The sequence below is a fragment of the Gracilinanus agilis genome, chromosome 1 (assembly GCF_016433145.1).
Source record: "Gracilinanus agilis isolate LMUSP501 chromosome 1, AgileGrace, whole genome shotgun sequence".
NCBI lineage: Eukaryota > Metazoa > Chordata > Mammalia > Didelphimorphia > Didelphidae > Gracilinanus > Gracilinanus agilis.
Window position 1 is genome coordinate 205690614 of NC_058130.1, and position 62736 is coordinate 205753349.

At 37.9% G+C, this 62736-nt stretch overlaps 1 protein-coding gene across 2 annotated transcripts; it reads right to left on the reverse strand.

The window, feature by feature from the left end:
* Nucleotides 1-13637: 13637 nt before the first annotated feature.
* WIPI2 (WD repeat domain, phosphoinositide interacting 2) lies at nt 13638-47302 on the reverse strand. Of its 2 annotated transcripts, none has more exons than XM_044659932.1 (12): nt 47028-47302; nt 38511-38593; nt 33530-33699; nt 32726-32822; nt 30848-30945; nt 30383-30475; nt 29588-29658; nt 28584-28691; nt 25978-26142; nt 24444-24551; nt 15295-15392; nt 13638-14369 (listed from the first exon to the last, which is right to left on the reverse strand). In XM_044659932.1, the coding sequence occupies exons 1-12, from the start codon at nt 47099-47101 to the stop codon at nt 14257-14259; spliced, it is 1278 nt and encodes a 425-aa protein (XP_044515867.1). In that variant the 5' UTR covers nt 47102-47302; the 3' UTR covers nt 13638-14256. The 2 variants fall into 2 exon arrangements, with proteins under 2 accessions (XP_044515867.1, XP_044515866.1); XM_044659931.1 differs by having other exon boundaries at nt 15262-15392.
* Between the last annotated feature and the right edge of the window lie 15434 nt (nt 47303-62736).

Below are 62736 nucleotides of genomic sequence, written 5' to 3' on the forward strand. Positions count from 1 at the left end.
ATAAAAATGCCTTTTTAGGGGCAGCTAAGTGACTTAGTGGATTGAGAGCCAGGCTTAGAGATAGGAGGTCCTAGGTTCAAATCTGACCTCAGACACTTCCTAGCTGGGTGACCCTGGGCAAGTCACTTAACCCCCATTGCCCTTGCTCTTCTGCCTTAGAATCGATAGACACTATTGATTCTAATATGGAAGGTAAAGGTTTTTTAAAAATTCCCCTTTAATTGGAAATTGAGGGAATGTCCATCAATTGGGGAATGGCTGAACAAATTGTGGGACATGTTGGTGATGGAATACTGTTGTACCATAAGAAATGACAAGCAGGATGATTTCAGAAAAAGCTGGAAAGATCTACATGAACTGATGCCGAGTGAAATAAGCAGAACTGAGAAAACATACATGATAACAGCAATATTGTATGATGATTATCTGTGAAAACTTGGCTGCTCTCAGCAATGTAATGCTCTGGGATAATCCTGAAATACTTGTGGTGGGGAATGCCCTCCATTTCCAGAGAAAAGAACTATTGGAGTTGTCTTTCACATCAGTGTATTTAGGGTTTTATTTTGGGGTTTTGATTATGTATGAGTGTGCTCTTACAACAATGACCAAGCGGGTTTTGAATGACAATAAAAATAAAAATTTTTAAATGCTTTTTTGAGTAAAAGAGAAAAACAAGTCCTCGGGCACTGTCAACCGACCTGAAATTAGAAACCAATAGGATTTTATTCATGGAAATTATATTAAAGACACATTACTATCTGCTTTGCCACTGTCTCCCAAGGCCTTTACATCTGATATGCAGCTGAAAACTCTCCTATGTGCTGTTTTCTCTTTAGTCTGAGATCCTAGGAGATAACAAATATCTCACTTTTCTATTTCTGTCCCCGGTGCAAAACACAATATTGTGCAAAGAGTAAACACTTAATAAATGCTTTTTTCAATTATCCATTCAGGAATAAAATAGAACAGCCAAGGAAGGTTTCTTGGAAGGAGTGGCATAAGCTAAGCCTCTGCTGGAAGAATGAGTTAGGCTTCACCAACAGAAGTGGGCACAAAAGCTCACCAGGTAAGAGTACCAAAGACAGAAAAAGAAAAGATGGGTTTGGGGACCACTGAGTTATTTCTTTTGGGGTGTAAGCTACCTGAAACTTGAGATAAGCTCTGAATGTGAGGCTGAGCTGGACTTGTGTGGTCAATGCATACTACGAGCACACAAAGCCTTTGGGCAGGAGTGATTGGTACATGAGGAAGATTATCTGGGGGTGGCAGATGGGAGGGGGGTACATCCCAAAAGTGGGAGTTGGTGGGGATGGTTATCTGCTTTTGTCTATCAATTCCCTGGGTTGTTCACAATCTTTTTCCTTCCCAATCTGACCTCCATTAATAAACTCAATGCTCAGGTGCCTGATGATAAGCCGAGAAGGAAGGGAACTGACAGCTTTGACTATCTCCATATGCAAAAGAAACACAGACCACTAAAAATAGAGACTTGTTCCCTCAATCCCCTAAAACAAGCCGTTTGTTTCAATAGATTGCTTTTTCTGTTTTTTCTTTCAAAGGCACAACATACAAAGATGATTATCTGCCCATCACAGCCCTGGCATACATAGTGTGAGTGTGCTTTAAGCAAACAAAACAGCTTCATTACTATAGAAGTATTTTGCATTTCTATGGTTCTTCATATGGAACTGAACATTCCAGAGTGCATCTGCTAATGTAAACTCAGATATAAATAACGACAGGGACTGGGGGAGAAAAGGAGAGAGCGGGGCACAGAAACTCAGAGAGAAAGCTTCAGTCTCTGGCTTCATCACCTAACTCTCCTTCGGGGAGCTCAGTGTTAAGAGCCCAGAAAACAAACACCGATTGGATCAAAATGAAGCAAAGGCAGGTAGCGATACACTTAACAACCTCTTGTGCCATAGGGCCTTAATACTGAGGATGTTATAGCAGGCTGCCCAAGGCCCTTTAGTCTGAACCTAATTAGATCATTAGGGATTGGGACAGGAACCTTCCTAGCACTGGAGGCTGCCAGGTACAGATCAAAATAATAAACCATCCAAGAAGATGGTGTGTTAATATGCCATCGAAACACTGTCCTCATCCATCGCACTCTGAATCTTATAAAGTGTCTTAGCTAGCTTAGGGAAGGAGAGAAGGCAAATGATATGAGTAGGAGGGTTTTCTCTCACAAAAAGATTTGAGCAGGGAGTTCCATTACAAGGATTTTTTTTTTTAATGAACTTCCCAAGTAACCAAAACCTTGTTTCATTTCCTCCACGGCTCTATTTCTCCAAGCAAGTCCCCCAGTCTCCATTCTTGCATCTCTCTCCTCCACAATTGGCAGCAAGGAACTTCTTCAATGGCAGCTGATGTGTGATGGTAGGAAAGTGTCCAGAAATGGCTCCTCTGTATCATGAAACAAAAAAAGAAAATATTCCCCTGACCAAAATCTAGGAGTGAAACAGGGCAGTCCTTACGGGCAGCATGAAATACTGCCACCTTTTATTTACATTTTGCTTTCTCCTTTGCTTCCTACTCCCACATCCTGTTTTTCCCCCTGGTCTGTGAATTCAGTCTATTTATACCTCCATTTCACAGGTACAATAGACCTTGTGATACATTTTGTGCACATTAGAGCTGCTCTCCAACCCATTTCTGATGCCTGAGTTAGGAAATACATTTAGGGGAGAGATTTCCCAAAGAGAGAGTCTTCTGCTAGTGGAGAGTCATCTTCTCTTGACCACTTTTAGCTCTGACTTGGTTGTCCTGGGGTTTGTTTTAGGAAAGATGATGGCCCTGCAAAACAAGAATTAGCCAAAGGGGGCAAGATGAGCACTTCCTCCTAAGCATTATTCAAAGAGAAGACTAAATAAAATGGGCAGGAGAATCCCACTAGCCAGATGGGATACATGTTTAGCAGATCAAGTCAGACCTTACCCCGTATAAAGGTTGTCTGTCCACTCTTCTTTGCTTTCTCCTCCCATCTTAATTAGCCACAGAAAGTCATCCTTCCTTTACTTCTATCAAACACTTCCTCCTCACTTCCACCTCTAAGGACCCCTGTTTGAAGGGTTTCCTTCAAGGATCAAATACCATCTTGTACACAAAGCCTTTCCTAATCTAACTAGGAATTTTTCCTAATTTCCCCAAATCATTATGTATTTATTATATATATATGTATACATACAAATTTGTGTATAATTTATATGATATATGATATATATATCTTTCATATATATTTTATATGTAACATACACGGTTAGGGTGTAAACTCTGCAAGGTAAATGATGCTTCCTGTGTCTTTGAATTACTAGAGTATATAGAGAAGAACCCTGCCTTGCATATAGGTGCTAAACAAGATCAATATGGTACAGCTATTTCCCCAATTTGAGGGGCCAGGAAGAGAGGCAGAAACTTTGAATAACATTCTAGCATTGGAAGGGCCCTAGCCTACCTAAGTCGATTGTCTGACTTTAGGACTAGATGAGGAAACAGAGGACCAGATGGAGAAGTGGCTTGCCCAAGGTCACAGAGGTAGGAAGAGGCACAATTGGGAATGGAATTCATCTCTTCTGACTGACTGTAGCTCCTTCTTCAACTATTAACTAGACTATCTTCTTTATCAGATGCTCCCTATCTTATCATGAACCATGAAAATCGAGAAGGGCATATTTCTAAGCTGCCATTTTTTGAGAAAGATGAAGGCTGCGGCTTTGTAAAGCCTTACAATCCAAGGGCAGAGTCTCTAGGCCAGTCACGTTTTTCACCCCCTCAATATGTAAAGACTCCAACCAAGTTCATCCCCAAAGAGGTTTTGAGGTCTCCATGGCCACAATGGTCCTTGGAAATGATGAAAAGGTAGGCCTACCTACTTCAGAGCCATTTGTGAGACTTTTAAAAAACACATTAAAATGAAAAGAAAGTTACACCATTGAAATGCAAATAGATTTTTACCCAGGGGAATACATGAAAGGCCATTTAAATAATATTTCTTAGAAGGGGCTCTTCTACCTCTCTTACCTTAGCTCTTCCCCCAGAATTTAAATTTGTTGAAAAGGATGAAATGCTGTAAGCAATTTGGGTAGAGATCAAGTGGGTTATTTCCTTCCTTCTACACTACATGTTTTTCCAAAGCATATTTCAGATTGATGAGGTTTCTTGAAACCCATGAACATCACATAAATACTGGTGCATGCGTTTGGGAATAAGATTTTTTTTATTTCAGGCACAGGATCATAGCTCTTATGGCTGGAAGGGACTTTAGATGTCATCTGGTTTAGCACTCTTGTTTTACAGATGAGAAAATTCAAAGCCCAGGGATTTGGCCAAAGTTACAGAGGTGGTGTCAGAAGCAAGATTTGAACCCAATGCCTATGACTTCAAGGCCAGGGTATCTCCACAGTATCATGGCACTCAGGAAAGAAAGGAGGGATTTAAATAGAAAAGACAATACAAAAGATGCATCAAGATAAGAAAGATTCGATTTCCTTGGACCTGCAAGGAAGCAAGTAAAAGTCTCTATACTTTTTGAGAAATTTAAGAGTTAATAGCAATTCTGAGAAACAGAAGGTGGGTCTATGTGGGATGGACTTGAGAGACCAATAATATCAGAACCAACGTTTAACATGCATAGGAGCCGGGTTTATTACCCAGGGACCTTGTTTCCCTTTAGCTCTGCTCCTGTATCTTCCAGGTAGCCCAGCTAATTCACATTTCAGCTATGCTTAGAAATCAATCACTCAGAGGGTCTTAAACATGGAAACATGTCCTATTTGAATAGAGATCTTGCCTCCTCCATTTCTCAAGAGTGAAGCTTAACAGATTCTGAAGTCAAGTTTTCAGGAAATGGAATGATTACATCCTCCCGAGATTGTACTTATCTAAATGACACCGTCTCAAATCCTGAAGAGATTCCCTGCCTTAGGAACACAAGATAGTTGTCCTTTTCCCACATCCCGGCCGTGGGATATAAAAACTTTCCTCTTGTGGAGTGCTTCCAACAAAGGCATAATGGCCCCTTTCTCCTCTCATCCACAATGATGCTTAAAATGGTGGAGTGCTATACAAAGAAAGAAGTATTTGTATTTTTCCCTTTTGTGAGATTGGGGTACCAGCTGCTCAAATCTGAGATCAAGTGCTGTCTGTCACGAGAGACAGTCAGCGAATGGAACTCAAAAAATCGGAGCCATCATCCCAACCCTGTTCCCAATTTACTGTCAAATGTATAACCACTGTTGCTGAGTTTGTAAAATGTGGGCAATATAGTCCTACGTTTTAGGGGACGTTTTCATCAGAAAACACGCTACTAAAACGGGCTGGACGATAACAAACCACATTTGAAGTTCAAAAGACACTTTTCTCCTAACAGTCCTGTAAAATAGACAGTGCAAGTATTATCCCAGCTGTACAGATGAGGAAATGGAGGGCTCAGAAAGTTTAAGTGATTTGCTGACAGCCACACAGCTGATAATAAGTATGGGAGCCGGGAAGCCAGAACTCATAGTTCTAAGACCTCTGTTTTTGCCAGGATGCTAGGGTAAGCACTCCCTACCACAGCTACCAGATCATGGAAACAAAAGGAACTATTTAATTAACACGAGCTCCTCTCTCACACGCCCTGCAAATGGACACGCAAATACACACACATATACCCATTTGGTGATATGGGCACAGCTTATGTATTTTATGGCTATGCCTCAAAGTACATGACTGGATAGGAACTATCTAAAAACCTACATAAGGAGCTGAATTCCATATTGCAATGCATAGAAGACATATTCTCACGACATGAAAAAATACATTCTTTTTCTGTATGGCATGTTTTCCAAAATGGTCTTCATTTGGTAGTTCAAAATGTTATTTTTTTTTGTTGAGATTTCTCTTTACACACATTCTTGCCAACAAAGCTGCCCTTTGGTTACCTAGGTTTAAAAGCCTTAATTCTATCTAGAACATTCCTGTCTTGTGTCTTGCTTCTTGTAGGTGGTTTTTGCTATGTCAGCTAAAGTACAAATGGTGTTTGAAAAAAGGAAGTTTTCTACCACCTAGTGGTGGAGAGAGAGCGACTACCAGTCTAAGGATTTCCAAATTCCTTTTCAACAACCGTTCTTAAGACCTGTGGACATCTCTGGCATTTATAATGTAGAAACAACTGCAACAGGAGATGAATAATTTCCTTTTTTTTTTTTTAAAAAACCCATACCTTCTGTTTTAGAATTGATACTAAGTATTGGTTATAAGGCAGAAGAGTAGTAAGGGATAAGCAATTAGGGTTAAGTGACTTACACAGTCACCTAGCTAGGAAGTGAGGTCACATTTGAACCTAGGACCCCCATACTCCAGGCCTGGCTATCTATCCACTGAGCCACTTAGCTGCCAATAATTTACTTTTTTTTTTTTTTAAAGCCCTTACCTTCCATCTTGAAGTCAATACTGTGTATTGGCTCCAAGGCAGAAGAGTGGTAAGGGCTAGGCAATGGAGATAAAGTGACTTGCCCAGGGTCACACGGCTGGAAAGTATCTGAGGATAGATTTGAACCTGGGACCTCCCATCTTTAGGCCTAGCTCTCAATCCACTGAGCAACCCAGTGGCACCCTCCCCCCCAAATAATTTACTTTTAATAATGAATGAAGATCAGATACATCTCCATTTGTAACTCATTGGAAACTTTGTTAGTTGTTCCACATTAATTCTCCTGTTTGTGTTACTGTCTTTTAAAGAGTAAGTGACCATCTGAACTAGTCTGTTATCAAGTGAATCAAGGTCTATCCGTAGTCTGGAAGAATACAGAGGTAAATAAGTACACAGTAAGATTTATTTATAGTCTATGTTTATATTTCTATGATTTCTATTTTAGGGATGATGCAGTCTTCTGAAATAAAACATTTTTTCCAAAATTACAGAACTACAGTGATCTAAAACAAACAAACAAAAAAAGAATTATAAGAGAATGGAATGGGAAAGTAACCCAGTGGGATGTTATTATAGGACAAATAAAAGATAAAAAATTCACCTATTTTCCCCTATTTCCCCTAGGCCAAAGGAAAATTAAATGAATGGGATATTTTCAACACTCAAGATACTCAGCAAAAGACAAGCAACATTAAATAGTTTTGCCATCTAAGAGGAAGCAGCCTGTGAGATTCCATGAGATTAGACAAATATTCTCCTAAACCTATCTCACTACCCCACAAAAGGAAGACAGTATTCAAAGTCATTTAGCCTCCAATTTTCCTACATAATGTTCTATCATATCACCTGTTTACATGCCTTCAAGTATCAACCAATATCCATAACAAACTAAATAAAGGTCTAAAACACAACCTACTACTCTATTGTCCCATTAATAATCAATGAAAAGGGACAATCTTGGGGTATGTACAGAAGATGTAACTTGGAATACCCATTAATTTTCATCTGTATAAAGCCATGCAAATTAGCAAGGACATAGGATCCTCCCTTCCCACCCACCACCAAGAAACAGCAGATAAACTTTACAAAGACATTAAAGGATAAGCAACTTGGAACTTTAATAAAAAAAGAAAAAATATGACCCACTGATATCATGCTTATTTCAGGCCACTGATGTTTTGCCCACTAACATCATTATTCAAAATTGCTACAAGTATAATACTAATATGGACACAGGCAAATTTTTTAAAATTCTCTTTTAAGGCTTTAGGCTTTACTTTCAGGACTTCCCAAGGACGTCCTTTAAAAGGGTGGGTACTGTAGAGTTCAAAAAAGTCTGTTTAACATGCACATCACCCCGTTGCACCAGTTCCCTTAATCCTCTGCAAGAAGGGCTCAGTTACAGATGTATCGCAGTATGTGCAATTGGACTTAATTTCCATCCTCAGCAGTTGTACTGCCCTTAATGGATTTCAGTTTGAACTCTCTTCGAGGCGCGGGGCTCAGAAAACACAAGAACTAAAGATATTACAAAAGGCCACTAGTACAGGTATTGGAGGAAGCCAGAATGACCTTCTAGATAAGAAATACAGCTTTTTTAAGTTTCTCTCCTCCTAAGTTACTTGGTCTCTAAAATTTCCCTTTAAAATAACAGCTTAGAGGGCAATTTTTAGAAAGTACAAAGTAACATTAAACCTTTGTGGTTTACAAAAATATGACACAAAAAAGGGAAATGATTTTGTTTTTAAAAACAAGACTGAATGTGGGTATGCTCTTTAACTTGCAAGTTAAATATGTCTAATGCATATAAGTATTTGTACCTTAAAAGAACCCAAGTTATAGAACTGTTTTAATTATTTTCTTCAATGAAACTTTAGGTGATGTGTAGAGATGGCAACATGAGGTGATGTTTGAAAAAACTTCATCCCATGGAGAGGCCACTAAAAATGTAGGCAATTCTAATCAACCAAGATTGTAACCACTTTTTCAGATGCTCACCTTCTTATGAAATCCATTGCACACTTCATTTGTCAGGGTGAAACTGGAAATTATAAATGCCTCTTAATGAAGTTCTTCCTTGACAAAAAGGTAATTTTAAAATAGAGAAACCTCTTAACAAGGAAGTAAATATACCTTTGTGCACAACAAGCATTTTAAAATGTCTCTAGGACTGACTGTGTTACAAGTCAAAGCTAGGGGCAAAGGTGGATCAATGGATAGGGAGTCAGACCTGCAAATTGGGAAGATCTGGGTTCAAATGTGACCTTAGACACTTTCTAGACATGTGAACCTGGGCAAATCACTTAAGGCCGATTGCCCAGCCTTTACCCATCTTCTGCTTTTGAAATGATACTTAATATTATTAATACTTAGTATCAATTCTAAGAAAGAAGGATAAGGGTTTTTTATTTAAAAAGTCAATGCCATGCACTGGAATAATGCTTATGCAGACCCAAGAGAAACAATGGGTGGAGCCTGATTTCAAATAGGAAGACCTGGGTTCAAATCCGGTCTCTTAATATATACTTAGTTGTGTGACAATAAGTAAAAGTCACTTAACCCTTTAGTGTCTCAAGCAACTAAATTACAAAATAGTTGATCTGTACTGGTAAAGGTAATTTTCTTACTGGGAATTCCCTTCACCCACAAAAATCAGATTTGGACCCAAAAAAATGCAAGTACAACATAATTGTCTTCATTACACTCTGCTAATTACAACAATCCAGATTAGATTACTGGTTATTAATTTGAATTTTTCCTGTACCTGCTAAAAAATACTTACCCTACATTCCCCAAAAGTCAAACAAATGACCTTGAGTATAAGATGAATTACTAATTTTGTACCAACATATTAAGCCAGAGGCAAAGAATTCTGGTAGACTGCTTTATATAATCTACTTTCATAAAATAAGAAAAAGACACAATGCAATAATTCATATGAACAAAATCTTAGTATGACTTTAATCTAGCTTTAGAGTTCTGATGATGTTGCTGCCAAAATTTTCTGAGTAGAGCTAAGATGAATGCCTGGTACAAACAGATGTACTACTTGCCTGAGAACATGCAATGAATTAAAGAAAAACAACACATATAACAACACAGGTTTAATGTCTTAGGCAGTTATAGAATTCTAACAGCAAAGGGCTTTTGATCAGACCTGGACAGTTCATGGGGTGGAATGTAATTTGTAAGCAAACTTTTACACTGTTTACACACACATAAAAGACAAACATTAGCAAAACATGCTACACTACAGCTTCATCCAAAAAGGAAAATGTGAAAAGGAAGAAATTTAAATTAAAACTCTAAAAAAAAATGCACCAGACAATATGGAGGTGAGAAGTGAAAGGCTCTATCAAAATCCATGCCTTAAGGTTTGACTTTTCAAAGTCAAATTCTTCCCTAGTCCATCATTGATAAAGGATGAAAAAAGAGGGGTGGGGGTGAGGAAGAAATCATATCTATTCAAAGCAATTTCATGAACCCTACCTGAAACTGGCAGAATCTCAAGACAATGTGGACAAAGTATTGAGAAGGGAAAAGAGATCCAATATGGACCAAAGTTATTTCTACCTTATGACCTTGGTCAAGTGAGAACTAAAATATACATATGAAAAATCTGGCTGCTCAATAAATGCTTCCAAATGTGTAATTTCAACCTGAAATAAGTTATGCACACACAAAGAACCAAGAGTTCTAGAAAATGCATTCTACCAATAGCGTAAGTGTGCTATCCTCTTATTTCAAGAAGAAAAAGCTATTAGCTCTCAACTCTGGGTACCATAGAACAAAAGACTATAAAGCTTTCATCTAACTGCATCCTTTTTGGTTTTGATAATTATTAAGTACACTTGTAAAATATATTTGGATTTTTAGTTGCTCAAACACAAAACTGTCAAATATTATTTTCAATCAAGTGACTCAGTCATTCAGCATGCAAGAGAGATACTTATCTATACCTATTATAAAGTCATGCTTCATATAACCTGTTTATGCCAACTCCATTATAAGTCAAGAAAATATAAAATATAAAAAGGATTTAATACAAAAAATTTTTCTAAGTCAGTTTGATTGTTCTGGTCACTATCATCTATTGGGTCTCAACTTTCCTTATGCAATTATCCATAAATAGTCCCTTTGTTGGACAGTCAACATTACATTTTTTAAATCTATCATTCTGTGACAACCTTACAAGTCTCATCTATTGGGTGTGACACACTGTACGTAGTTGAGGGGAAGAAGAGATAATCTGTGAAGAAAAAGTTAAAAGAGGCTATTTAGGGGCTTCGGGGGAAACAAAAGTCAATTGTAGAAAAGAGATGTCCAGAAGCTTCTCAGTTGCTCCCAGCATCATCTCTGGAACCACTCAAACACAGTAGATGGGGCAGTTGATGAGTAATTTTCTTGCCCCAGGGGTAGCCTGGAAAAAAGGTGAAACAGAAATAGACTCGAGGCATGGGGTACAGCCTGAGTGGTAGCAAAGCTATCTCCTTACCACAGAACAGGAGTTCAATCAGTGACTTGACCAGGATATAATTCTCAGTTCAATCAATAACTTGGTCAAGATATAATTCTCATGGTCCCAGAATAGAACAGAAACAGAATACATATATGCCAAGATGTCATTCTGTCACTACAAATTTGAGCCAGCAGTAATCTCTAGGACATAACAGATACGAAATTATGGCGAGTTCAGAGCCAAAATTGGTGCTAATGATATTTCTTTGCTAAACTGAGATATACTAAGGCTAATTATAAGCTTTCATGTTTAGTGGGTTCAAATGCTAATACTAGAGTCCAAAAGACTTAATCTCTGGAAGAAAAAGTTACTCAAATACTATTAGAATCTAGCTTAAGGAAGAAAAGCTGAAGAATCAACGGCAAGACAGGCCATAAATTAGCCAGCAACTTTACTACAAACAAGGCCTAAACTATATACAGTTAGCTCATTGCTTCTTGTAGTAAGGAATAAAAAAGCATACATCTGAAATCCATAGGTAATTCAAAACTCTTAATTATGGATAGCAGTTGTTTTCTACCAAGCTTTATAATCCAAAGGACTAGAACTGAACACCAATTATTAGGTGAGCTGTCATTTTATTTTTTAAAATGTTTTTATTCAATAGTTTGACCCTGGATCAAACTACTTCGCTAGGTTTTCTTAATTTTTTTTTAATTTTTAATTATTTTATGAAGAAAAAAAATTTGACAACCTTTGGTTTAAGGAAAAAAATGGGACTTTATAGTAAATTAGTTAGGTACATAGAACTGGGCCAAGGTATGTTCTAGTTTTTAGTCCCATTAATCTCTGCTGTATCAGAGCATCTAATACAGAGGTAGGTAGGTAACCTGTGGCACTTGCTGGAGGCACTCTAAACTATCCCTACCATATGCTAAAGGGATTATTGATCCCTATCTAATAATATATGTTAAATTAAACAGTTTTGTTTCCTCTCTTTTTTTCCTATCTCCAAATGGAAGAGGTGCTAATAGGCAGTGAAAGCCAAAAGGCTGGCAAAGAAGAGAATAAAACAAAAGTCCACCAATAAAGCAGGCTCTCAATGTGAAATGTTTACCTCTATTTTGGAGGTACACTAAAACTTGAAGTCAAGTATTATTTCCTTTTCTTCTAATAAAGATAGCTTTTACTTATTATAAACTTTCTTTTCTCTGCCAGTCACATCTTCCAAAAACACTTTTGGCACTACCAATATCAAAGAAGGATGCAAGTGTGTATCTTTTCTCTCAGGTAAGCATCTGCCTGATGATGAAAGCAAATTCACTCCCTCAAATCTAAATAAATAAAAATAAATAAATAAATATCATGGTCCCAAATAATGTCAATGACCTTTCAATACAAAGGACAAGAAAAAGCAGTTCCTACTTTACTCATCAAAAACTAAGCTAGATTCTAAACTGTAACAGGAACACTCTTTACTTTGAACTGCACAACCTAGATATGAAATTCAATGCAACATTCTGGTGGTGAAGAGAACCAAAACCTGTTAAGATTTACTCATAACTTGAGTAGAATTTTTCTATAAGTGTTTCCAGGTGCTATGCCGCAAGTACTATGACAAAGGTAAAAAAATTCTGCTAGCATTTTTACTACTTCAATTCCAAAGTATATTTAAATTGACACCACACTGTTCCTAGGAATCACTTTAGAGCAAGGATCCAGTGAATACATTGAATGTTCTCGGTTAAAGAAAGGTATAGGCAATTCTCATTTTTTTTCCTTTGATCATTTAGATGCTTACAGGACCTATATTTCTTGTCTCCTTGCCTTTATAAACTTAAAGAGAATTAATGGAGGGAGATTACTTGTAGCCAGAATTTTGCCTTAGAGACTTGTTTTAGTTTAATTTTGGTTTCCACCTATATAGTAACTTTTTTCCTTTCACAGATGGTCTAATTCAGCCAGTGACCAAGACAGAACAAATGTGAAAACAAATTCCACTCCTTCATTCCTGCCTCATGTTTTAAAACTCAACAGTGAAACCAAAAAACTAGTTTAAGCAACATTTTTCTTGCTTCTATTTATCAAAATTTAAGCCCAGCCCTGAGTTAGATTTATATCTTTCAAACCATTAGCTTCTATCACAAAATAAACTGGTTTGTGTCTTGTTTTGGAATGCAGAGTTTGAGGTAATTCGGGATGTTTTAGCCTGTATCTCCTATTTAAAAAAAAGGGGGGGGGGGGAAATTGACAAAGTAGTGACATTTAGAACCACAATTTCATAGTTTGCTAAATACAGCTCAAAAAATTAGGACACAAAAGGTATACAGAAACACAACCTATCTAAGAAAGTATTTTGTATCCAGTTTCTTCTTTCTCACATTTTTGTCCCTCAAGAATTCTCATAAAGATCAAACCCTTATAGAATGGAAAGAGTGAATTTACAGTAAGACAGTTTAGCTACAGACTGAACTAAAAAAATGTTTGTGCTTTCCTGGAAAAATTAAGTTGATAGGCACTCTCTTTAAAATCAGCACACGGATTTTAAAAAAAAACCTACTAAAATCTAAAATAAGGAACAGATGACTTAAGTATACAAATATCATCTTATTCCCTAAATGTTTTCAAGTACTTTCTCTACTTCATGTGCTATGAGGAAGGAGCTGACTTTTGATCTGAAAACAGACCTCCCTGGTCCAACTCCCACAAAACAAAACCAAGAACAAAAGAAAATCCATCACAGAAGAAGTCCCACAAATGAGCAACATTCAGGAGGAATTTAATTAACGAAAAATAAAATAAATTTTTTTTTTTAAAAAATGGTCCAGGGGTGGGGAATCTGAAGAAAGAGGGTATCTCTTAAAAGGTCACACGTCAGTCACTAAAGCACACCGACAAGCCCATGCATAAGAAACTTTCTGGACCTCTGTCAGTGCAGAACTAACCTCAGCATTAAGAATCATGTCTTCACTTTCTTTATATATACTTACTATTATATACATGTATAAAAAGAAATACAAACTTTAGTTTGTTATAAAGTGGCTTCTCTTTCTCCTATACTAGCTTGGCACATGAATGCATGCAAAGCGAAAAGGGTCTAAGGGCTTTACCAAACAGCTGATTTTGGCAAACAAATGCGTGGGGGAGAAGGGGAGAAGAGGAACAACCAAGAAAGCTAAAATAGATAGGATTAAAAGCCACAGAAGTGAAAACAATATATTTTCTCAATAGTATAGAATTAGTCTACGGCTACAACTTAATGTCTCTGCCATCCTGTTTCCCCAAATCATTTCAAAGTTCATAGCAGCTTAACACAGAGTCCTCAAAGAAGTATCAAGCCAGTGTTCTCTGCTTCAAGGGGTTAGAGTTCACAGGTTAAACTTCAGTCAGTCCGAAGAATCATGGGAGGATGCTCACTGTCTTCATCCAATCGTAGTGCATTGGTTTCATCTTCCAGACAAGCACCACCCACTGCACCCAGATCCTCTGTGTATGCTGCAAAGAAACAGTGATAGTTTGGAGGACATGAAAAATAAGAATTCTAGCAATAGCTTCTTAAAAAAAGTTGTGCAATTTTAAAATAGTCTGAGGAATGTCTGCAATTTTGAGTATTTCATGTTTTCTATATATAGAGACACTGAAACCAAATTTTGAAGTTCAAATGTGTATTGATAAAGAGCTTAAAAGACGAAATGCACTTAAATGCTATCAGCACAGTTAAAAATTACAAAGTATTACTATAGTCATAATTGGCTACCCATAGCTGATGAGTAGATATATTAATGGAAAAGATGAAAAAATTATCACAACTTCTCTCCCACTGTTTGGTCTATCAAAACAAATGAGCAAAGTCAGATAAATTATTTTCCTGTCAGACAGACTTAAAAAAAAAACCCTCTTACCTTCTAAGTAATAATTGTGTCTTAACACAAGGGCAGCAAAGGTTAGGCAATAGGGAATAAATGACTTGCTCAGAATGACAGTGTCATACAAAGTTTTAAAGATATTGATTGGTGCTCTGAAGCAATGACCTCTAGACATATTTAAGTATCATAGAAGCAAAGGAAATAATGAAGCGAACTGCACACAAAAAAATAAAATCTTGAATCACTACCACTTTGATAAGATTATCAAACAAAACAGAGAAAAGAAAGAAGTATGGCTAAGAAAAAATCTAAATGAAGGCCTGAAAAATCCAAACTGTTTCCAAAGGCCTACATATGTGATATTTGACAAGAGTATCGAAGAAAACAAGATAAAGACTTGAGAGTTTGGTAAGACAAAAATCTACAAAAGAACCTATAGCAGCAGAATCAGACATGTCATATTTATAGTTATTTGAAATATTTCTATTTAATAAGAAAGGCTTCTACTACTCCCCTATTACCATGTCTTGTAGGTGAGGAAGGTACATAAGCACCTCTTGTCACAGCAGCACTGTAGGTCTGAGCTACTAGTGGACGGTCATGGGATGCAGATTCTAAGATTTCATTGGCTGGCTCCATACTGCCATCCAACCTGTAGAAATTTAGAAAAAATGAAACTTCCATGATGTAGATATATTACGTTATCATGTAGCCCAACACCAACAAGGAAAAGGATACACGCATCAAAGATTATAAACCATGAGTATACCCTAAACAAATTTACTCTGGAAAAGAATTTAATGCTTTCCTGAAAGCTTTTAAATAAGGAAGAAACGCTGTGAGCCTCTGAGTGGTATGAAATACTAGCAGTGGTAGCAGCAACCCACAGCCACCAGGTATCCACTTTCTCCTATCTGCTTGCTTCATTGGCTATGAAGACACAGTGCTACCTTGTCTCTACTAGTCTTTCTAGATTCTAGGTCAGTGATGGCAAACCTTTTAGAGACCAAGTGCCCAAACTGCCTTGCCCAGGTCATACCCCAGACAGTGGAAGGAGGAAGCACTCCCACTGGGCTACTGGGCAAGTGATGTGAAAAAAAATGTCCTCAAGCTTGTGTGGAGAGTAGAAGAGGGGGCAGCCTGGCCCTGCTAGCTTTCTAGAAATGAACTCTGGTGAACCCTGCACTGGGACAAGGATGCACATGCCCACAAAGGCCTCTCTGAGTGTCCCTTCTGGCACACATGCCATAGGTTCACCACCACAGTTCTAGGTAAATTGTTATCTGAAGCAGAATGGACCAGGTCATGATATTGTATCAAAAGATTTTTAGTAAAATAAATGATTTTGATTATACTAAATTAAAAAGCTTTTGTACAAACAAAAACAATGCCACCAAAATCAGAAGGGAAACAACAAATTGGGGAAAAATATAACAAAAGACTCTGACAGGGATCTAATTACTCAAATATACAAGGAGATAAATCAATTGTATAAAATATCAAGCCATTCCCCAATTGATAAATGGGCAAGAGACACAAATAGGCAATTTTCAGATAAAGAAATCAAAAGTATCAATAAGCACATGAGAAAGTGTTCTAAATCTCTAAAAATTAGAGAAATGCAGATCAAAACAACTCTGAGATATCACCTCACACCTAGCAGATTGGCTAAAATGAAAGAAGGGGAGAGTAATGAATGCTGGAGGGGATGTGGCCAAATTAGGACATTAATGCATCGCTGGTGGAGTTGTGAACTGATCCAACCATTCTGGCTGGCAATTTGGAACTATGCTCAAAGGGCTATAAAAGATTGCCTGCCCTTTGATCCAGCCATACCATTGTTGGGTTTGTACCCCAAAGAGATCATAAACAGACTTATATGAAAATATTTATAGCTGAGCTTTTAGTGGTGGCAAAGAACTAGAAAATGAGGATATGCCCTTCAATTGGGGAATGGCTGAACAAACTGTGGTATATGCTGGTGATGGAATACTATTGTGCTCAAAGGAATAATAAACTGGAGGAGTTCCATGTGAACTGGAAAGATCTCCAGGAACTGATGCTGAGCAAAAGGAGCAGAGCCAGAAGAACATTGTACACAGAGACCAATACACTGTGGTAAAATCGAATGTAATGGACTCCTGTACTAGCAGCAATGCAATGACCCAGGACAATTCTGAGGGATTTATGGAAAAGAACACTACCCACATTCAGAGGAAGAACTATAGGAGTGGAAACACAGAAGAAAAACAACTGCTTGAACACATGGGTTGAGGCAGACATGATTGGGGATGTAGACTCGAAACTACCACACCAATGCAACTATCAACAATTTGGAAATAGGTCTTGTCAATGACACATGTTAAAACCAGTGGAAATGCACATCAGCCATGGGGTGGGGGGGGGTGGGGGGGGCCGGGGGGTGAAGGGGAAAGTAAGAGCATGAATCATGTAACATGATCACTTTTCTAAAAAATAATTATTTAAAAAAATTTTTTAAAGCCAATATCTAGGTCTAGCATCTGAAGTCAGTCAACAAGCATCTATCAACAAGTACTAGGGATACAAAGAAAAGTAAAACAAAAACCTAATTCCCTCTCTCCCCCTAAACAGAATATTGCACTAGCCTGGGCAAAAGGTGTGAAAGGCATGAACTAGAGCAGGGGTCTTTTTGGCCATGAGAGCCATAAACGCCACATTTTTTAAAATGTCATTTTGTGAGAGCCATACAGTGCTCACAGTGCGCTCCTGTAACAGCGCCTGAAAAAAATTGACTTTATGGCTCCTGCAGAAAGAGCCATGTTGCCCACCCCTGAACTAGGGTGATGGTAGAAAGGTTTAGGTGTGGAGGAAGTAAATGAGATGCTATGAAATGAAAGTAGCAACATCAGTATTTGGCAAAGTTTCAGTATGTAAGTAAAGCTGATGAAGAGGTTTTAAAGCCTAGGATACTGAGAAGATGACAACATAACCTTGACAGTGATAGTGAAATCTGGAAGGGGGTCATTTTGGATGGCAAAAAAAAAGTTGTTTTGGACAAATTGAAATGCCTACTGGAACTCCAGCTTGAGAGGCAGCTGCAACTCTGCAGAGACCAGACATAAATCTGAAAATTGTTCCCATAGCAAAAACTAAGTCCACAAGAGCTGAAATCAGTAATAAAGATTACTATATGAAAAGAGAAGATTGGCCCAAGAGCAGAGAAGGGGAGAGCAGGACATCACCTAAATTTCCAGGGGAGTCTCCTGATAACCAAATCTGGAAAGGGTGAGGCCTGAGGAACTGGCTTCACCCAGCAATTGAGATAATGCATCCAAGAATCAAAGGAGCACTGCCATTCCCATTTAGAAGTAATCTAGGGGGTAGGGTGAATATATCTTTGTGATCTCGTATTCTATGGCAGATGATCCTCAGATTTATTTAACCTTAATTTCTCTTTTGAGTCCTCTACTTTAATCAATTCCCATCTCAAATCTGATGGACCTCCATTCATTCTTGCTGGTTTGCTCTAACTTCCCTATTCCCACTACCATTCTCCTACTCAAAAAACCTATCAACTCAACTCCTCCTCTGAATTCATTATTTCCATTGTTCCAATATTTCTCTCCTCCACTAACCCAATCACCACTCTGGTGCATGCCCTTATTCCCTCACATTGAATAGCCTTCTTATTGGTCTCTCTGCTTTAAGTCACTTCACACTACAACTCCATGCAGCCGCCAAATCTAATTCGTTTCTCCCATGTCTCCCCATCCCTCCAACTCAATAAATACCTATAGCTCCCTATCACTTCACCCAATTTCTGCACTTCCTCTTTGCTTGATTTAGGTCAGTGTTTACCTCTTTCAAAACTTTCCTGGCCACCACACTGCTTAAGCCTTCCCTTTGAGATAACCCATTTGCACCACATCTTTGCATTGCTTGTATATAATAAAATTACATATTTAAAATATATATTGAATCAAAACTGATCTCCTGCAAAGTCACAAACTGAACAGGTGGCAATTACTGGACACTGGCTTTTCACTCCTTTTCCCCACATTTTTCTTTATATTGCTAGGACTTTATATAGTTTTTAATGCTTGCTGATTCACTTGAAAGCTTTAAGTTCCTTCTCTCCAGGTACAAAAATGTTGCTGAAGGGGGATTGTGTTTTTGGCAGGATGTTTTTATAATTGTACTTTCTACATTTTCTCAGTAAATATTCCTTTGGGATATTTTTTAAATTATGCAAATGGGAGCTAGATGTTCCGTGGACAGAGCCAGGCTTAGAGATGAGGGGTTCTGGGTTCAAATCTAACCTCAAACATTTCCTAGCTATTGTGATCCTAGCCAAGTCACAACCCCAACTTCCTGGCCCTTACCACTCTTTTGCCCTTGAATCAAATAGTATCCAACCTAAGATAGGAGGTAAAGATCTTTTTAAATTATGTAAATAGAATGTTTATAGATCAAGGTACCTAACCACTCCTAATTTTCACACTGGCTTTCTTAAACTTTGAGATTAAAGTCAACAGTTAATACATTCTTTATTTCAATACTTTGCATGTAATCAGCTGTAGGGTCTCATTTCAAGCTTCCCATTTTCAGGGACTTTTGGCACTAAGGAGTCTTAGTGTTTTCCTTCCGAAATGATCTTCAACATATTATGTAAATCTTATTTTTAAGTAGTTGCTTACATGCTGTTTCTCCCACTAGACTAGGAGAGCTCTACAACAATAACTATTTTTGCCTTTTTCTGGTTATCCTAGCGGCACCTTAATCCTTACTTATGGCACATTCATAAATGAAACTGAAGCCTGCTATGAACTGAGAGTGAAGAGAACTAGAACAATATGTATAATAACTTCAAAAACAATTTTGAAAGACTAAAACTGCTTGATCCAATAAAGAGCCATGTTTCCAGTGCACCACCCAGATGGACTTACACAATGGAAAAAAACACTTTTTTGGACACAAATCATGAGACTTTGTTCTGTTGGCCTCTGCATACATGTCAGAAGGGCATATGGAAATGGGGGAAATAAAATAGAGCCCATTTGGATTGTCCTTGCAGTTTCTGGGATCTTCTGGGGAAAACCTGGGTGTCCTTTTGGGATTGTGTATGGTAGAAGTGCTCCTGAATATACTGGAGTAATTTGTATAGACATTGAGATTTTATCTGGATTTCCTATAATCAGAGCTCCCTAGAGATAATGTTAGGCATCCTACATTGTTTCAGGGACCCAGAAGTATTTGCTGTGCTGCTTGTGGAAAGACATGCAGATTATGTCCGATTGGATTATTTAGATGTTTCAAAGTTCCCTAGAGAAAATGGTAGGTGTATTTTTCAAGAACCCAGCAGATTTTATTATGCAGACATCTAGTTAAGATTCCTGAATATCAGGAGTCCTGAGAGAAAACTTTAGGGCCCTATGTTTTTGCAGAATCCCCTAACAAATTTTTATAGGCTTAAAGCTGTCTATGAATATAGAACCAGAGCAAAAGAAACATTCCTTGGCAAAAGAAGGAACAGTTTCCTAGTCCCCACTGGACATGGGGCCTGTTTGCTATACCTTGTTATTCAGTTGTTATACATTAAATGGGCTTCTCACCTGAGGCTTACAGGTAATTGCAAGGACAATTTCACATGGTCTGGGAAGCCTGCTGTGATAGGAAACTTGATTTTTTTCCTTTTCTTGGGGGGAAAAAAATCCCTTTTGGGTATGGGAAAGCTATTTTGAACCTATTTTGAGGCAAGCTTTTATTAAATACTAAATAAGCAGTAACCTCATAAAACGCAATAAAATATTCTTTATTGAATCTGCATAACTGTTTGGGTGGAGGAGGGAATGATTGAACTGTGATTTCCCATAAGCATGAGACTTTAAAAGATATTTACCATGAACTCTGTTCTAAGAAATGGAAATAAAGGTACACAGCATTTATTAACTGTGTGTCAGTGGGGGAATGGTTGAACAGATAATGGTGTATGATTAATAGAATTCTCTGAAACCAGTCCCTACATTATTTCTTACAGCACAACTTTAAGAAAACTTGACTACATTTACATACCATAACTTGTTCATTCTCTAATTTATGGAAATTTCCTCAGATTCCCCATTCTCTGCCAACTCAAAAAGAGCTGTTTGTAAATCCTTTAGGATCAATTTTCCCCCCTCCCCTTATTCTTCTACTTCACTGTTAAATGTACTTCTGTACCTAATTGCATTTGTCTGTACTCTTCAGCTGTTCCCCCTATCCCTTTTTGTAAAAATCTGCTTTCCCATTTTAATGAGATTTCCCCTAATCTTCCTTTCCCTTTGTTTCTACTGTATTACTCTTCTCTTTCCATTCTTCTTTTAAGATCATTAAGACATAACAGAAGGGGCAGCTGGGTAGCTCAGTGGATTGAGAGGCAGGCCTAGAGACAGGAGGTTCAAATCTGGTCTCAGACACTTCCTAGCTATGTGACCCTAGGCAAGTCACTTGACCCCCATTGCCTACCCTTTACCACTCTTCTGCCTTGGAGCCAATACACAGTATTGACTCCAAGAGGGAAGGTAAGGATTAAAAAGACATAACAGAACCACTTCTAGGCCTTGTGTATAATTACTATCACCTCTGATAAGAGGGGACACATTTGTGTATCATCTCCTCATATTTGAATGTAGGCAGTTTATTCTTGTTTTGTCCCTTATCGTTCATTCACATTTGTCTTTTTCTTTTTCTTCCTGTTTCAATGCGATTCTCAAGTCCTCTATTGCCATTCAAGGTTCATTTTTTCTCTCTGAATATTCTATTTAGTTTTGGTTAAGTTATTCTTGGCTTTAAGTCCATATGCTTGTGTTAAGCAGTAGCGACTGCTAAAATCACATGTAATCTTGACTGGACCCTTGGTGTTTGAATTCTTTCTGGCTGCTTGCATTACTTCTGACTTAGTAGCTTTGATTTTTGTCCATGATGTTCCTGGAAGTTTTCATTTTGTTGTTTCTTCCTATCAGTAACCAGTACTTTCCACTTTGCACACTAGTTCTAAGACAGGGGTCAGCAACGTATGGCTCTTGAGCCATATCTGGCTCCACCTCCCGACCTGCCAGTGCGGGCAGAGCCCCAGGATGTGCCCCGGGGGGGGGGGGGGGCCTTCAGCCCCCACCTCATATTCCAGCACCTCCCGCCTCCATCCCCCTCCTTCTGCAGGCATTTATGGCTCTCACGGCCAAAAAGGTTGCCGACCCCTGTTCTAAGAGATCTAAGACAGATCTGTTTAGGCTTTTTTTTTTGGGTCTCAGTATTCAGATGGTCCAAAGATTAAGGTTCTTCTCTTCAATCTATTTTTCCAAGTCAGTTGTTTTTGCTATGAGACACTTCACATTTTCCCCCCCAGTCTTTTGACTTTGGAATCATCAGCTTCTATTTAGTCCATTCTAATTTTCAGTGAGTTTGTTGCTTGGGCATTTATACCTCTTGCAGCAAGCTGTTAATGTCTTTTCCTTATCTTTTCATTTTTTTTCTTTTTGTATGTGTCTTGGGCATCCTTGCCACCAGGAAAGCTTTTTATGGTTAGGTTCTTTGTTTCTCATTCTTCCAGATTAATTATCTGTTTGGAGAAATTTCTGATCGGGATTGTATTGCTTCTTGATTTCTAGCAAGTTGGCTTCAACTCTACTTCATGAATGAGATAAGTATCCAAAGGTGAAAAGACCCATCAAGTATAGTACTATAGCAGAGTTTGCTGATAGCCACAGGGGCTAACTCCAACTCTGAAAAGATACCTGCCTGAACCAGCCCAGAAATGATCAATAAAACAAGTTCTTGAAATGTACACAAATGCAGGCAAACAAACAAGGTGGCTCAGTGGAGTCAGGTATGGAGATGGGAGGACCCGAGTTCAAATCTGGCCTCAGTCAATTCCCAAATGAGTGACCCTAAAACAAGTCAGTTAACATCCAGTGCCTGCCCTTACCACTCTTCTGCCTTGAAACCAACACTTAGTATCAATTCTAAGACAGAAGACATGGGTTAAAAAGAATTTTTACAAAACTGAACAGAAGCAGAACTGAACAGAAGCAAGCATATACATGGAGGAGAGCAACAGTGAAATTATTAAACATTCAGAGCAAAACAGATATTCACAGTATCAAGATAAAAATTTAATCTATGATTCTCAAAAAATGTATATTTAAAAAAATTACATTGACACTTCCCTATATGGCACTAGGAAAACAAATGGACAACTTCCCCAGTACCCTGGATAAGGACAGTATGTTCAAAATGCATCCCCTGTCAGATAAGGATGGTCTCTCAGGGAGACTGGCCAATGTTCAGTCCATGATGAATGTGCAATGTGTCTGCCTGCTGATAGTAATCAGTGTGGAGGTCTGGTGAACCTGTTCAAAGTTTGATGGAGTCCTGTGAGCCCTTGTACATATATCCAATGGCTGGTCAAACTCATGATGCTGCTTCCCTTGGTTGTGTCTTCTTTCCTGATTGTGAGGGAATCTGAGATGAAAGACCAGGTTTTGACCTTGTAAACTTCAAGGTCAAAGAATTACCAGAGAGGTCCACAGAATCCATTGTAGAGTTTGCTAAGAGGCACAGCAGCTGAGTGAGGAGCCAGACTTCAGGAAGCTACCTCATTGGTGTAGCCTAGCAATAGCTAGGCACAGTCACTATGTCCTACTAACAAGAGCAATTCATTAATTATGTACCACTCAGAAGTGAAATGTGGTGGGGTTCACTCCAAGTGATCATGTTGAAGGAAGTATGTCTCAGTCTAGGAAAAATTTTTCCTCCTCTATTTCTTTCAAAAGGCTAAACAAAACAAAAACAAGTATAACAAACAACTAATTAAATTTCTACAAATCAAAACATATTTAAGAACCTATACTAATTGATAAGTTTTCATAATTTTAAATTGGTCTTCATACTAAAGTACAAAATTCAAAGGCCAACACTCTAGTGGCAATATCTGATTTTAATATCCAACTCACATCAGTATGCATTTATTAAGAATGTATTAAGAAGAGAGCTAGTGGCCTGTATAAGTAAAATAAATGTTGGAGGGGATGTGGCAAAACTGGGACACTAATGCATTGCTGGTAGAGTTGTGATCCAACCATTCTGGAAGGTAATTTGGAAGTATGCCCAAAAGGGCTTTAAAAGAATGCATACCCTTTAATCCTGCAAAACCACTGCTAGGTTTGTATCCCAAAGTCATTTTAAAAAAAAAGGAAAGGATCTGTTTGTACAAAAATATAGCTGCAGTTACACAGTAATTGAAAATGATTTATCACTTGTTTATGTGGGTATACTATTTGGGGTTTTGATTTCTAAAAAAAATCCTCTTACAAAAATACTCTGGAAATAGGTTTTGATTGATGCATAAAACCCAGGGGAATTGTCAACTATGGGAGAGGGGAGGGAAGAGAGGAGAAGGAGGGAAATAGACATGAATCATGTAACCATGGAAAATTTTTTAAAATAAAAAAATTCTTTAAAATGAGCTATGTTCTAGAGATATAAACATCAAAACTTCCTATCCTCAAGAACTTCATTGCCACATAATCAGTTCAATTCAAGAAAGGAAAAATCTAACAAATTTGAAACTTTTCAAAAAATTCAATGAATATACTAAACGCTCATTTTTTCATTTCCCCTTTAACCAAATTCCAAAAAAATATGTAAGGAGGAGGTGTACTTATGAAATCTAAGGTAAACTTACTTGTGTTGTTTCATCAGGGTGCATTCCCCTCCTTCCTGAGGATCCAGGTTGTACATATATAAGTAACCATCAGAAGCTCCTACTAATAATCGGGGAATCTTCTGAATTCTAAGAGGAGAGAAACATTTCTTACAAACTAGAAGCCTATGTTTAACCTTATTAACATACCAAAATGAGCTTGCTGAATGACTCTGGATAGCTAAATATGCTTCCCCAGTGTTAATATAGGGTCATAAAAATCCCCTTATTTGCAGAGAGGGCAAGATAGTTAATCATATAGGCAGAATTTTAAACTAGGTCTATCAATTCCAAAATCCAGCCACCTTTCCACTGTGCCTCCAAAGAAGTTATAGAAGTCTCTTCTAACAAAAAGGGTAATTTATGAACTATGTGAACATACAATTTCAAATGGATCAAACCAAAGCTTATAAAACTCATTCTTTAAAAATCCAAACTTTTTTTTTTAACCCTTACCTTCAGTCTTGGAGTCAATACTGTGTATTGGCTCCAAGGCAGAAGAGTGGTAAGGGCTAGGCAATTGGGGGGGGGGGGGGTAGTAACTTGCCAGGGGTCACACAGCTGGGAAGTGTCTGAGGCCAGATTTGAACCCAGGACCTCCTGTCTCTAGGCCTGGCTCTCAACCCACTGAGCTACCCAGCTGCCCCCATTTCTCATCTTTAAATAATGGATATTTGACCTTGTCAAATATAAAATGAAAAGTGAAAATAGATAGGAATTCTAAAAACAACAACAAAAAAAAGAATGCTAAATAATTATGACCAAGTTTGTCAGTTCAGAGTAGTTCAGAAAATGTATCTCACTCCATTCAAATGCAGAGGTGGAAGATATGGCATACTGTTAAATACAGACATTGTTATGAGATAGATAACATTCCACCCTAGTTAGGGGAAAGATGAAAATAATAAAGAGTAATCAATAAAAATGAGCTAATTTCAAAAAGCCATTTGGAGCACCAGGAAGAGGAATTTGATTAAACACCCAAACTCTAGTGAGGAAGGAGGATGCATAATCAAAATGTAAAAGGTCACCTTTTATTCACCTACAGCTATTTATAATCAGGGCATTCCATGACTGGACCCTCATACAATTAAAAAAAATTTTTAAGTAATGACTGATTGTGTGTTTAAGATACACCTGAGAACTTTGGGTCATCATTTTTTAAACCAAAGTAACTTTTCACTAATTTTTAAAATATTTTTCTTCAGTGCAAATATAGAAGATTTGTTTCACTGAACGGGCTCATTTCATGTAGCATAAGATGATAAGTTCATTTATATATTACTTTAAAATTTGCAAACTGTAAACACTAGCAGTAGTACATATACTAATTTTTAAGTCACTTTACATGTGGAAACAGGCCCAGGTGTTATTTGTCCAGTCACACAAATATTAAGCAAACTCAAACTCAGCAGCTGATCTGTGATGACTTCATACAACTTGGGTCAGAAGGTCCTTTGCTATACAATATAATTACTTCAAATAAGATTATACAGACACCAATAACCGTACTCACGTGGCAAGTGAACAGATATTTTTGTGACCGCAGAATGGTAGTCTGACAGTAGCAAATGCTCTTCCCTGGTTAAACATTTCCGTTACTTGGGAGGGCAAATAGCTAGTAGAGGCCATAAGAACTTTCCCAAAGTAACCAGTCCAGGTAGTGGGTTCCTCCTGAGGTCTATAAGAAATTAGTATTAATTTTCTTGATTTCCTTCATGAAAATCCTCCAGGAACAGAAAAACCTATTACTCTTATGAATTCAGTTCTTACTTCCTCATTAATGTAAAGCCTGTGACACTTAAAATACTACCTTTACACATTTCTGAATCATTAAATGACATTCATTAAATGAATTATTAGAGTTAAATGGAATGTTGTCTGTAAGAAAAGTCTCCTAAAAACCTTCTGCAACACCAGATAGTGTATAATTAAATACCATTCCATTTCTTTGTTATAAGGACAAAATATACACTTTAATGCCCAATACAAGGACAAGGAATGTGTATTTATATTGGGTATCCATGAAGAGTTACTTTTTTAAATTTAGTTCCTGATTTTACAAAAGCATTTATAAGAGCATTTTAAAAAATTTACTTTGTCTTAAATATTCGTTCCAAGGGATAATAACAGTAAGGACTAGGCAATGGGGGTTGTGCCCAGAGTCAGACAACTAGCAAGTGTCAGAAGTCGGATTTCAGCCCAGTCTTTCTTTTGAGACCTGATACTATCCACTGAGCCATGTGGCTGCCCTTACAAAGGTCAGCTTCATAGACAGTTATTCTAAAGCAGTGATTCCCAAATTTTTGGCCTACCGCCCCCCCCCTTTCCAGAAAAAATATTACTTAGCCCCCTGGAAATTTTTTTAAATTTTAATAGCAATTAATAGGAAAAATAAATGCACCTGTGGCCATCACCACCCCGCTGAATCAATGCAGCACCCACAAGGGGGAGGTGGCGCCCACTTTAGGAATCACTGCTCTAAAGTTTTATTTCATAGCAAACCAAAATTGGAATGCTATGCTAACATCCTAGCTAGCATATCCATATAGCTATCCACATTTTAGGAATGATACTAGAGAAAGATACTGAGATGGGCAAGAAGACTGACTGACATGCAGATGACGAGAGGATTTAGGTATGTGGATGAGGATCATAGATTAGAACTGGAAAAGACCTCAGAGGTTACCATCTATTCTTTCTTTTTCCAGATAAGGCCCAGAGTGTTTAAGTTACTTGCCTACATTACACAAGCAATAAACATCAGAAGGGGGATTTGATTCAAAAGTGTGTCATGTTTTATCTAGAGATTAAAAGAGAATAGAGGGAGCGGTGGACTGAGAGCCAGGCCCAGAGATGGGAAGTCCTGGGTTCAAATCTAGCCTCAACATACTTCCCAGCTGTGTGATCCTGGGCAAGTCACTTAACCCCATTGCCTAAACCTTACTGCTCTTCTGCCTTGGAACCAATACACATTATTGATTCCAAGATGGAAGGAAGGGGTTTAAAAAAGAATAGATGGGGAGCAGCTAGGTGACACAGGAGATAGCGCACTAGGCCTGGAGTTGGGAAGATCTGGGTTCAAATTTGGCCTCAAGACACTTCCTAGCTATTTTTCTAGGGGCAAATCACTTAACTCAAATTGCCTAGCCCTTAACACTCTTCTCCCTTGGAAAAGGTACTTAATATCCACTCTAAGACATAAGGTAGGGATTTTAAAAAATAGATGGAAATTACAAATAGGCAAGTTTAAGACTTAATTATGGGGGCAACTAGGTGGGTTCAGTGGATTGAAAACCTGGCCTACAGTTAAAGAAGTCCTGAGTTCAAATATCAACTTCAGACACTCTTGACTATCTGACTCTGAGGAAACTACTTAATCTCCCACTGGCCAGGCCTTAGTGCTCTTCTGTCTTGGAACTGATGGAACTGTCTTGGAACAATACTGATTCTAAGGAAAAGGTTGGGGGTTTTTTAAGTGGTTAAATTATAGGGAACATTTTTGGAGGTACTCCCAAAAAGGAGTGATTTGTTTAAGAGTTAGCAATTCCTCCAAGACATTTTTTAAAAAGGGGAGGAAAGGGAGGAAGACAGGAGGGACAAACATCTCCTATGTATGTGTCAGGTACTGTTACTAAGCACTAATAGTTCTTATAAACACCTTGGGAATTATGATCCCATTTTACATTTGGGAAAACTCAGATAAACACAAGTAGCTTGCCTTGGGTCACAGCTCTTTTTTAAAATAAAACCCTTGCCTTCCATCTTGGAATCAATACTGTGTATTGGCTCCAAAGCCGAAGAATAGTATGGGTTTGGCCATGGAGGTTAAGTGACTTGCCCAGGGTCACACAGCTGGGAAGTGTCTGAGGCCAGATTTGAACTTCCTGTCTCTAGGCCTGGCTCTCAATCCACTGAGCCACCCGGCTAACCCCTAAATAAGCTACTGAAGACAGGTTTACCTTCCTGACTCCAGGCCCAGCCCTCAAGTCACTATGCCACTGTGCCAACTAGCTACCTAAATGGTCTATCCCTTCCCAATATAATCTTCTGTTCCTAGAAGAAGCTGTCCATTTCTAAGATTATGTAATGGTTTCTAAAATCTAATTATCTCTAACTCACTTCTCTTTCACAGTCTCAAGTTTGAAGATGTGCACTGTTTCAGTGTTACTGGAAGCAGAGAGGAACATTCCATCCATGCTGAAGGCCAAAGAGCAGATGCTTACACACCTGGAGAAGAGAGTCAATTATGTTAAAGCTACAATTTACTGTTCTAACCCCTCTAAAGAAAATCAGAAAGTTGCTAGTAAAATTAAAAGAAATATCTGCTTAGATATGACTATTTACTGCAACAGGATACTTCTCATTCTCTACTTCTCATTCATTTTCTCATGAAGTAGGGAGAATGAAAAGGGGGGGGGGGGGAATCTTTAAAATATACCATCACAATGAATTAGTTTTCAAGTAAGACTCTTATTTATCTTTAGAGAAAGGAGAAGGAAAAAGAACAAGCATGTATAAAAACATACTACGCTAATGAGCACTTTATAGAAACTAAGGCAGAGATTAAATTATTTGTCTGAGGTCACATGGCTATTAAGTATCAGATTCTTATACAAAGTGGTATAAAACTGCACCTGAATCTAAGCATTGTACTCAAGTTATCCTGTCTGGATATTTCTCACTTAAAAAGTATATTATTTGCCATTACTCTACTTAATGTACAGCACTACTTAGCATGCGGTGAGTTAGGGCCAGACCTATAGTTTCACATTGATTTAGGGAGCTGCTGGTAAGAAATTGCAAAGCAGGTTGGCAACTTTTCTGCTACCTAGTCTTAGAGTTGCCTAAAGCACTAAGAGGGAAAGTATACAGTCAATCCTTTTTCAGGATCTTGCAACACCACATGAATCACTCTAGAGTTTTAAACTAGAGTTTTAAAATCTAGATTTTGGAAGGATACTTTCCTAATCCCAAAGAAATTCTATAAATCTTCCCTAAAAACCCAATACTGGATTTCCTCTTTGTTTAAACTGAAACAAGTTAAAATTTTGTTTAGGCATTATCCACAAATGAAATTTAAATATAACCTTAAAAATTTCCAAGAAATGTTGCTACAAAGTTACCTCTTTACTCCTCTCCGGAACTCAAAGATTTTCTGTCCTTCTGGAATGGAAAATACTCTAATAACAGTTCCCTATAATAAGAAAAAGGAAAAGTAATAGAAAAATGTGAAAACTGGAAAACAATGACCATGTTGAATAAAAATAGAAGAAACCTCCAAATCCCTCAAAATTCAAAGAATTCTGTGAAACTATGATGACTGAGGTTGAAAATGTACCTTCTCTCTTTTGCAGTGGTAAAAGACAGGGATGCAGATCATATAACTTTCTATTATTTTATTCTGTTATAAAAGATAGCTCTTTGGGTAGTGGGGAGGGATATATAGGGAAATGAAGATGAACAAAAGTTTGGAATAAATTTTAAAAATGGGGCTCAATAAGAACTGTGATTTTTTTCCCCCAGCAAGACTCTACCAGTGGCAAGAAAGTTGGGATTATATAATCACATTTCCCTTTAGGTCTCACTGTAGGAATAAACAATTTTTATTTATATAAATATATAAATAGAAATATTTTAAAGCAAAGTAAATTTTATTTAAAGTGTCCAATTATACTAAGTAGATAAGAGTTTATTCTCATTGATTTAAGAGCTCAAAACTTATGAAATGGTTGAAACCACCCTTTTCTACCTGTCTATATGACCCAAATTCTAAATTTAGTTCTACCAATGTGCAATAGTTAAAAATCACAACTTTATCTCCTTTATAATATTTACATGGGAACATGGTTAGCTATGTGCAAAGTATTGCCAAAAACCTTAAAATAAAAATATTTGGGCTATAGTCAATTATGACCTACCTTCTCAGAAGCTGTGGCAAGTTTGGTACCACTTGCATCAAAAGCCAAAGCTGCTAGGGGACTATCATGAGCTGGTATCATATTAGCAGCCCTCTGAAAAGTGTAAAAAGAAACAAAATATGAAATTATTGAGCAAGAAATTACAATGCATCAGTTTAATGATAGAAATACAGATTAGTTGCTGCTAAAATGTTAATTAGTTGATGAAAACAATTTGTATAGGACAAAACTGCTTTACTTTATTGAATTCTATAATGCTAAAGCAATGGATAGTGGATAGCTGAAGTTTTAATAAACATGGCAAAATATTAGCCAATAAAGGGCAAAATACAAAGCTGTCTGAGATCTCACAGATTAAATTAACAAAAGGCCTAACTACAACAACCCAAGAAAATTTACATTTCCAAACCCCCCCTCCAAAAAAAACTTGCTTAATCAATCCTATTTTGAAAAAGGTATCCTTACCAAATTAATGGTGTCAAAGACTTGTACTTCTCCAATAGTTGCACTCCCAGGATAAGCCAAGTAACAGTTGTCATTGTTTATTGACAGTGCACACAAACCTGTGAAGAATACAGGGAACCAGTGGTGAGAATGGGGAGGAAGAGGGAGAGAGGCTTAAGATTTTTTCCTCTGCCAATTAAAAGACAAATTTGTATATAGAAGACATACATAGCATTTAAAATTTTAGCAATTTACTTCATTTCGAACATTTGCCCACTTGATAATTACATAACTGGGGAGTATGGGCAACTGACCCGATTCAAATTTACCGAAAGTATATAATGCCAAGACAACCACTTTTAATGCCTAACAAATTTTTAATTTTAGAGCTTGAACTTGAACAGCTATTCTCATAAAAAGGAAAAGTATTGTGTTTTATATAAACATATATTAATTACAAAAATTCTTAACTTTTAAGATGTTTTGTTCAGTGACATTTTGTACCATGTTTACCTTTTAGACAATTCTGATTTTTTAATGAGTTTTATCAGTATTTTTGTTCCACTTTTGACAACCTAATTCTCTTTACCATTTTCTTGCATAGTTTCCTTTCGATTTTTTCTCTACTGCTCTTACTCAGTTAAAAAACAAAACCCTTACCTTTTGTCTTAGTATTAGTTCTATAAGATGGAAGCCTGGCAAAGGCTAGACAATCAGGGTTAAGTGACTTGCCCAGGCAGGGTCATATAGTTAGGAACTGTCTCTCATTTGAATTTTAAAAATCAGTTTTTGCTTTAAAATTTTTCTTTAGTTCTTCTAGGACTTGGACTGCATTTTTATCTGAGGCTTAGCTTATAGATGTTTAAGTCATTGTCTTCTCAGTTTGTTGTTGACCTATCATAATGTAAGTTTTATGGTAAACTTTTTTTCTGTTTGTAGGAGTCTGCTCACCTCTCTGGAGATTGGAGGTGGGTTATATCTAGCCTGAGCTTCTCTGTCTTTTCTATATAATCTTTGCCACTTTCATAACTTAGTGGGGGGCCCATGGAGTTTTCAGTGTTTCCAATATGATGTGATCCTGGAAGAAGTCCCCTTACTGCCCTCTTGGTCTGAAGTTCTAATCCTTACTCAGGCAGGGATCCCCTGTTCCCCCATGACCACCTCTCTCTGTCCTGTAACTGGGTACTGGTGACAGAGTGGCCAGATGGCACCTGTTCCTACTCCCAGTGCTAATATATGGTGTCTCCTGAAATCTACTGCTACATGCTGTTACTACAGTCAGGCATTATAACACCACTACTGGTACTGCATGCTCTGATCCTGTCCCTGCCCCACAGATCTCTGACTTCCTAAGCTGACATAAGCTGGAAAAATGGCATGAAAAAAAATTGGCTTTCCTGCCCAGAACTCAATTTAACAGTTCAGGTTGTTTTGGAGAGGATGCGTTTAAAGCAAAATGCTTTCATCTCACATTCTTTGACTGCCAAAAAGAAAATTACCTATGCCTAATTTTCTATACGTATCACTTAAGGTGATATTTATATATTGCTTTCCAGTTTACAAAGTACTTGCTTTCTACAAATTCCCATTCAATCCTCAAAACAACCCTGTGGGAAAGGTACAAAAGGTTTGGGGTTATAGGCATTTTACAGATATGCCTGAGAAAGGTGGGAATCTAGCTCTTCCTGATTTTATGTCTGTCTATATCCACTAAACTTTTAGTCTCTTATAAATTACTTAAATCCAGTGTAGTTAGGAAATCTCCCACCTGCAGTTACCTAAAATAATTGAAAGGTAACTATAAAGATACATGATGGAAACCAAATATTTTAAAGAGTGTTCTGAATTTTCCAATAGACTAATACAGAGTATTAGTTTTCTTTTCAGAAGTGAATTTACCTGCAGGGTTTGGGGGAGTTTCCCTGATTGTATGCAGTACCTTCATATCACGAATATTGTGTATGTATAGACATTCTTCTAGGCATACTATCAACCTCTAAAGAATGAAATGAAAAAAAAAGAAACAAGATTACCATATGAATCTATCCTGAAATGTTAGGATCATTTAAATATGCATTTGTTTAATGAAAGTAATACATAATAATTACCGCATCTGTATATCAGAGTAGTTAGATTTCTCTAATAACAGCAGTATTTATTCTACCAGCCAGCTGTGCAATTATCTTTCCCTTACACTCAACTCCATGCCATGAACAGAAAGCTTTTAGGGATCCTTAGGGAGAGCCCTTTTCCTGACAATGCACTTATTCACTAAGCAAATAAGAGCTGAGTAGGGAAGTCTCATAAAACCAAATCAAAAAAGATTAAGGTTCTCCTATGTGCAGAAAACAGGAAGGGATGAGCTAAAGTTCCTCCTTCTCTAAAAACATAGGAACTGGTTGGGGAGGTAAGACATAAATATATAAAATGCTAAACCAAATAATGATTCAAAACAAGAGTGGAAAGGATGTCACAAGAATATACAATTGTGTGATGAGCTGACAGGAAGGTAGAACTGCAAGGCATATTTGGGAGACAATGAATAAATTGGTTTTGCTGAAGAAGAGGATTCATGAAGGCAAGAAACTGAAGGACCTTGAATAAAGGAGTTTGAACTACTGTGAGAAATGAAAAGTCATTGAAACATTTACAAAAAGATCTGGATACATTTAACTCCCTATTTTTCAAAGGCTGTTAACTCACCTGTCTATTCAATTTGACTGCCAATATTGTATTGGAATAGCTATAATTGCATATTTCAGTCCCCTTCTTAAAATGGCAGACTTTTAGTTTTCGTGGAGCTTTGAGGCTAACAATGGCCACCAGGCTACTTGAAAACAATCTTTCCACAATACACACGTCTTCTGTATCAGCTGAAATATAAATACAAAGTGAGAAGAATCCATGTTAGTGCACATCCTGACAACTAAGATAAATCAATCCTTAAGATGATGTTATTCAGACAGAGCACCTTTTAGAAACATTCTATCTAGGGCAAAGACTCCTGGGCAAGTGCTCATCTTAAACCTAAAAGCAGACTAAATACCTGGAAATACAAATTCAAGAGAGTCCACTGTAGAAGATTACTACTCAGGTATAGGTGTGTGTGTGTGTGTATATTTATATTTATTTGTATATATATATTTATATACACATACATATGTATGCTACTGCAATAAAATTTTCCTGACTTGTTCATTTTAGTGCTCAAAAAGATGGTTATACAAACCCAGATTGTACATAGAAGATAAAATGAGGAATAATCATTTGCTTAACAGAAAATTCCTTTAACTGGGAAGTATCTCTGCTGTCTCTAAAATATAGCTCAACCTAGAAATACTTAAAACCTATTTTCTAGGGATTATATCTATATCATAAAAGCATATAAATTAAGATGCCATGGCATTATTTTACTCTTCAGAATCACCTCTGATCAAAACTTTCAGGGTCAACAGGTAAAACCAAAAGAAAACAAGTTGATCTTGCATTATAAGGATAAAGCATACATGAATTCTAGATATAGTACAACATATTTTCAATTTTTTGACAGCTAATGCCCTGGACTGGAGATAGATAATTCATCCTAAAAGAAGGTAACAAAAGCACATTTGCAGAATGTAACTTGAATGTAAATCATACAAATGGGTATGATGAAAAAAAGCACTGGACTAAAAGTCAGAAGGCTGGATTCTGGATCTGTCTTCTACTAATAATAATTGTGTGCCCCTGATCAAGGTCTCAAATCTCATTAGCAAAATTAGGACATTGGTAAATTATGGGTTTGAGTCATGGATCTCGTTGGCAGTCTGAAAAAGATCTTTCCTTCTCAGAATTAAGTTTTATAATATTCACAGACCCAAGTTAATAGCCCATTTCATTCCTATCCCTGTATGATTTCCAGTGCTAAATTTCTATGATTTTGAACGTGCTCCTAATTAAAACTGGGAAATACAGAAACACTATTTTGTAGGTAGGAAAATTTAAGCCAAATGACTAACCAATCTACCCCACCTCCAAATTTTAGAGAGACTCGTAATGAGTCCTGGAAATCTATTAAATTTTTGCTTCAAAGATCAGTTAACAAGCAAAAAGTTATCTGTTTGAATATTAATAAAACTTTGAAAACTTTATGACAGGTGACAAAAGTCATCATCTCAAAGTCACCCTGACCTATTATGAACTTTAGATGAGGAAAGGTAGGAATTTTTAAGATTTGAGTATGTTAAGGTTCCAAAAGAAAGTAGTGCTGGGACAGCTCCAAAAAAAATGAACTGAAAGCAGATGTAAATATATTTTGTGCCAGGCAAAGGAATGCCCTGTATGCTCATCATAGATTATGTTGAAGAGCTAGGAGGGTGGTATAAAAAAAGGGAAGGAACCTAGAAATTTGTGATCGAGCCAGATCGAGAAGCAGCCAAGGATGAGGTGACTAGATTTGAAGCCTAGGAAATTTTCTCAGAAAAGCAATTATAAGATAGTTTTACCAGCAAAAAAACAAGGGTGTGCTTGGAGATTATAATTGAAGTCAGCTCATGGACATAAGAGCAAGATACTGATACTATATGTACCTAGAAAATAAGACCATTTTTGTACAGAAACCAAGGATAGTTTTAACTCGAACAACCTAGAGTGAATAAGTACAAACAAAAAAGGATCATCTTAGCCCAGGAGCTAAAGGAATAAACTTGGATTTAAAGTACAAAATAAAATAGTAAGAATAGCCAATGAGGTCTCATGATTCTATAATTAACTATTAAGCGGTTACTATGCACTGTATGATCCTTGGTAAGTCACTTAACATGGAAAAGGAGATGGCAAACTACTCTAATATATCTTTGCCAAGAAAATTCTATATGGAGTTCAGAAGTGGGACACAACTGAACAACAGGCTGTTGTTACCTGTTACGTAGTAACATGCTCAGTAATATGCTAGATAATTTACCAAGTGTTTACTATGTATTCAATAATTGCTATGGGATATGCAAATATAAGTCATGTTCTCTACTCTGAAGTTTATGATCTAGTTACATAGATATAACTGAATACATTTAAACTTGTTAACACTATAATATAGCATAATTAATATGCTAAAGAGTGGTACAGATCATACAGAAGACAGTGTAATCAAATCTGTGTAACCTGTAGCGACTCTGATGCGTAAAAGGATCTTCTAGGCCAACTGGGATGGATTCTGCTAATAGTGATTAATTCAAACTATTCACCTTAGGAGTTACTTAAATTACAATCTTCCTACAATAGGATTCAACCAACTTATAGTATCTACAAAGAAATTCAGGAAGGCATTTTATTTCAGACATCTCGGTGTTACAGATATGTTGGTAATTTTATTGCAGCTGTTAAGTAAATTCTTTTTAACATTTCAATTTAATACATTAAATAGTATATGTTCACTATAGTGAACAGCACACAATAGCCATAGCTAGAGCAATCATTTCCTAATTCTAAAAAACAAAACCTGAGTGCCTAAAATGTATTAGTACTGAACAAGAATTAACATATTAGAATTCTAAAGTAAAAGAATAGATGATCAAGCTGAAGGAAAAAGAAAGAGAAGTACAAAGTGATTACTACAAAAGGTAAGATACCAGGATCAATAACACCTTTTGCTAGTCATATAAAGGTTTAAATATGGGAAATGTAATTTTTACTGTTCAGCTGAGTGATATTTGCAAAAGATGAAATTGTTTTTCCTTATCTAAAAAGTTGGGTCCTACTTCATTTTAGGGATAACAATGTTTCTGGCCATTTCCTCACAGTGCTGTTTATAACAAAGAACATTATCTCTCATACTAAGGCAGTGAAAGAAAAATGAACATCACAACATGATATATGTCGGATTGGATGTTTAGAAAGTTCTTGAAATGTAAAATGCCTGCTATACCATTATAAAAAACTTGAGAGAAAAAGGTTAAGTTACTTGAGTTTCCTACACAGGATCCATTATTATAAATCTAACCTATATATAAAATCAACTTTCAATGCAATGGAGCTAGTCAAGAAAGATACCCCCTAAATGCAGCCGCCCCCCCCAATCTTTGGTCTAATAATGCAAGGAGCAATCTCTAGTACTTTACATTTCTTACTAAGCAAAGAAAGTCTGTAAACATTAAGCTTCAGAAGTATGTGATTTACATAGAGAATATTTTCCTAGATTAGAAACATGTAAGAATTCCAAGTAAAATATATGCAAGGAACACACATCTCAAAATTTGAGTGAATACTCATTTAACATCCAATCTATCAAAATGCTTAAAGGGCATCTTCTATACCAGTGGTTCCCAAATTTTTGGCCTACGGCCCCTTTTCCAGAAAAAATATTACTTAGCGCCCCCTGTCACATACTATCACCACCCCCCCAATCTGGATCGCTGCAGAACCCACCAGGGGGCGGTGGCGCCCACTTAGGGAATCACTGTTCTACATCAACTGAGATGAACTCTGATTTTTTTACTCTGCTATAAAGTGATCAAAACCAATATAAAAGATTTGTCTTAGGGGTTCATTAAATCACTCTTCCTATACACACACACACACACACACACAAAATAGGATTCAACCACTATATAGTCTACAACAAAATGAAAACAGCAATAAATTTCTTTTAAATTAAATGTCTAACTGAATTATTTCTTTAATAGTGCTCAGTCTGAAACATCCTTCTAACAATTTAAGTGAAGACGAGCCACAGATTTGCTTGTTTCCAAAAGTAATGAAATTCAATTCCTACTGGATCAAGAGAAAAAGGGAAAGAATGTTGTGTGTGTGTGTGTGTGTGTGTGTGTGTGTGTGTGTGTGTGTGTGTATAAAAGCAGNTGTGTGTGTGTGTGTGTGTGTGTGTGTGTGTGTGTGTGTGTGTGTGTGTGTGTATAAAAGCAGTGATATATCTTGTATCTTGTAAAAAAGTATGCTTTGTTTTCAGCTTCTTTATAGAAAAGAGGCTGGGAAACAATGACATCACTTCCAGAAGCTAATACAAATTCCTAAAGGCCACAAAAAAAAGATCTTAATGTTCAAAATAAAAAATAAAATAAAGGCAAAGCATTCAATAAGTAAAGCCATAGAACATTTGCTTTTTGATCATTCTTTCAGTGTTAAATAGTCATCTGTATTCCACCTTGTTGGGTCAGTCTGTAAAACATGTAATCATTATTTGGCTTAACAAGCTAGCAGTTAAATTTTTGCCTTATCAGAAAAATCTGAGTAGGGAAAGGAAAAGGGAAGTGCCCAAATAGCAACAATGTAATACAAAAGAACTAAATCATTAAATTGGTTAATTTGCTAACCCAGTGTTTTAAGAAATAAATCTAAAGATTCTCAGATTATTCTATCAAGAAGTTTCATTCTCAAATGGCAATGTTGCAAGAGAATGGTTCAGACATTTTAATGTGCTGATTTCACCTTTATCCACCAGAATTATTCATAATTAACAAAATAAGTCTCCCATAATGAACTGAAATCTCCCACTCATAACTTAACTCTTACAAAGAAGCTTACCATCCCAAAGTTGATACTACTTTTTAACTGCATAATATAGACTAATACCAAGATAGTACAGCATAACACAAGAAAATTAGTGATTCTGTACTCACAATGTCCTAGGAGCCTTTATGATAAAACAAATGAGCTTAGATGAAATGCAAAAAGGAGAAAACAGAATACTTACTACATTCATAAATCTGTTCCAGCTTATCCACAGAAGAAAGGGAGAAGAATTTGTAACCAGATTTACTCCCAACAGCTAAGGATCTAGAAAAGAATTAAATTATTAGAAATAGTCAAAACATGGTTTAAAATTAATGACACATACTAGGGAACTTTTCTATACCTATATAATCTTAAGAGATCTGCATAGACACTTAAGTCAAGTGATTTGCCTGAGGCCATGTGTCAGATGTGTGATATGACTGCTAACTTACTCTATTCACTGTCATATACCTTTTTACAGATGATAAAATGCAAAATTACATTTCCAACTGGGAAACTAGCCTACTGTGTGTAAGACCACTAGAGATGCAAAACAAATCAAGAACTTGTTATTTTAAAGGAAGTGAGGTGATAAAAGGAGAAAATAGAATGTATATTAAAGATATGACACATATCCTCACAGCCAGGAAATTTGTAGATAGTCATAAAATGGTGAAGATTTGCCTGACCTCATTTGTTACAGTACTGCACTTAGCAAAACTGATCATCTAAGAGGATTCACATATTCACATGCTAAAAATGTTTAATTATGATTGCATTATGGTTAACAGAAGATTTTTACCTGTACCTATAGTTCAATAAGACTGTAAATTGTTGCCCCAAAGTGTCAGGATGCTATAGTGTCAGAAAGTTAGCTTGAAATAAGGATAGCCATGGACCAATAGGGCAATTTTGTAATAAAGTATATCATGTTATCACCCACCATAACAACTGCTACCAAAAAGTTAAAAGGACCTACACAAATATAAGGTAATTACATAGAGAATACTTCTCTATGAGAATTCTAGAGAATTCTTTTTCAGTGAAAACCTAAATTATTTTTCCTTGATTACTACACTCCACAACATTACTGGAAGAAAATAAAGACCAAGAAAACACAATAAAAATGGGGGAAAAAATAAAAACAAATTAAGTAGCAATAGATGGGATAAGAACCAGTTATTATAAATCATTTTAAGCATCACTTAGACCATATAAAGAGAAAATGAAGTACAGGACCAGAAACAAAAGCCAGATTCAAGCATACGTTTCCCCAACAGTAAAAATTAAGATAATTCTCATAGTTATTTTTTACAAAGCTGTTATGTGTTATTATGTTTATATAGAATATAATATATATAATATTACATATTATATATAATAATTTATATAAGATATGTTAAAGTATTTTATAATTACAAAATACTATATAAATGTGAGTCATGAAACTATAATCTAGAAGAACAAATTTGACATTTTATTTATATTTACATATGAAGGAAACAAAAAGTTTCAACTAAAAATGCCATACTACAAAGTAATGCAATTTATTTGACACTGGTTAAAAATTAGAAAAGTTGACGACATCTGGGTGGTTCAAATCTTGCCTCAGATACTTCCTAGCTGTGTGGCCCTGGATAAGTCACTAGGCCCCCACTGTCTAGCTCTTACCACTCTTCTGCCTTAGAATCAATACATAATACTGATTCTAAGATGGAAGGTAAGGGTTTCTTAAAATAAAATGTTTTTAATTAGAAGTTAATTACCCAACATATATAGAAGCAAACATACTTGTTTGATAACTAAAGACCCCAATTATTGGACAGGACTCAACATGCAACAAAAACTCCTAGGAAGCTGGAAAATAAGCTGGTTTTATTAGGTTCAGATCAACATCTCACAGTAAACATCAAGATTAAGTTCCAAAAGGATACCAGAGACATTAATGCATTGCTGGTGGAGTTGTGAATTGATCCAACCATTTTGGATGGTAATTTGGAACTATGCCCAAAGGGCTTCAAAAGACTGCCTGCCTATACCCCAAAGAGATCATAAGGAAAAATACTTGTACAAAAGTATTTATATCTGCGCTCTTTGTGGGGGCACAAAATTAGAAAATGAGTGGATACCCTTCAATTGGAAAATGGTTAAACAAATTGTGGTATCTGCTGGTGATGGAATACTATTATGCTAAAAGGAATAATGAACTGGAGGAATTCCATGTGAACTGGAATGACCTCCAGGAATTTATGCAGCGTGAAAGAAGCAGAACCAGGAGAACATGGTACACAGAGACCAATACACTGTGGTAAAATTGAATGTAATGGACTTCTCTACTAGCAGCAATGCAATGACCCAGGACAATTCTGAGGGACTTATGAGAAAGAACGCTAACCATATCCAGAAAAAGAACTGTGGGAGCAGTGATGCAGAGTGAAGGAGCAGAACCAGGAGAACCATAAACAGACTAATACACTGTGGCACAATCGAATGTAATGGACTTCTTTACTAGTAGAAATGCAATGATCCAAGACATTTCTGAGGGACCTATGAGAAAGAATGCTATTCACATCCAGAGAAAACTGGAAGTAAAAACACAGAAGAAAAACAACTGCTTGATCAGATGGGTTAGATGGGGATGTGAAGTGATCACTGTAGAGCAAATATCAACATGGAAATAGGTCTTGATCAATGACACATGTAAGACCAAGTGGAATGGGAGGGGGAGTGGGAGGAGAGGAAAAGAACATGAATCACGTAACCATGGAAAAATTTTCTAAATTAATCAATAAAAATTTTCAGAGCAAAAGGATAGCACATAATTAGTTATAAAAGGTCATATCATAAACAAAAGGAGTAAAGGAGGAAATGTCTATTAGATCTAAGGGTGGAGATGAGATCATGACCAATCAAGGGATAAGGTCAATGAAGACAAAAGGGACAATTTTGATTATGTAAAATTGAAGCTTTTGCACAACAAAAATGAAGCAATAAAATCTAGAAAGAAAAAACTTAAATGGGAAAATTTTCTGCAGAAATTTTCTAATAAAGGTCTGATATTTGATACATTGGGGGAATGATTCAAACAGAACAGGAGTCATTCCTCAATAGATAAAAGGTCAAAGGATATAAACGGGGAGCTCTCAAAAAGAAATATGACCTACCTAGAGAAATAAAGAAAAAAATGTTCCAAATCACTATTAGGAAAATGCAAATTAAGCAACTATAAAGTTCTACTTCAAATCAGAAAGTCATTGGCAAAAAAAAAGGGAAAATAAACATGTTAGAAGGGAAAAAAAGGCAGAAAAACACACTTAAGAGCTTTGAATCGGTCCAGGCATTCTAGAAAACAATTTGTAACTATACCCCCACAAGTTATTAACTTGTAAATTTCCTTTCACCCATAGTACTTTCACCTAGTACTACTACTAGGCTTCTACTACAAGAGATCAAAGAAAAAGCCACATATGTATAAAAATATTTATAGGAGCTCTTTTCTGTATTGGCAAAGAACTAGAAACTAAGGGAGTGTCTATTAAGTGGGGAATGGATGGAGTATCTACTACACTCTAAGAAATGATAAAAAGGGAAGGCTTATGAGAAATCAGGAAATACTTCCGTGAACTGATAAACAAAGGGAGCTTCTGCTCCAGAACACAAATCTATACAGCAACAATATTGTAAAGAAAAATTATTTAAGAACTCTGATCAATACAATGATCAACAAGGATTTCACAGGACCAATGATGAAACATGCCACCCCCTCTTGACAGAGGTAATAAACTCAAGACAGAGTCAAATTTGTTTTGCTTGACCATTCATATTTTATACAGGGTTTGGTTTTTCTCTCAATGGGGGTGGCAGGGATGGGGATGGTGGTGGTGAAGGCTACTGACAGGGTTAACATAAAAAAGGTAAGAAGAGGATCATTAAAATGGAAGAGGTCAATAGGAAATGCATTCGAGCAGGATGGTTTTGAATATGTTTAGTATATATTTAAAACAAAAGCAAAAATATATTTGCAGCTTCAAGTGCAATTCTCTATGTTATACTTGTATATGGAAACTTATTTGTTGAGTTTTTTTAATTTTAGAAAAAGTTAAAATTAAAAATTACTAAAGGAAAATGGGAAAACTCTAGATATCCCACTGACACACAAAATGGCCAAAATGGAATTCCCTATCTTTCCTCCCAAACTTACCTTTCCTCTAAACCAGTGATTCCCAAAGTGGGCACTACCACCCCCTGGTGTGTGCTGCAGCAATCCAGGAGAGCTGTGCCGGCCACAGGTGCATTTATCTTTCCTACTAATTGCTATTAAATTTTTAAAAATTAATTTCCAGGGGGCTAAGTAATATTTTTTCTGGAAAGGGGGCAGTAGGCAAAAAAAGTTTGGGAACCACTGCTCTAAACTTTCCTTTTTCTTTCAAAGTCAACCAATTTAATGATCTCAGCATCCTTGACTATTCATCAGCCTTTCTCACTCTACTTTTGGAATCAGTTCCCAAAATCTTTACTTAGAACTACTTTAATTCAGGGCCTCAGCACCTCCATATTATCAGAACAGTTTAATTGGGTTACCTGCCTCAAGGCTAAAGCCTTTTCAGGTCATTCTACAGAGATCTTTTTTAAGTTTGTATATGATCATCTCAGTCCCAAACTCTTCTTCAGTGGCTGCTGAAGTTTTTATAGCCCTTTACAAACTTTGCTCCAATGTATCTTTCCATAGCCTCACTGTACACTACTGCCAGCACTGATCCAACCAAAATGGTCTGTTCCTCGATAGAGCTGTCTTTCCCTTAACCTCAGCATCATAGAATTCTTTTCTTCTTCCAAGAAGCACTACCTACCACATGAAGCCTTTCTAATTCAAATTGTCTCCCCTTCCCAAACTAATTAAAGTACTTTGCATTTATTTACACTTATCTTCATAGGTACATGCTGTATATAATTTCATCTGTATGTTAATATATGTTATTGTCTTCACTCAGACTGTAAGCTCCTTAGGAGTACATATTATTATTCTATTTTGATAAAAACAGTGTTACTAACTTTTAACAGTAAGATGGAAGATCACTTGACCTCATCTGCCTTGCCACTGAGTCTTAAGGACTGCTCTGCTATACTCTCCAACTTCATACATAGAATCTCAGACACCTGACCCCTAGGTCTTACCTACAATTGGTCAAATAGTTCTTTATAGGATAGTGCATCTCCCAATTAGAACTTTTTGAGCTCTCTGAGAATAGGGATTCTCTGGCTGTTAACAACTGCTTTTTCATTCAAGTGATCAATTTCAAACAAGAGGGATGAAAAGGGCAAGACAAAGTTAACTGTCAAGCAAACTTTGAACAAATCACAAAAAGTAAAGAAAAAAATCATTTAGGCTTGAGGATAAGACATAAGGAAATCAGAAAATCAGAAAAGTTGCACTATAACAAAAGATAGGATGAAATAGCAAAGCCATAAAAAATGAAATCTTGTTAATCATGAAAACACACTATAGTTACAGAATCCTAGCTATGTTTTTTAAAAGTAAAATAGGTTTCAAACTATTCTTAAATGAAAATGAGATAAGTGAATTTGGTTAAGTTGCAGGGGCCTCTAAAAAAGATAGATATTTTTGTTCTAAAACTGCTTTTTCTTACAGACTTGTTTCTTTAATATAAAGTAATAAAAATTTTAAAACTTGAGGTCTTTCTTCATTCAGCTACTTTAGTTTGTTATCTCTTTACACAGTTTAACCTTATAAACTTTAATATTAAGAAATAAAAGTTATACTGTAACATAACACTCTTCACTTTCTTTTATTTAAGAAAAAGAACCACAGAATACTCCCCATTAATAACTTTTGAAGGTCCCTATAGAAAGCAAGTGTTCTTAACCTTTTATCTGCCATTGATGCCTTTGGCAATATGGTGAACCTTCTCAGAATGTTTCTTAATTGAAGGAAATGCTAAATTTTGGTTGAAAAGTGTAAGAAAATACATAAAATTTTTCCCATCCATATTCATGGGCCCAAGCCCAAGAATTTTTATTTTTATAGAAACTTTACAGAAAGTTCAGAAATTATGCTGAAAGGACAAATAGCATATAATCATGAAGGGTTCAGAACCAGGCTAAAAGGAGAGCATTTCTCTAATGCTTTCCCTTTTAATTTTCAAAACTGTTCTATGATAAAAGAATTATGTATTTTTTTCCATTTTGTAGATTCAAAAGGCAACTTAAAAGCAACAAGAATGCTTTGCAATTACTGAGTTCCAATTTAACAAGGTAAGGGGGCAGCTGGGTAGCTCGGTGGATTGAGAGATAGGAGGTCCTAGGTTCAAAGCAGGCCTCAGACACTTCCCAGCTGTGTGACCCTGGGCAAGTCACTTGACCCCCATTGCCCACCCTTACCACTCTTCCACCTAGGAGCCAATACACAGAAGTTAAGGGTTTAAAAAAAAAAAACAAAAAAAAAAAGGTAAAAAAAGTTAGTGATTATGCAAAATGTTTAAATTCTATACATTACCTAAGGTAATACTGATTTCACTCAAAATATTAATGACTTCAAATGTAAATTTTACTAGTGGAAATGTTAGAATTCCCCATCATTATGAATAATGAAATTAACCTGTAACAGACTGCCCAAATTATTTTTTTGTTGTACTGAATATTTGTAATGCAGAATACCAGTTCAAATAATGGTTCGTGAAATGGTCTCAAAATTATTTCATTAAAATGTTTTTTGTTGCAAAAATATGTTAGAAGCCTTGGCCTATAGTCATATATCTCTTTAAAACATTACATTTTGTAAACCTTATCTTCCTTGACTATTCAATACAGTAAAGAAATCAGTGTTAACAGAAGAAACATTGCACTATAAATCAGAACACTGGTTCTATAGCACAGTGTTGGTAGGTGCTTGGAAAATAAAGCTTGTTGAGGGGGCAACTAGGTGGCTCAGTGGATAAAGAGCCAGACCTAGAGATGGAAAAATCTTGGGTTCAAATCTTCCTGTGTGACCTTGGGCAAATCACTTAGACCCTATCACCTGGCCCTTCTCTTCTGCCTTGGAACTGATACTTAGAATTAGAAGGTAAGAGTTATTTTTTTTTAATAATTTTCGTTTTATCAATAACAAGCTGAATGACCTTGCCCAAATATTTTGCTTTTCTGAGTCTCAATTTCCTCATTTATCTTTTTTTTTTAATCCTTATCTTCTGTTTTAGGATTGAAACTAAGTACCTATTCAAAGGCTTAAGGGGTGGTGGTGACCCAGGGTCACACAGCTTAGTAAATGTAGTAGGCTAGTAAGAGGCCAAATTTGAACTCAGGACTTCCCTTGTCTATAGAACTTGCATGCTAGTCACTGAGCCACCTAGCTGACCCAGTTCCTTCATTTCTTAAAATGAGGTTTAAGAATCAGTGATCTCCAAAGTCCCTGGTCCAAATGTATGATTGATTGTCTAATGTAACCAACTATACTACCTAATTTTGCAGCTCCATTTCTCCTGTTCAGGAGAGTGTGCTCCTTCTAGATTCAAGTCTAATTGAAATAAGCATTCAATTTCTAGTTTGCTACTGTATTGATTACATTCAGTAAGACAAAATCTAAGGACCAACAATTACTCTGGATAGAGCCAAATGACACACTCCTCCACCACCCTTACATCATTTCCTCTTACTCACTTCTCAAGATGGCTCTCCTCCCTCTTAGTCCAATAAGTCAGGAATCTTCAGCAATCTCATCTCTTAACTATCTTCATAGATTCTCAGAACCAACTTCTGAAGAATCTCATTAACAGCCCAGCCATCCTTTCTTTTTCCAACTCTAAGGGCTTGTGTCCTATACATTCCCATGACATCTTCTCAGAACAAAAAGGCTCAAGAGCCTCAATGAACACCAAAATAATGCCCCGATTTTTTTATACACTTAAGTTTTTCCTCCAGTTCAATACTCAATATACCAAAGTAATTATTAATTTCCTTCTTGCATATCTGCCGATTTCAGTGATGCATGCAACAAGAACACTTAAGAAAAGACACTATTGACTTCTACAAAATGACTGCCACCTGCAGTAGGAAAAGTGGAGAAAAGAATCCCAAGCCAATTGATTTTCAGTCCGAAAGACCAAGGTTCAAATCCCATCTCAGAAAGTGTGACTCTGGACAAGTAGGTTAACCTTTCTGGGCTTCAGTTTTCTCATCTGTCTCTAAGGTCCTTTCCAGCTTGAACTCTTATGGCTGATTCCAGAATGGTAACCCCAGGGATATACTTTTTTCGGTGTGAATTTAAACTTAGAATGAGGTTTAAGGAAAAATATCCCCCAGCCCACTTTTCTTAAAAACTTTCTTAAAAAAACTTCATACGTAAAAGAGCTCTGGGACAAACTACTCCCCCCTCCCTCCCATTCCTAGTCTGGAAAAAGCCAAGAAATTACTAGAGAGTAACTCTTAAAGACTTTGATTCCCCCCACCAGGAAGCGATAGTCCCTGAAGCTTTCGTGATTGGCCCAAACCCACCCCACCTCTCTCCCAGCCTCCCAGGGAAGGCCTGGCCTTCACCCCAACCCTCACTAGGAGGTTTGGGGGGGAGGGGGGAAGCTTGAGAGAGGGGGTGGAATATCACTCCTAAGGCCTGAAAAGAATTGCGTCCACAGGAAATGGACTCTGGAGGGATCCCCTCTTCCACCCCACCCAGTCTCACCACCTCTCCGGGGCCCTTCCTTACGTGTTGTCCTGGTTGAAGTTGGCGAAGAGCAGCTGGCTGGAGCCGGCCTCCCCGCTCTGACTGGCCAGGTTCATGGCTGAGAGGGGGGGCCTGGGCTCGGGCGCTCTACCTCCCGGGACGGGAGAGACGAGGGAGTCAGGGTCGGCTCCAGGCCCCTCTCTCCGCCGCCGTCGTTGTCGTCTCCTGCGTCGTGGGTCCTCCAGCTGCTGTGGTTGTGGTTGCTACTGCTTCTACTGCCGCCGCCGCCGCTCGCTGCTCCAACTTCTGCTGTCGCCTCATCCCTTCCCGTCTCTTGTTTACGCTCCAGGTCCTAAACCTCGCAGGGCGCTTGCGCCGCTCCGCCCCCACGGCCGCATACGATCGGGGTCGCGCACAGGCGCAATAGCCCCGACACTCGTGCGGTGCTGAGGCTCACGGTGGCCGCGAGGGACGCTGGTTCTGCATGAGTGCGCACGCGCACCCCGTGAAGCGCTGTCTAGAGGTCCATTTCGAGGAATGCCGCCTCGGAGCCCGGGAAACTGCGCGTGCGTGATCCACTTGGAGCATGCGCATTGAGATTTTGAGGACATAACTTGTCTTTTTATCCATGTGTGGGAACTCTACTTTTTGGGTTAGAGCAGGAATTCTTTTTTTTTTTCTTCCCCCAAAGCATTTATCTTATGCTCTATAATCAATACTGAGTGGTAAGGGCTGGGAAATGGGGGTTAAGTGACTTACCTAGAGTCACACAGCTAGGAAGTACGTAAATGTCAAATTTGAACCCAGGACCTAGCTCTCACTCCACTGAGTTACATAACTGCCTCCAGAGAACAGGAATTCTGAATTCTTTTGTGTGCCAGGTAGCAACTTGGTGAAGCCGATGAACCCCAGCCCAGAATAATATGATGACCTAAAGACAGCCAGGTAGCACAATGGATTAGACACCAGACCTAGAAACAAGGGAGGGCCCGGATTCAAAAGTGACTTCGGAGGAGTTCTAGCTGTGTGACCCCGGGCAAGTCACTAAACCCTGATTGCCTGGGCCTTACCGCCCTTCTATCTTAGAATTGATACTAAGACAAAAGGAAGAGGTTTAAAATAATAATAGTAATATGGCCTACATTCAAAATTGAATGAAGTGCTGAATTTCAATTAGATGTTAGTGAAAATAAAAATGTAAATTTTCCACTAAATTAAGAATCGCTGAGTTATAGGTTTGTACTCTGAGGTCTTTTATTGCTAAGGTATGTGCATTCTGTGAGTTTGCCGTGTTTAACTTGACCTTGCAAATGTTGATGGTTCCCTAATTCATCCCACAAATTGGGTATCTGCTGTGAGCATAGTTTCCTATAAGCACAGACAGCTGAGGATAAAAATAATCAACAAGGAACAAAAAGCATTCATCATGTGCTGCTGATAGAAGATAAACTGGGAAAAAAATCCCCCTTGCTGCACTTTTCTAATGAGGAGGCCCTTAAGCTTCCTGAACACTATTCTGGTAGTTTTACCTTTCCAAAGGGACCTGAATTTTAAGAAGTTAAAACTAAGGCTAAAATTAATGTATTTATTTTTTTGGTTAGTTAAAAGATAAGGGGAGCTACACCCAATCTTCTCATTTACTACTCTTTGGCTTTGTAATGCTAACATTCTTATCCCTCCTTCCCTAATCAATCAGCAATTCTTTTGTTTTAAAGCCCTTACCTTCTACCTTAGAACTGCTCCTAGGTAGAAGAGCCTCTAGGGCTAGGCAATTGGGGTTAAGTGGCTGGACAGGTCACGCAGCTAGGAAGTGTCTGGGGTCCTATTTGAATCCAAGACCTCCAATCTCCAAAGTCTGGCTATCTACTGCCCCTTAGCAGTTGTTGAGTGCCAACTGCATACCAACTATTGTACTAGACTCTTGAATAAACAGGAAAGCAGTTCTCTGGATTTGAGTTTTTAACCTAGAAGCTGTGAGGAGAAAGCAAATACATTAATCAATCAATTATTAAGCACTTTCTAGGGGCTAGAGACTGAAGTACAAAGAATCCCTACTCACCAGAGACTTAGTCAACAAGTTAAGGCCTTAGGAACTGCCATAAAGATGGAGATGCAAAAGCAAAACAAAACGAAACAAAAAGGAATCAACCCACCCAGTCCCTGCTTACCTTCTAATAGGAGAGATGACCTGCAACTAAGTACAAAAATATATAATGTGTAAATAGAAGAAAGAAGACATTGGGGTTGGGGAGGAGGGGTAGAGACTGCAGGGACCTTTTAAAGATAGTAAGATTTAGCTCCTTGAATTTTTTGAGATTTTTTTGAGATTTTTAAAAAGATTTTGAGTCTTAAAGGAAGTCAGGGAAACTAGGACATGAAGGTGAGGACAAAGAACATTCCAAGCATGGAGAAGGCAGAGTGAAAAGATGAAGTGTCTTGTGCAAGGAAGAGCAAGTGAGCAAAATGTAACAACACTGGAAAGGTATAAAGCAGCCAGGTTATGGAGGACTTTAAAAGCCATTTGAGGGGCAACCAGGTGCCTCAATGGATAGAGAACCAGGCCAAGAAACCAGAGGTCCTTGGTTCAAATGTGGCCTCAGACACTTCCTACTTTTGTGATTCTGGGCAAGTAACTTAAACCCAATTCCCTATCCCTTACCACTCTTCTGCCTTAGAACCAGTACTTGGTATCAGTTCTAAGATAGAAGATAAGGGTTTTTTTAAAAGTCATTTGATCATGAAGTATGTAGGGAGTGACTGGAGTTTATTGAGTAGGGAGCCAACATGATGAGACCTGTGCTTTAGGAACATTACTTTGGAATAGCTGCTGAGTAGAGGTGAACTGGAATGAGGAAGGCATATGCTGTTAATTTTAACAACTGGCTCTCTGGAAAAAACAAAGTATTCATGATGCATTTTTAAGTTTAATTTGCATTATTAGTAATTCTCTCCATCACTTCCTTAAGCTGAGATGATCAACAGAATAATAAATCAGACCCTGATTTGTGCCTTTGCTGATTTCCCAGGTGTAAATGCTCACACTAGAAATTTAACAACCAGATCTTCTGAACAGGTTAGAGCTGGATCCAGCTACTCTGAGTGAAAAGAGACTTGAGGAAGGGAAATTAGCCATAAGGCTATGGAAGTAATAAAAGGTTGAAGTGATGAGGGCCTGGGCCAGGGTGGTAGCTAGATAGATGGGTGAAGAGAAGAGCATGTAGATAAGATATTTTTACTTATATTCTGATGGGAGAGACAGGAAGCACCTATAAAAAATGTATATAACATTACTATAAATTAGTTAAAGACAAAGTAGTTTGGGAGAGAGGACACTAATGATTGAGGGGTATGCAGAAAGGCTTCATGCAGAAGATGGAGTTGGGCTGAGCCCTAACAGCAACAAGGGTTTTTTAAAGGCTCATTTGAGGAGAGGCATGTGTAAAGGCCCATATGGAAATTGAAGATGCAGTTTATTAAGACAAATTGGACTGAGATGTACAGTATATGAAGGATTTATAATGAGGCTACAAATACATGTAAGGGAGAGTGAGGCTATAAAGGACTTGAAATGCTAAAGTAGTTTACATTTGATCATAGCAAGGCCCTAGAATTTACTAAAAAGAGACATGATCAGATTTAGAGTTGGAGTTTAGTTTAGTTTAGAGATCAGAGAGTTTACTGGGTGGAGGATGAATTGGGGGAAGATAAGGTAGGGAAACCAGGTAAAGGATTAGTCCAAGGAAGAGGTGATGAAAGAGAGTATTTGTGACAAAAATAGAGAAAAGAGAATGGATATAATAGGTGTTGTGGAGGTAGAAATAACAAGACTTGAATATTGATTGAATATGTAGGAAGAGGAAGAGTGAGAAATGGAGAATGGGGTCCCAACCCTGGGTGACTGGAAGGAGGGTGCAGATCTTGACAAAAACTGAGAAGTTTGGAAGAGAGAGAGGTTTGGAGAAAAAGAGAATGTGTTTTCTTTTGGGACTTGTTGTTTGAGATGCCTATCCAGTTAGAAATATCCAATAGGGGGCAGCTGGGTAGCTCAGTGGATTGAGAGCCAGACCTAGAAACAGGAGGTCCTGGGTTCAAATTTGGCCTCAGACACTTCCCAGCTGTGAGACCCTGAGCAAGTTACTTGACCCTCATTGCTTAGCCCTTACCACTCTTCTGTCTTGGAATCAATAGGTTTAAAAAAAAAAAATGTCCACTAGAAATGCCGGACTGGAATATATGAAGGAGACTGGGTTAGATATTGAGATCAGAGAGTCATCTGGATAGAGATAATAATTCAACCTACTAAAGATGACCATGATCACCAAAAGAGAAGGTAGAGAGAAAAGAAACCAGAGGTACACCCTTAGTTAGGGGAACTGATAGGGCTGATGATTGATCAAAGGATACTTAGTGCCAAGGGGGAAACCTGTTGAAAGAGGAAAGTTCTCTTGGACAGAGTTAACCTGAGAGTCTACTTTTAACCCAAATTTGATTTTTTAAATCAATTATGTTTTTTACTTTTTAAAGTTCTTTTTATTATAGGTTTAACAATCAATAAATATTATAAACAATTCACACAAAAAAAACAAGAGGGGCATGCATGAAAAGGAATTTCTGTTATGTAATTATGCATGCATACATCCACATAATTTAATAACAATATCTGTAACAAATAACAAAAACAGGCCTGTTTCTATGAACGTCTGTTCTTCATTTTATTTTTTTCTATGCATTTTTGTTTTCTTTTGTTTTATGGAAGCTTTTGGGAAACCAGGAAAGTTGATTCCAAGAGGAATCAGTAAAGCCCAGCTTCCAGCCACCAACTAGTCCAACAAAGATCAAAGAAGAGGATCAGATATTGTAAGATGATCACCTGTGAAAGTCAGCTACTTGGAGCAATACAATGATCTGAACAATTCTGATGGACTTATGGCAAAGAATGCTATCTACCACCAGAGAATGAACTGTTGGAGTCAGATGCAGATCAAAGGATACAATTTTCTACATTAGTTTATTTGGGATTTTATTTTGGGGCTTTGGTTTTATATGAGTATTCTCTTACAACAATGGCCAAGTGAAAGTATGTTTTGTATGATAATACATGCATAACCCAGATCAAATTGCTTACTGTCTCAAAGACAAAGGAGGGAAGGAAGGAAGAGAGATGATTTGGATGTTATAATTCCCAAAAATTTATGTTGAAAAATGTTATTACATATAATTGGGAAAACAAAGTATCTTAAAATAAAAACTTTTTTTTTTTTTAATTTTAAACCCTTAACTTCTGTGTATTGACTTATAGGTGGAAGATTGGTAAGGGTAGGCAATGGGGGTCAAGTGACTTGCCCAGGGTCACACAACTGGGAAGTGTCTGAGGTCGGATTTGAACCCAGGACCTCCCATCTCTAGGCCTGACTCTCAATCCACTGAGCTACCCAGATGCCCCAAAATAAAAACTTTTTAAGTAAAATAAATGAAATAAAAAAGAAGAGGCTGAGACTGAGAAATGATTAGGAAATCTAAGGGGAAACAATAGTGGGTCTAACCTAAGATGTTCTTTTCCTCAAAAAGATTAATCCCTCCATTCCTATACCTGATCCCATCCCCTCCCTTCTCCTTCAGCAAGTAGACTGTACATCAAACATACCTTTTCTTACTCTCTCAAAACTTCATATTTCCCCTATCTACCAGTTGCTTCCCTGGTATCTTCAAACATATCTAGATTTCCCTTATTTATTTTTTTTTTAATTTTTTTTTGAAACCCTTAACTTCTGTGTATTGGCTCATAGTTGGAAGAGTGGTAAGGGTGGGCAATGGGAGTCAAGTGACTTGCCCAGGTCACACAGCTGGGAAGTGTCTGAGACTGGATTTGAACCTAGGACCTCCCCTCTCTAGGGCTGACTCTCAATCCACTGAGCCACCCAGCTGCCCCTAGATTTCCCTTATTTAAAAACAGTCATTTGTGACTCTATCATTCTGTTATGTTATTATCCCCTATCTCTCTTTCCTTTCACAGCCAAAATCCTAGGGGAAAGAAATCATCTTTGTCATTAACACCCTTCCCTTTCTTTCAATCCTTTGCAATCTGACTCCCAAACAAATCACTCAATTGAAACTGCTCTTTCCAAAGTTACCAATTATCCCTTATTCAAAAAATCCAATGGACTTTCCGTAGCCCTCATCCTTTTTGACCTTTCTACAATATTTTACAGTGTTGACTGGGTTCTTATTTGATTCCCTTTTTAATGACCCAATTGCTCATTCTTTTTTTTGATGTATCATTATCCATAATTCATCCCCTAATTGGAGTTCTATCCTCAAGGATCTTCTCTCTATATACTCTCTTCTGGTGATCATGTCAGTTTCTGTGGGTTGAATTACCAAGTCTATGCAGATCACTCACAGACCTATATATCCAGCCTTAGTCTTTTTGCTCAGTTCTGTATCACCAACTGAAAACTTCCTTTGAAGTCAACAACATGCATTTATTAAGCACCAACTATATGCCAGGGACTTGTGCTACACACTGGGAATACAAGAAGAACAAATGACAGTACCTGCTCCCAAGGAGTTCACAGTCTATTGGGGAAGACAACATGTAAACAACTATGTACAAACAAGATACAGTCAGAATAAATTGGAAATCACTAAAGGTCTTTGAGAGAAAACTGAATGATCACTGATCAGAGAAAACTGTGTAGGGGATTCTTTTATAGGTATTAATTAGTCTAGATGGTCTTTGACAGAGATGTCAAACTTGGAACCTACAGGATATCCAAGTGCAACCTACACTAGATTAAAATATAATTGAGAAATCTTTAATAAAATAAGTAAAAATATATTATAATATAATGTTAATTTGTGGTTTTTCTAAGTCAATATATGACCCACAGGAATCCATTTCTATTTGAGTTTGACATTACTGATTTGTGATATCCCTTTCAGCCCCCAAATCCTGTGATTCTGTAATGGAATGGGAAGATAAAGAGCCTGGAGGAGGGTAAACCAATGAGTAGATAATTGGAATAGCTTGCACAGATAAAGTATAGGACTAGGAATGACAGTGGAAATGCAAAGAATGAATAGAAGCATATTGCAGGGGCAACTAAGTGGCTCAGTGGATTGAGGGCCAGACCCAGAGATGGGAGGTCCTGGGTTCAAATTAGGCCTCAGACTTCCTAGCAGTGTGACCCTGGGCAAGTTACTTAAACCCCACTGCCCAGCCCTTACTACTCTTCTGCCTTAGAACCAATATACAGTTTTAATTCTAAGACTGAGGGTAAGGGAGAAGGAGAAGGAGAAGGAGGAGAAGGAGAAAGAGGAAAAGGAGAAGAAGGAGAAAGAGGAGGAGAAGGAGAAGGAGAAGAAGGAAAAGAAGCATATTACAAAAGAAAAAGAAACAATTTAGAGACTGGATATGGGGTAAGGAAGACAGAAGTTAAAGATGATCTCAGGTGTGTAGCTTGGATGACTGGGAAAAAGATGGGGCCATTAGAGAAGAGGAATGGAGAGGAGCTGTTTAGAGGGTGGAGAAGAAAAACATTGAGTTGGTTTTAAACCTGCTGACTTAGAAGTAACAGTGGAACATTGATGTGAAGATGTCTAATAAATAGAAGAAAGCTTTCAAAAGAAGTCAAACCTGTTGACAGACTTTAAGAATTCAATTCTGCATTTGCTTTGATAGGTCAAAAACTTAACTATAATTTCCTTTGATTTTGAGCATCCAATGTGTCAAGTGATGTGTCTGGTGATGCAATAGGTATGTCAAGATGAGGTAGACATACTTCCTATACTCCAAAAATCTACAATCAGCTTCCCTTTCCTCGTGCCCTATTTCCATTTGTGATATCACCATCCTTCCAGTTTCCCAATCTAGGTACCCAGAAATCATCTTTGAGTCTTCACTCTTTAGTCTTTATCCTGAATTTAGATTTATTTTGTCACCAGGTGGTATCATTTTTGCCTTCAGAATGTCTCTCAAATTCACACCTTTCCTTTTGCTCCAGTCCCTCTAATTTCAAGCCCCTATTGTAGGGCCATAAATTGAGCATGGGAAGAGACCTTAGATATGATCTGTTTTAACTCCCCTTACCTAGTAAATGAAGAAATAAGACCCATGAAAGTTAAGTGACTTTGCTATAGCTACAAAGGGAATAAGAGACAGAACCCAGTGCTCTGAATATAAATCCTATACTATTTCCATTCTTCTTGATTCCAAGCTCTCTTCCTCCAATATATCCTCCCAAATGCTGCTAGACTAAACTTCCTAAAACAGCATCTTTCTTATGTTAATCCTCTATTCAAAAATCCACCAATGGTTCCCTATTCTTCATTGTGTCAAGTCCAACTCTTCTACCTAGCTTTCAAAACCCTCCATAGTCTGGCTTCACCCATCCTTCCAACTTCATTCATTACCCACTACTCTTCTCTATCTGTAATATGTCCTCATGGTCTCTCTCAGAAGACACATTTATTTTCTTCATTAAAGTCTTTGTTCATTTAATTTCCCTTCTTTGAATTTCATCTTCTCTTACCCCAAAGTGTTTCCACAGAATTCAGAGATGGCAGATTGCAGTCAGGAAGACCTGAATTTAAATCTGACTTCATAAGTTTACTAGCTGTGTGACCCTGACCAAGTCAATTAGCTTCTATTTGCTTCAGTTTCCTCAGCTATCAAATGGGAATAATAATAGCACCTACCTCACAAAGTTGTTGTGAGGATCAAGTAAGATCAAATTTATAAAGTTCTTAGCATAGTGTTGGACATACAGTAGGAACCACTTTGTGGTTATTGAGTAATTTTAGTTTGTCTGACTCTTTGTGACCCCATTTTGGGGTTTTCTTGGCAAAGATCCTAGAGTAGTTTGCCATTTGCTTTTGTAGCTCATTTTCCAGATGAGAAACTGAAATAAACAGGATTAAGTGAATTGCCTAGGGTAGTGATAGTGAACCTTTTAGATAGGAGTGTCCAGCCAGTCCCAAACTAGAGACTGAGTGCCACGCCCACTCCTCCCCAGACAGAGAAGGGAGGAAGTCCTCCCACTGGGCTCTTGGGCAGAGGGGCCAAGGATGAGAAGCACAAGTGGAGAGGGGGAGGGGAGTGGCCCAGAGTGCTCCCCTCTCCCCTCTAGCTCTGTTGCTGCCTGTGAGCCACCCGTCTTACCCACTGTGTGTTCCCATTGGGTTTCTGGGCAGAGGGGTGGGTAATGTGAAAAAGATGTCATCAAGCACAGTGGAGAGGGGGAGGGGAGCAGCTCTGCCTGAGTTCCTCTGACTTTCTAGTAACAAACTGGGGGTGGAGTGGGAGGTGAGTACAGATAGGGGGTGTTGGGGGAAAAGGTAACCTGAGTGTCCACAGAGAGTGCTCTGTATGCCATCTTTGGCACCCATGCCATAGGTTTGCCATCACTGGCCTAGGGTCACACAACTAGTGTCAGTAGAGGAAAACTGAAGATGAATCTTCCTGATTTTAAGCCCAGTGTTCTATCCATTGTGCCACCTAGCTATCCCAGGAGACACTATATAAATGCTAGTTTCCTTCTCTCCCTTTCCCCCTAAAACAAGAGGCTTATACTAGATCAGTAAAATCAAAGCTAAACATCATCTAATTATGATGATCAAACCTGGCCTTGAAGAGATTTAAGAAGGGACCTTCCTCTCTTTTTTTGCAGAAGCGGAGAAATATGGATAAGTTTCATATGCTGTTAGACTTGATTGATGTATTATAATCTGCTTCTTTTACGCTTTTTTTTTTCTTCTCTGTGGTAAATATGTCAGGTTTCATATTACTCTGTATTATGATGCAAGGTGAGAGTAATACCTCTTAGGTGCTCTCAGGGACAAATCTCAACCCCTACCTCTCAGCCTCCTACTTGATCCATTACCTTATTAATTCTCTCATCTGGTTCAAAGGCAATCAAGGGATATGTTTTGATATTGCCTCATAAATGACTAAAACTGCAAACCGCCTTAAGGAATTTATTCGTTGGCCTTGAACCTTTACCTGGATAAAACTGGGGAAACCTCTTTTTACATAAAGATTTATTCCTCTGTCCTTTTAAAGCTCAAACTCAAACTGCCTTTCATGTATTCTTAGGGAAACAATAATTCCCTAAGTGGTAATTCAGTGGTAAGAACGCTGGACTTGGAGATAAAGGACCTGGTTTCCAGTCCTGGATATGCTATTTACTATCTACCTGTGTGACCTTGGGCAAGTCCCGTAGCCTCTAGGGGGCTTCAGCTACTCATCTGTAAAATGTAAAAAATGCTTTTAGATTTTGCTTCCAGCTCTAGTTTTCTAATCCTATGACAAACATCAATGTTACTTGCCCATATAATTCACACATAATAACAAGTAATACAGACACATACATATTCATACAATATAACAGATCTGAGAAAAGGCAGATCCAGAATCACCCCTGTGTTCTGAGAGAACTTGTTGACTACGAATCCCTCATCAGTGGTTACAGTTCTAAATTCCTCCAAAACATGGAACCATAGTGCTACAATTCAGTTCCCCTCAAGCATTCTTCTCAGAATGAATTCTTCATGGAATATTTTCTCCCCAGAATAAGAGTTTTCTCTAAAAGTCTCTTCAAAGGCTAGGCTAGTAAATGTTTGACAACCACCTCCCTAGGGGGAAAAAATGTACACTAGACACACCTTGAAATTTAAAAAGGGCAGCTTAGGTGGCTCAGTGGATAAAGAGCCAAGCCTGGAGTCAGGGACCTAGGTTCAAGTCTCATCTCAGTTACTTGCTTGCTATGTCACTGTCACTAAATTCTAATTGCATAGCCCATACCATGATTTTAATTCAGAAGGTACAAGTTAAAAAAAAAAAGTTTAAATAGCCCTTCTCACAGGAACTTGAGGGTACTGATTGGTGCCTATAAGAAAGAAAGGGGGCAGTTAGGTAGTTCAGTGGATTGAGCTGGCTCTCAGCCAGGCCTAGAGACGGGAGGTCTTGGGTTCAATTCTGACCACAGCCACTTCCTAGCTATGTGACCCTGGACAAGTCACTTAACCCCTATTGCCTAGCCTTTACTACTTTTCTGTCTTAGAATTAAGTGACACTAAACTCTTTGTAAACGATCTTATGAATGCAAACAAGCACCCCAGATTATGGAATATTTCTTATGGTATGTTCAAACATTTTTTTAAATATTTCCCCTATTTCATATTTCATGTTCTTTCCTTCTCTCCCAAAACCCCCAAGCCTCCTTAGCCAACACACAATTCCATTGCGTTTTACATGTATCATTGATCAAGGCCTAATTCCATATTATTGATAGTTGGACTAGAGTTATCGTTTAGTGTCTACATCCCCAATATTATCTCCATCAGCCCATGTGTCCAACATTTTTTAATGTCCAACACTTCTTGAAATCCAGAAATGAAAAAGCCTATTGAGCTGCTAAGAAAATGGTAGTCTTACTGGCCAGATGACTGAAAAGAACACAATAGCTCTAAAAAACAGAAAACACTTTTTTTTTTAAACCCTTGTACTTCGGTGTATTGTCTCATAGGTGGAAGAGTGGTAAGGGTGGGCAATGGGGGTCAAGTGACTTGCCCAAGGTCACACAGCTGGGAAGTGGCTAAGGCCGGGTTTGAACCCAGGACCTCCTGTCTCTAGGCCTGACTCTCCACTGAGCTACTCAGCTGCCCCCCAGAAAACACTTTTATTAAGAAACTCTTTGTTTAATCTTCTCTTTCATGCAGTGATGCCATCTTTTTTTTTTTTAAACCCTTAACTTCTGTGTATTGGCCCCTTGGTGGAAGAGTGGTAAGAGTGGGCAATGGGGGTCAAGTGACTTGCCCAGGGTCACACAGCTGGGAAGTGTCTGAGGCCGGATTTGAACCTAGGACCTCCTGTCTTTAGGCCTGACTCTCAATCCACTGAGCTACCCAGCTGCCCCTGCAGTGATGCCATCTTAATGTATTGTTTTTGTTTTTAAGAAAAGTTTTGTTTGTTGTCACTATTTTAAAAGTTTTCTCATTTTTTTTTTTAGTGGCAAGGGCTAGCTGAACACCAGATCAGAATAATTGGAATGCTTATTTTTGTATTAATTTGGATCACCCATTCTTGAGTTCCTGTATTCCAAGCATACAAGATTAGAGTGGGGGGGGGGGGGAGAGCTTACTAAACTGGTTTTCAAAACTCAGTATTCCTTAATGCTGGCTTTACAAACAAGTCTGGTGAGCTATTATATTGTTAATGTAAAATGTGGTAATGTTTTTCAGCCAATCAATCTGCAGTGATCACATTCTAGGAGAGGAGAGTCGGCCAACTTTTGTTGCCCATTTAACTCTTGCTTTTAGGAGGGAGAAAGGAGCCTGACTGGAACCAAGATCAGGAAACTTAGGGAAACAGACTAAAGCAAATTCTTCTTACTCCAATCTATTAAACAGCCCTTCAGATAAATATGATGCCCAGCCTCAAAGAAATGTATATGAATGCCTTTTATCTCCCCGGTGGTCAGGTAGATAGGTCCTTTTGTATTAATCTAACCAGAGGCAAAAGGATGATCATAGAACTATTTGCTAAATTAGGAGGCAAAGAAATGCAATGTAGCTAGTCAGTCAGTTGACTAGCATTTATTAAGCTTATTATGTGCCAAGTACTGTGCCTAGCACTAGGAATACAAATACAAACAAAAAGAAAGTCAATTCCTGCCCTCAAGGAACTTACATTTTAATGGGACAAGGGGACAGGCTAGCAAACATATATAGAGAGAGCAAACTGTAAACAAGATAAGATTGGAAAGAATCAACACAGGGAAAGCACTGGAATTAAGAGGGGTTGGAGAAGGCTTCCCAGTAATGGAAATTTGGTTGGGACACAAAGGAATCTAAGGAGGTCAGTAGGTGAAGATGAAGAGGGAAAGTGTTCCAAGCATGGGGAATAGCCAGAGAAAAAGCCCTGAGAAGAGGTGGAGTACATTCTTGCTTCATGTAAGCGGATGTAGGAGATGTAGGTAACATACAAGAACATTCTAGGTATAGAATTCTCAGCAGGTAGGAGAACTGTTCTGTAGGCCTCTAAGTGTTCCTGGCTATATGTGGTTCTGCCCCTTCAGTAGCTCAGACACTGACACCTGGTAGCCAGTGATGTTTTAATGCCTGGAGCAGAGTTCCCCTTGGTCAGGGAGACTAATTTGCACAATGCAAATTTGTAATACAGCAAGAACCATATGTACCTTGTTTATAGAACAGCAAAGAGGTGAGTATCACTAGATTGATGAGTATATGTTATGGAGTAAGGTGACTGGCTAGTTGGTTGGTTGGTTATCCTTTCTACTGAAAGAGGACCAAAATAATATCACTGGTGATGTTTTGACTAATAGTGCATAAATGGATATAAGTGAGGCAGAGTGGCACAGTCATCAGCTTCACTCTATTTTCCAGTCATTCATCCAATGACAAGAAAAAAGTCAAGATACCTGATTATGGCTCAAGATGCAGTGAATTACCGTGGCTCCTTCCAAGCTCTAAGAGCTCCACAGCCTTCATGACTCTTGGGACAAATCATTGTCCTCTGCCCTGTCAACATGGAATCTAGAAACCCCCAACTTGTAGCCTAGTATGATCTGATGAACCCCAAGTTTTAGGACTAGCTTGTAAGTTGGAGACCCCAAAGCTTGTTTGTTCCCTGTTCTTGTGAGAATCCACCCTGAAGGGTATCTCAGTCTAGCAGTTGTTATGAGTAAGATTAGATTAGCTAGTTATTAGGTATTGATTATATATTGATTAGGAAGTACCTAGCAGGAAGGAGCTGGAGCTGGGAATTCCAGGTTGGAATGAAGGAGGAGGAAGTCTATCTGTGTGCTGTGTGTGGACTCCATTAGTGGTAGACAAAAACTGTTGCCAGCCTGGGAGAACTCAGAGCAAAGGACACCCTGCATCCTGTTTTCCCCTGGATCCTGTGTGGTGTGGCATTTAAGGAACGAACAAGAGAAGAGGACAGTGCTTCAAGCAAAACCCTTACTACTTAGTTCCTGAGACAACTGTAGCTCCTGGCATCCAGACATCATCAGTGGATTGCAGTGAGAAATCCCAAAGCCACAAAAGCCCAGCTGTACTCAAGCCTGGCAGGTTCCAGGTGTGAGGCAGAAACCCAGAGACTCCAGTATAGCTCCTTGGGCCCTGTTAGTTAGATAGTTTAAATTAGTGTAGTGAATAAGTCCTTCCCTGTCCCTTTTGGTTTTGTTATTAGGTGTTAAGATTTTAGAGTAGTCATTCCTATCCCTCCTTTTAGTTGTTTCTAATTAAAACCCAATTTCACCTTGTTACCTTGTCAGTTAATTCAAGGCCTCTGGCCAGAGTGACAGTTGACTGTTATTTTTCCAGTTGGGAGTGGTGTAGCTGTACAAGACTTCAGTGATCAGTTTTAGTCTCTCTTACATCCCAGAGAGTGTTCCCACAAACCCCATAGTTAATTTTAATATCCCTGGTGACCCCATTACTTATACTTATCTTACACAGTCTCAGACTGAATAATAGACCCTAAGGCAGGGGTCGGCAATGTAAGGCTCTGGAGCCATATCTGGCTCTTTTGAGGGCCAGATATGGCTCTTTCTGCAGGAGCCATAAAGTCCTTTTTTTTTTCAGGTGCTGTTATAGGAACGGCACTGTGAGCACTGTACGGCTCTCACAAAATTACATTTTAAAAAATGTGGCGTTTATGGCTCTCACGACCAAAAAGGTTGCCTACTCCTGCCCTAAGGTAAATGACAATCCCATGTAGTTGGGACTAAGCCTAAACTGAGTGCCTCTTTTTGCGTTAGAAGCTTCTCCCATCCCATCCCATCCCCCTTTCAAGGATGAAACTGTGGACCTTCAGCTTAGGAGACTGACCACACTGCCTACTGTGCTAATAAGGCACTCAGCTTATGCTTGGTCCCACCTAACTGGGATTGTCATAGGGTCCATTATTCAGTCTGAGACTGCTACCCGGAGATTCCCTTTAGGGTGATTCTCAGGGGAACAGGGAACAAGTAAAAGCTTTGGAATCTCCAACTTGCTAGTTCTAAAACTTGGGGTTCATCAGATCTTACTAGGTTACAAGTTTGGGGTTTCTAGATTCCATATTGACAGCCCTTTCAGCCAGAGGAAGTCTTCACATGCCTAGGGTTGACACCCTCCTAATTCATCCAAAGGTTTGAAGCCTCTCAGTTACCCTCAACCTGGTTTAGCCCATCTGCTGAGATGGTTTCCCAGGATATGGCCACTGCACATGCAACAGCTTCTTGGAGTCACAGATGAGAGCTGGGTGGCAGGTGGATTGTAGAGCAAGAAAGCAGCCCTGAAAAAAACTCAACAAACCCTCACGCCATAACTGCCTTCCCAGAACACTTCCCACACTCCTTAAGAAGACTATAAGTCATAAGAAGACTCAGTAGAAGGGTAGGAGGAGACTAGATAACTAAGGGCTTTGAATGACAAAAAGGACATTTTGCATTTGATTCTGGAGGTGATAGTTCAGTGAATAGGAATATCACCTTAGGAATATTACTTTGGTGACTGAATGGAAGATGTATTAGAAAGGGAAGAAACTAGAGGTAGACAAATCCTCTGTGTGTTCAGAATATTGATAAACCCTGAAGATGAGAGAGGGAGAGAGAAAGAGAGAGAGAGAGAGAAAGAGAGGAAGGAAGGGAGGGAGGGAGGAAGGGAGGGAGAGAGAGAGAGAGAGAGAGAGAGAGAGAGAGAGAGAGAGAGAGAGAGAGAGAGAGAGAGAGAGAGAGAGAGAGAG

Bases quoted from the DNA above. Each gene is read 5' to 3' on its own strand.
- WIPI2 (XM_044659931.1), bottom strand. From the start codon at position 47,101: ATGAACCTGGCCAGTCAGAGCGGGGAGGCCGGCTCCAGCCAGCTGCTC. The intron at 28,692-29,587 runs GTAACTTTGTAG...TCTCTTCTCCAG, and splicing joins TTCCGGAGAGGAGTAAAGAG to GTGTGTAAGCATCTGCTCTT. The intron at 24,552-25,977 runs GTGAGTACGGTT...CTCTCCTCTTAG, and splicing joins AATATCTGTTCACTTGCCAC to AATTCAGAAGATTCCCCGAT.